Source organism: Lactuca virosa, chromosome 3, assembly GCF_052849685.1.
Source record: "Lactuca virosa cultivar CGN04683 chromosome 3, Lactuca_virosa_CGN04683_v6, whole genome shotgun sequence".
In the NCBI taxonomy this organism is placed as follows: Eukaryota; Viridiplantae; Streptophyta; class Magnoliopsida; order Asterales; family Asteraceae; genus Lactuca; species Lactuca virosa.
In genome coordinates, this window is record NC_136428.1 from 86,738,192 (window position 1) to 86,810,280 (window position 72,089).

Genomic DNA, 72,089 nt, shown 5'->3' on the forward strand with positions numbered 1-72,089 from the left:
TCAAAACCTTATTAAGTGCTTAATGGCTTAAGCACTTAAGCCCAAATCTCATATCCAGAGGCCTAACATGCCTAGAGTCCATAAAGTCGCAAACTTTATCACTTTGGAGCTCCATAAAGTTCTAAATGCTTGGTCTTAATCCATTAAGACCTTATTTCTCTTTGCATGGGACACCTACAGCCAATGGGACCTTATTTTTATCACTCAAAGTCCCTTCAAGAGCCTGGAAGGACAGCTCTTTTCGTCCACAACACAATATGCACCACTTTATGGCTTTTGGGACAAGAAATGCTTCTAATAAAGTAAAATGATGAGATCTAAGCATATATGCATAAAGTTTGGAACTTTATACCTTCTGGAGCTTCTTGAGCACAAACTAACTTCAGATCTACAAACTTGATCTTCTTCTCCAACACTTTGATGCAATACCTTCCTCTTGAAGCACTCAAGAACATACCAAATAAGCTTACACACACAAAGGAAGATCTAGGGTTTGAGGAGGACGAATGTAGGCTGTGGAGGCTGAGGATAATCAGAGGAAATGATCTATAAGGGTGTTTATATAGTCCCCAAACCCTAAATATTAGGGTTTTCTCCTGATATGAGTACGCCCAGCGTACATGAGTGTACGCCCAGCGTACTAGGGCGCGCCTAGTACGCTCAACGTACCCTTATGTACGCTCGGCGTACTCCTTCCTGACTCAAAGTTGCAACTTTAGTACTTATATACTTCTCATGACACAACTCAACCAACTCCAGGGACTACAAATGGCAACTAATAAAAGAGGAGGGATTCGAAATATACCGGCGAAGTTTGGGATGTTACATGGAGGCTACCAAATGAGGAAACCCTAGGAGTTAGGGGCTGTTTGGCAGGATCTGAATTTTTAAGATCTGAATTTTTAAGAGGTCTGAATTTCTAAGAGGGTCTGAATTTTTAAGATCTGAATTTTAACATGTTGTTTGGTTGGAACCTCTGAATTGTTGTCCTGAATAATGAAAATGACCATTTTACCCTTCTTTATCATTTCTTTCAATTACAACATTGTACTTCCAACATTTCCTTCTTAAGACATCGTACTTTAAAAACTATTAGTATTCTAGTATTCTAATTGGATTGAAATAGGAAGGACAATGCTATAATGATAAAAAAAATGACCATTTTACGTATTAACTATTTTTTTCGACACCATAGATTTCACCAAAATAGCATCAAAACTCATTAAAACATCATCAAAATTCATTAAAAACAACACCAATATTAACCAAAACAACATCAAAGGTAATAAATATGTTCCATTGTTGCTCTCATTTGTTAAGGTAATCACGTCCAAAATGCCATTTGCTTCAACAATGATACTACAGGTTTGAAGGAGATCATACTCTTTCTTTGCCTCCATTTGCTTCATCATCATAGAACTTTCATTTTATTCCTAAAGATCTTTCTCTGCTATCTATTGAAAAATATGGAAGAGGAATCTCACCGAATGTCTCTTCAGCCAAATCAAATGCAACAATCCTTTTTGACTTCCACTATGAATTCAGTATAGTGAATAAACGATCTGTCTCATTACAACAAAATCATTTATCACAAATTGAATGAAAAAAGTGATGGCTAGCAAGATTACACAACATAATCTTGTAAAATCAGAAAAATTGAGTATAAAACTATGAAAAAACGAAACTCTAACAGAGCTTGAGTTTGAGAGAGAGTTCAGAGAAGAAATGATCTGTCTCATTACACCAAAAGTGTAAAGAATCGAGTACAATATTTCACCCAATAGCCCCTTGAGATCCAACATCATCAACGTGAATATTACTAGCAGGGGTCGCCACCATTAAAGCCTCACTCCGGATCGCACCACCTTTCGAAAGTGGGTTTGTACTCCCGACGACCTCTTCCAAATCTCGATTTCAAACGATTTCAGGTTTCTATTTCAATTTCAAAATTGGAGAAATCGATTTCAAAAACTCAATTTCAGAAAATCGATTTCAGAAATTTGGGGAAGAAAACTCAACGACGGGGAAAGATCGGAGGAATGCAGGGAGGATGATGGCAGTGGGATGTGGCGATGATGGCGAATCTGTAATGGTTGGGAAGAGAGAAAGCGATGGAAAGGTATTGGCGTAAGGGGGGAGGGCAAGAGTGTCCATTTTTCTTTCAGACTTCCTCCCAACACTTATTCAGTCAGACCTATTTTTCAGATTCAGATGCAAAATTGAGAGGTAAACAAACGCTTTGAATTAAAAATTTCAGACCTGCCTCTTATTAAGAGGCAATAAGAGCTAAACAAACAGGGCCTTAGTGTCCTTAAGTAGGGCACCAACCCCGAGATTTAGGGTTTTAGGCCCAAACGACTGCCACGTCGTGGCAAACACAACACCACGCCGTGGCCATTTACGGATGTGTGTTTTCTCATCAATTGAGTGCTATGTCGTCACACTCTTAATACCACGCCGTGGGCAGGCCAAATAAACAAAATAAATAGCTAAAACTCAGAAACGAATACCTGGAAAGAGGATGTTACACAAGCCAACGCCTTCTCCATCACTTCAAATCGAAAAAAAAGTAAGGTGACATTTGTTTTTTTGAAGCGAAAATGTCTGAAGTCTGCGGACCATCTCTGCAACCCTCTGTAGCAGAAGAGGGGGACCAAACGGCTGCAACATGTAACAAAAAGTTTGTTTGTTTTTTAACTTCTGCAGACTGCTGCAATAAGTTAAAGTAAGGTGTGAAGAGGTTTGAAGCAGAGGGTCAAGTGTTGCACTACACAGCACACGCGCAATAGTTTTAAGTTAGAAGTCTTCTGAAAAACAAACAGCTGCGAATGGTCAAGTGTTGCGTGTGTGCTGTGCGGCGCAACATTAAGTGGTTAGAAGTTGTTTTTTAGAAAAAACAAACAGCACGTAAGTGTCAATAGGAATTCGTCCGTGAGCTTTCAAGGAGGGTGAGAGACGAAGATGGGTGAGAAAACGAAACAAATTTCTATTCTTTGATTTCGACCAGCAACCAAGAACCAAGAAGTTGCTGATGTGTGATTGATCTGAAGAAAAAATGAGATGATTGATTCATCGATTGAGGGGTAGGTCTCCATTTTTTTAAGGTATATCTGAGATCTATTCTGAAAAGGGAAGAAACATGTTCTTGACCTACATAGAGCGGAGAAAGAAGGTTTTAACTATGAATCCAGACAAAAAAAAAAAGTAATACCATTTTTAGCAGGTCAACATAACTTTATGCCTCCATAACTTCATATTAAAATAAAAAAAAAAAAAAACTCTTTGGACCTATTAAATCAATTCATAAAAGTTTATAGTTTCAGTGACATTATCCCAAATATATATTAGTTATATATTAGGAGGAAATCTTCGGAAAAGTCCTAATATTTCACCCTAATTTACGAAAAAATCTCAAACTAAAATTGGTTTATGAAAAAGTCCCGATTACCGGAAAAAAATGACGATTTGACCCTTTTTTTCCGGTTTGTCGGTTTCAATACTTACCCGGTTTCATTATAGTCCCATTATTTTACCATAATTTTCATTAAAGTCTCATTATTTTACCATAATTTGGGACTTATTCGTAAACTATGGTAGAATAATGGGTCTTTATTAAAACCCGGTAATTAATGAAACCGGTAAATCGGGAAAATAGGGCTAAATCGTCGTTTTTACCGGTAATTGGGACTTTTTCGTAAACAAATTTTAGTTTGGAACTTTTTCGTAAATTAGGGTAAAATATTGGGACTTTACGGAGATTTCCCTATATTAGGTGGTGAACTTATATATAGTTTAAAACAAAATTAAAAAGGAAATGAAACTAAAATCAAGATAATAAGAAATGCTTGTAAAATTATAGTAATATAAAATTTTATATAGATTTTTATTTTTATAACTTGTATGATTATTAAGTATTCAAATTTGGTATAATATATGAACGTCAAATAATTGGTGGTTGAATAATTGTTTTTATTAATATAAAAGAGACAAATCATTTGAATAACATACAAATATAAAAAACATACAAAAAGTCATTGATTGAGAAAATATATATAGGAAAATACAAAATTAGTTTAAAGATTTTTGTGTAAATAATATGTTTCTTTCTATTCAGTTCTGCATAAGATTTCAAATCTAAAAAGCAATACCATTAGCCAAGATTTTGAAAACAAAAAATTGGATAAAAAATTAAAAAATATTACCTCAAAGAGAGGAAAATAAACAAAACATTCAAATAAAAAACTTATAAATGTTAGAATCTTGATAACTGAAGCGAACAAAACAAAATGAAAACGAAAACGATACTAAGGATGAGACCGATGGCAATACAAGTACATTTTCTGGAGCTCTTTTGCAAGTCTTTTGTTTCCACCAGTTGATCTATCCCACGTCGGACAAATGAACTTGCATGGGCCACATGACTCTCGATGTCGTTCAGTTGTTGTCCTTGAGCCTCAACTAACACAGCCATGTCCAAGAAGATCTGGTGTAGTTCGATCAGATTCTTCTCTATTTCCATAATTGCATCGTGTCTTTCTTGGATTTCGGAGATCGTGTCCACGATTTGACCTCGACCCTGTTCCTGGATTGCTTTCTGAACAAAATCTTCAGCTTTTCCACTAGCTATCAAGCTATCAATTAACTCGTCATTGGGTTTCTCACCGGTGATGGTGAAATATCTTCTCCCCATAGTCTCCTTGTACTCATCGTTGATTTGAACTCGTAATGCCTGAAAGTCATCCATCATGATCTTGAGCTTCTTACCCAGACCACCGACGACGGATGTCCGGGTCCGGTCAGCCGACGACCCAGGTCCACAACCTGCGATTTTCCGGTGTTCAAGGTTAGACTTTTCAAGAGCTTCTAGCTTTCCCTTGATGTTTTTTGCATGCTTTAACACTTGTGTGAAATCTGAATCCATCTTGGATCTGAGCTGCTTCATCTTACTGGCATTTTGGATCGTCTTGCTCTCTTTATTTGAATCTTGTAGCTTTTTGTAGAGATTTTCAACAATCATCATGTCTTGTTTCACATTCTCGACGTCGTGGAAGAACTTGTCAAGATCAACTGTTTCATTTTGGACACCACCCCCACCCTGCCCACCCTCTATGTCGTCAAGGTATGCTTGTTTCTTTAAGTCTAGATATTGCTTAAACGAATTAGAAAATAAATCGTTCATGTTGTCTGAAAAAAGAGTTTGAGAGGTGGGATTTTGGGTATAGTTTCTCCTCTTTAATGAAGAGATCTTTAAGCAATATTAATGAAGGAAGAATAAATGATGTCATGTTGCGATTGAGATATTGGAGAGCCATTAAGTTTTGCAAAGTCAATGCATATGTTTTTTTTTGCGTATAATTGGCGTTCAAAATATTGTGCCGAAAAATACATAAACTATTAGTCTGATTTTTATGTTATTTTTTAATCAAAATTACTTATAATATAAACCATTAATAACGATTGAGATGTCCGTTAAAAAAAATGATTGAGATGTGTCATCAATTCATCATTTATTTTGTTAAATATGGTTCTCATAATTTCTCAAATCATACATTGTGTTGCTAATTCGATCAAAGTTAAGTTAAGCAGAAATTATGCGAGTAACATATGTAATTAAAAGTTAAAAATTAAAAATTAATTATATTAAAAACAAGTATGTTTTTTTTTTTTTTTTTAAATTTTTAGAAAACAACTAATGGTATAAAATCTTAATTGTTTTTATAGAGAGCATGTTCTTGATTTTATGCCTACTACTATGCGCCGGGTGATCAACAAAGAACATGGGTAGCACTAGCTAGCGCTTTCAAATTCTTTATTTATGGAACATTAAGGATCGATTGTGGTGACTACCTTCATCAATAATGTGATATTATATATATCTAACAGCACAATCAAACATGTAACTTGGATCGTATAAATTTTAAAAGCGAAATTAATTACTAATAGTCCTTTGAAGAAAATTTCAGCAACCAGATGAGTGGTTGAACATAATAAACAACTAAAATTTGAACAAGAACCATGTCACAGAATGTAAATCAATCTTGAGATGTTCTGTCCAATAATGAATAAGAACAGGATACTAGATAGAGTTTCCAAAGTAAAATGTCAAAATATTAAAACTAATTAATCTCGCCATTTACAAATGATGTCGAGTTTTCTTTGGATGCACATCATATGTTGGATGGTATTTGTGCATGTCTGGTTCAGTTACATAAATTAAAGAGTGAAAAGGAACTTTTAATTGCTACTCCACTATTATTATATTGTTATCTGTATAGAACAATAAAATATACTGCTTATTGGTTTTATATATAGTAGCTTTTGAAATATCGAAAGTGATACATAAGTATAAAATTCAAACTCTAAGTGTTTATTTGGTTCATCATGTACAAATTCCAACATCTGAGCTAGCTAGGCTTCCAATTGTTAAGATCATTATTTGTGTTTGTAAGTCTTGGGGCTTACATAGCGGTTAATTTGTTGTTATTGTTGCTGCTCTTTTAACGAATCCATTGTAATAAGGTTACACCTTAGATCCCTCTCTTGGATCTGTTTAATCATATTAGACAATAATAAATTTAATCAAAACATGTCACCTCATGATCAAATAATTAAATAGTGAGAGTCATAACTCATAAATAACCAAGAAATTGATTATATCTCTTACCTCTAATATCGAAATGACTCTTAAATGCTCTAAACATTCTTGTAGCAATGACTTCTCCAGGGTTACAATCTCTACTAGCTCTGATAGTGTGATGATGGTGTTAGGTGCCTGTGTCATTAATTTACAACAGTAACAAAGAGATAATATTATATGCACTTTGTACACAAAAAATAGTACCACGACACACATTAATAATAGATATGAAAGAGTACATTAGCATCTAGGAATAGCTTACCATGGGCGAAATTGAAGATAAAACGGACTTGATTGTGTCAACCAAATCTGATGTGTATTGAAAAGCGATTGAAGCTGATTCAAGATCCACCTATACAAAAACCTTGCACATATTAATATTTACTTTATGAATCATATATATGGTTTTTTTGTTAAACTAAAGGATTTGTTACCTTGGCTCCTTCAATAAGGGGTATCCTGCAAACAACGGCGTGTAAATAGTCTTTCATCATGGAAACATTCACAATGTGTCCCCTTTCAATGTTTCCCCATGCCTCTAACATTTTTGTCTAGCAAATAGTCGTTGATCATGAATAAATGAATCTAAAATGTATACTTTATCAAATTATGTTGTATATAGGTAATAGAAAGATTACTGACTTGAGAATGTAGGATCAAATTAAGCTTCATTTCTAGCTTTTCTTTTTGTAGTTGTAACCTCTTTTGTACCACTGATTGTCGCAACTTTTCCATACTCTCCCTTGTATATAACAAATCATTCTGCAATAAAAGTATATTTTGATTAAAAAGGAGTCTGTATCTATAGAACATACATTCTCGACAATCTATCCTCATATATTTTATGTTTTATAATGATTGAATTTGAAGGTCAATTGTCAAATAAACTAAAGGCGACATAAAATTGATTTTAATGAAGAAGTGGCATACATATATACCTCACATTGGACAACTAAGTTATCATGAACAACTTGTGCTCTAGCATTCGCATACCTCCATTGCATCCAACTATTCTGCAGCAATCTCAACTGATGAATATCCTCTATTGTATCTTTACCTGATTCCGAACACGAGGAAGAACGCAGCTTTGATCCTCCTTTCTTACCCTTGATCAAATCCAAACCCATATGCAGAAGATTCTTCTTACCCTTGGATGAACTAGGAGGCTTGGAGCTTGAAAATGATGGATATATCGGTGATAATGATCCCGATCTCGATGGGGATGAATCCCATTCATGTGGATAAGACACAGAATTTGCCCTTTTCATAGTCGTCTTAAGCCTACATTTCTTGGGAGAATTATGCATGGATGTTATTGATGGGTTCATGTACTTCGATGAAACTTCATATCCAGAGTTCATAGAACTCAGTGTGGGTGACATATATGACGCTAGAGAGTTTTTCCTAGAATCAAGATCACTTATTTCTGAATTATCGGTGGAAGAATCCAATTTCATCGGATAAAATGGTGATCTCCGGCGAAGAGCGTTTTCATCTACCGATAATCTCCCAGGCTGTATAACTTGGTGCGAGTCAAAAAAATCTGATGACTTCGAAGAGGAAGATGACGATATAGAAGATGAAATTGATGATCTTCCCGGAATAATCTTTCCGGTGCCACTGTAAATGTGCATTTGCTGCTCCTTGAAGGAGCTTTTTGTACTGGAATGGCTCTCCGAGCGTCTGAACTCCCTGCAACTTTTTTGTTTACTAAGAAACATCGAGTATCCGGATCTTTTGACACCATCTTTTCTTTCGTTACCAAGGTGATCGGAAAGAGTTGTGACAGCGGTGGCGGTGGTGTTTGGTGGATTTTCTTTCTGTGATTTTGATGAGTGGGAAGTAGAAGAAGGCCATAGTCCACGAATAAATCCAGTATGTTTGTGTTTGGCTGATGATGATTGTTTAGGGTTAGAAAGAGTATGGTTATGGTTTGGAGATTGTGGTAGTGATGATGGTGTGGCGATGGGTGAAAGATACCGAGAGCTCACTTCTCGTTCCCGCGACTTCTGCCGGCGAGTTTGATCGGAGATCATGGTGAAGAGTGTGTGTGTGTGGGTGTGTGTTTGAGTGAGAGATTTGCGTTTGTTGGATATGTTGTATTTGTGAGAAAGTTGAGAAGAAAAACAAACTTTCCGCTCAAAATATGCAGGCTAAAAAGGATATTGCGCCTGCGAGAAGGTGAAATTACTATATTGTCCTTGTTGGTCGCTGTATTCTTTCCAATGACGAGGGTAATAATGGAATTTGATGTGATTTGAAATGTGAATTGCGAATGAAAATATAGAATGGACAATTTGAAGTTTTGAAAAGCCGGCATCACAGTACTTAAAAATCGTAAACTTTGATTTGTTTAGATAAAAACCTAATATCAAGTAAATATAAAATCGTAAAAATAATACTTAATTTTAATATAAGATAGATATTCAACAAACATTTATTGTTAACTTATGATCAAATGTTAAACAGATTATATGTATAGTTATCATATTCTTATCACTTACTAATTAAACGGACATTAATATTTAATATATTTGCTTTAATTGTAAATAATTGAAACTGGTAACCAGATTTCCAAATGTCTAGTTACACATTTTGTTGAAGTTCTGTTTGTACATTACACACTATTTTTAAGTATTAATCACCACCTAAAGATTGTTGACATGTCCACTATCAATCTTTGATCATATATCTTATGCATCAAATCATTCTCAATTAAATAGATAACCTAAGTATTTAATGGTTGGTATTAATATATCGTAAATTTAGATGAAATTGATTCGCATGGACTTACATCTAGAGTAATATCAATGTGACACAATTAAAAAAAAAAGATTCTCACCCTAAAACTCAAAGATAAACTCAAAGATGGAAGGCATGATAGATACTTGTTATTGATCTCTCAGTCTCTACAAAAGACATGAATACTCTCCACATCTTCATTAACAATAACAACCCTAAAAAGTTCATCGAGTCCACTTTTTATCTTATCTTATCTCGTGTATTTTTTAAGATTGAGCATGTCATTGAAGGGTTTGACACAACGATTAATTAACAATAACAACCCTAAAAAGGTTCATCGGGTCCTTTTTTTGATCTGATCTTGTCTCGTGTACTTTTGAAGATTGAGCATGTCATTGAAGGGTTTGACACAGAGACTAGAAACTGAATCTAGTACTTGAATTTTGTCATTAAATCTTGATTAACTACCTAAATAGAGTTGAAAGGGAAATTTAAACAACCGAATCTTAAATTTGAACGAGGCTTGTCACTTCTAGCTAAAATGGGACATTGTTGTTGGATTTTGAATTACAATCACCAATTGGAAATTTCAAGGCTTGCACACTTTGCCGATTACCTAGCGTTTATTGGATTGTATTGGTAAATAACATCATCATCATCATCATCATCTATTTTTAAAAACCATATGGGTAGTAAATGGTTGCTTCTTCAATGATTGCTTTTATGAGAAGAGATGTGCATTAGATATAAGAGTTGGCTTGCACTGTTAATCTGTTATAGTTGGTCATCTATTTTTTATATGTATATATGAATCTATCCAGTGACTTGTAGCCACCATAAGTTAAACACTTAAAACCATTAGAAATAAACATTTGTGATAACGTTTTGACAGAGATAGTCCAACAAATGTGCCAAGGCCCAGTTATACAACTTGGACTGGCCCTTTTCCTTAACGGGTTATACCATTTTAAAATAAAATGGGTTGTACGGTCGCTTATGCATGATGTCATATTGTTATGGATTTTTGACATAAAAGCCCAAATTTTAACCAAAAAAAAAAAAAAAAAGTTACGCCCAAAGTCCTTTTTTTTTTTTGCCACAGATGCCTCAAATACCGAAAACTTTGTTCAATTTTGCCATTTATCCTAATTTTACCTTCTATGGTCGGTATCCCACACGGTCTTCTTCTTAACACAAAGTAGTCACGATCACATGTGTGTAGCCAGCCACCACCACCGTCAGCAACCGTCTCCGACGGTCACCATTTCCAACACCATCTTCGATTTTGCTCTTCACCACCGTTTGCTTCTTCGATCGACAGGAACAAAGAAACAAGAAAAAAAACCGCAGGTCTCTCACTCTCCAAAATCGATTGAAGGTTCTTCCTCTTTTGATTTAGATCACCAATTCGCACAAGCCACACTTTTTTTCCTTCTCAAAATCACTCACACTACCACTAAATTCGCAGTTTCTCATTCTTCTCTAGATTCGATCATAGGTATTTCTCCCCATTTCCTCTTCTCTTTCTGATTCGAATAGCCCCACACCTTATTCAATGTCAAAATCGATGTGTTGGGTTGTTGGTGGTTGAAGGTGGATGCAGGTCTGATGGTTAACTAGGCTCTACCAGGGCTGATTTTGGTGTGTTGGTATTAATTTAGGCTAAAAAAGCTTGTGGTTATGGTCTTGGTTGTGTGTATAACGCCCCATTTCTGGTATGTAATTTTAATTAAAGTATCTCCATTTCTTAAGGGGTACCCGACGAGTCTGTAGCCCGACTCGTCGAGTAGAAGCGGGATGAGCTCGCGATTTAAGTTGGCTACTCGGCGAGTCCATATGTTGGGACTCGGTGAGTCTGCCTGTCTGGATGAAGCCCTAATTTCAAGGGTTTGTACCCTATTTAAATGTCATTATAGCCTCCCACCCCAGCCACCAGCACCTTTAGAGCATTTCCCCTGTAAACCCTAGCCCCCATTGTGGAACTTGAGTGTGTTTGTGCTAGTTTGGAAGCTTTGGAAGGGAAGGAAGGAAAGAAGGTCCATAGAAGAGAAAGGAGATCCAAGAGTTAGCTTCCATCTGTTTCTCATTCAGCCGGGGAGTTCCGGAGCAGCAGTCAAACAGTTTCAGATTTAGTATCTCAGCAGCCAGTGTTACGAGGTGAGTTTCCTTCCAGTAGGAACGGGTCTACGGCCACAATGCCGACCCGTTTAGTTAGCAGTAGTTCCGGACTACGGTCCGATGCAGTAGTTCAGTGTGCTTGATGTCTTTGTGATTCAATCAAGTCTTTGTGTTATGTGTTCCAGACTTCGGTCCGATGCAGTATGCAGTATATGTGTTTATGCCAGTAGTTATGATTATGTTATGCTATGTTCAGTCAGTTTCCGGACTTGGTCCGATGCAGAGGGCAAGGCCCTGGTTAGTCACGGACTTCGGTCCGATGCAGTTTCCGGACTTCGGTCTGATGCAGAGGGCAAGGCCCTGGTTAGTTCCGGACCTCGGTCCGATGCAGTTTTCGGACTTCAGTCTGATGCAGAGGGCAAGGCCCTAGTTAGTTCCGGACTCCGGTCCGATGCAGTGGGCAAGGCCCAATACGTGTTTATATGTTGTTGTATGGTATGTGGTAGTTTGGGGGAGCTCACTAAGCTTCGTGCTTACAGTTTTAGTTTTGGTTTCAGGTACTTCCGCTAGCAAAGGGAAGAGCTCGGGTTGATGGCATCGCACCCACCACAGCTTCAGTTTTATCCTGGGAGTTTTATTCAGACATTTTGTTGTGATTGATACAGTTTTGGTTTTGACACAGTTACTATGACTTTTGAGTACTCATTACATGGTTCTTGTTATATATGACATTGGATGATGTGATTTTAGTAATATTAAAACAAAAAATTTTGGGTCGTATTTTGGTTTGTTTCAAGTTGGTATCAGAGCCTTGGTTTGAGGGATTCAAGCATACTTTCGAGTGTGTCTGAACTCAAACTAAGGGAATGGTGGAAGATTTTTTAAAAGAGAAACGTTTTCTAAAAGAAATTTTGAAAAGAACTTAGAAAGAAAAAGAGTTTTCTTAAAAAGGGGTGTAGTGCATGCGATCGGCCGAGCTCAAGTAAGTACTCCCAAATTACCCATACAAGCTTATGTTATGATTATCAGTTTCAGTTTCATTAGAACATCATGCTAGAATAGGACTAAGGATCTAGGATGATGCCTTATGTGCCTGCTATATGTGTTTCAGCTTTATGAGGATTGCATGCTAGTATTGAGTAGACAGCAGTAGGATAGCCTGGTTAGGTTATGCCTGATAGTATGAGCTTAGCATTGTATGCTAGTGCAGACTAGTCAGTATGATAGCCAGAGTGGTATATGCTTGATTATGTACTCAATGCCCGAATGCTGCTTGCTTTGTGCTTTTAGGAGTTCTAGTTGTCTTTCACTAACTAGTAAACGAATATGTTAAGTTACATATTGCAAGGACTAAATAATTTCAGAATGTTAGGTCTAGCTCTATTTCGCAGCTCTTGTTTGAGTCTAACCGTTATAGGGTAGGATCCCTCATTCGAAGAATTATCTAGTCTGAGTGATATGTAATAGTATTCACGAGCTAGTTAGGGGAAGAGAGTGGGGACTTCTTATGTAGCAGATGGTGGAGAGTGGGTTGGTGATCACCCTAGGGCTAGCCTAGGATGAGATTAGCATGAGATCAGCAGTAGTAGTAGAAGGGACTTGGTGGAGTCGAGGCAGTTCTTGGGGAAGGTACAGATAGATGTGGAAGGTAGTAGGGGCCCATACTACTGAAAGCAGAGGATCTGTACTTGAATCAAGGAAGGCCAAGGCGAAATCAGGAAACTTGTAGTAATAGTGATCCCTCGAGATATATCAGTATTTCTAACATTGGCTATGTGTTTCAGAATGGTGGTTTTACGCCCTAGACCAGCAGTCGGCAGTTCAGGTGCCGGTGAGGGATCAGGACCAGGCTCGGGAGCCGAGCATTTGGATGATCAGACTAGGGAGTTTCTCTCTTCAGAGATTACTCGCATCATACTCGAGCAGACTCCTGTGATCTTTGGTTCGATCAAGGAGGGTATTTTGGAGCTGATGGATGAGAGGTTGAGCACCTTTCGTGCTGAGGTGGCGACCATGATGGGGTCGCGCACGCTCACCTTCAGGGAGTTCAGAGCCTGTGGAGCTCCTGATTATCATGGGGCTCGGGACCCCATAGCGAGTACCAGGTGCTTGGCGGATGTCGCCAATGCTTTCCGCACCAGCAGATGTCCCGAGGGGGCAAGGTCATACTAGCATCCTGTCTTCTGAAGGACAGGGCACGAGATTGGTGGGAGGAGATCGGGCATGTCATCGGGGATGACACCGCACTTGATGCGATGACTTGGGCTGATTTTACTACCAGGTTCAGAGCCGAGTTTGCACCGGTTATCGAGGTGCAGCAGTTAGCCAGGGAGTTTCAAGATCTCACCCAGAATACAGAAACAGTGGCGGAGATTACCGCCAAGTTCAGGGAGAGGGCTCTTCTCGTTCCTCAGTACGCAGCTGATGAGGAAATGAAGAAGGCCCGTTATCATGAGATGTTGCGGAGTGATATCCGCCAGTTTGTGAGCCGGTCCAGCTGTAAAACGTTGGATGACATGTTTGCTAGGGCTCGTGAGAGAGAGATTGATCTAGAGATGGAGAAGAAGAGGAAGCCAGAGGCGGTATCTGGCACTGGGAGTTCGGGCAAAAAGCCCAAGGTATCAGATCACAGATCTAGAGGTCAGCAGAGCCACGGTCGGTGTGGCAAGTGTGGGAGATTGCACGATGGGGCGTGCAAGGCAGGGAGTCCCGGTTGTTACAAGTGCGGCCGGACCGGGCATATGAGCAGAGATTGTACAGCTACTCCCACCGTTACCGCGGTATCTGATCTGATTTGCTTCCATTGCAATCAGAGGGGACATAAAAAGTCCCAGTGTCCGAGTTTGCCAGCAGCAGCAGCAGCAGGGAAGGTGGCAGCACCTTCCCCTGCAACATTGAGGATTACAGACGGCCGTCAGGGCCGAAGTGAGGCGCCAGTGGCGAAGAGTAGAGCTTTTCAGATGACAGCAGAGGAGGCGCGAGCGACTCCTGATGTGGTGACGGGTATGTATCTTCCCTTCATCTCTTTATTAATGTTGATTGTTTCTTATGGTCATATGTTTTTATATAGTGTCGTTCTTAGTGAACGGCATATCAGCTACAGTATTGTTTGATTCGGGGGCTACCCGATCATTTGTTTCACTTGCGCTTAGCAAGAGGTTCAGCAGGGCTCCGAGGGAGCTGGATTGTCCACTTGAGGTTGAGATAGCTGATGACAGGACCGTCAGGGTCGCGGGAGTACATAGGGCTTGTTCGTTGCAGTTATATGATGAGCAGTTTTCAGTGGACTTGGTCCCCATTCCCCTGCGAGGGAATAAGGTCATAGTGGGTATGGATTGGCTGAGCCCCAATGGGGCAGTAATTGATTGTGAGCTACAGTTAGTGAGGGTCCGCACCCCTGGTGGGGGAGAGTTAGTGATTCAGGGCGAGAGGCCACAACGCGGACCGATTCTTTGCTCGGCAGTGAGAGCTCGACGCTACTTCCAGCAGGGTTGCGCGGGGTACGTCGCCTATGTTTTGGATGCCCGGGAGAAGGGCAAGGCGACTGTTGACGATGTACCGGTGGTACGTGAGTACCCGGATGTATTTCCAGAGGATCTGCCTGGGATACCTCCGGAGAGACAGGTTGAGTTTCGGATTGACCTGGTTCCGGATGCGGCTCCGATAGCCAAGGCGCCGTATCGGTTGGCTCCTCCAGAGATGCAGGAGTTGTCTACGCAGCTGCAGGAGCTGCTAGACAAGGGTTTCATCAGACCGAGTAGTTCACCATGGGGACCCCCGATCCTGTTTGTGAAGAAGAAGGATGAGTCGCACCGTATGTGTATAGATTACCGGGAGTTGAACAAGGTAACGGTGAAGAACCGTTACCCACTCCCGAGGATAGATGACTTGTTCGATCAGCTTCAGGGAGCATCTTGGTTTTCCAAGATTGATCTGCGCTTCGGTTATCATCAGATGCGGGTCAGAAGTGAGGATGTTCAGAAGACAGCTTTTAGGACCCGTTATGGTCATTATGAGTTCGTGGTGATGCCGGTTGGGCTCACCAACGCTCCAGCCGCGTTCATGGATCTCATGAACCGCGTTTGCAGGTCGATGTTGGATCGGTCTGTAATAGTGTTCATTGACGATATCTTGGTTTATTCCAAGACTCAGGAGCAGCATGAGGAGCACCTGAGAGAGGTGCTAGAGACTTTGAGGAGGGAGAGACTTTTCGCGAAGTTCTCCAAGTGCGAGTTCTGGTTGCGCGAGGTCCAGTTCCTTGGACACCTCGTCAACCAGAAAGGGATACTAGTAGATCCGGCCAAGATAGAGGTTGTGATGCAGTGAGAGGTCCCGAGGTCTCCATCTGAGATTCGGAGCTTCCTAGGGTTGGCAAGGTACTACAGGAGATTCATCCAGGACTTCTCCAAGATAGCAGTTCCACTTACCCGGCTGACTAGGAATTCGGTGGTGTTTCGCTGGGGGCCTGAGCAGCAGGCAGCATTTGAGACCCTCAGACAGCGGTTGTGCGAGGCACCGATTCTTACCCTGCCAGAAGGAGTGGATGACTTTGTAGTCTATTGTGATACTTCGATCACAGGGATGGGAGCAGTGTTGATGCAGCGAGGGCATGTGATAGCTTATGCCTCTAGACAGTTGAAGCCTCACGAGGCTAACTATCCGACGCACGATTTAGAGCTGGGGGCAGTGGTGTTTGCCCTCAAGATTTGGAGACATTACCTCTATGGGGTCCGCTGTACCATTTACACGGATCACAAGAGTCTGAGGTACCTCATGGACCAGTCAAATTTGAACATGAGGCAGCGTCGATGGTTAGATGTGGTAAAGGACTACGATTGTGAGATTCTTTATCATCCGGGCAAGGCCAATGTTGTGGCCGACGCCCTGAGCCGCAAGGCGATGGCGGCACCAATTAGAGACATATGTCTGAGGATGACGGTGATTACTCCATTATTGGAGCAGATTAGAGAGGCACAGGTCGAGGGCCTGAAGGAGGAGAGGCAGAAGTGTGAGAGGATTGTGAGCCGAGTGGCTTCTTTCGATTATGACAGTAGAGGATTATTGACCCTCCTGATGGGTTTTCAGCATTCTAACACTCCTATGATGTACATGCAACCCTAGAAACCTTGGATCTATGTTTGACTAAGATACATGCAAATAATTATTTTTCCAAGGTTCTTATCCTAACTAGCATGGCATGAGGTACTTGAATCAAATAAAACTAGTAGAATTACTTACCTTGTAGTAGTAGTTGATTGCTTGGAGTTTGAGAGCCTAGCACCAATAATGTGGATGCCTCAAATGGAAGTCACAAATCACCACAAACTTGGAAACTTGAGAGAATAGTCACAAACTTCTTGAAATCGGCCCTCTTAGTTTACACACATCAACTAGTGCAATTTCAAGAACCAAGGCCTCCTTTATATAGTGTGGTGGATTAGGGTTACATCCATGTAAACCCTAATACCCATGTCTTTTCATTTCCATGAGATCCATGGGTTAAAGCTCCATGGAGTATCCATGGACTTTCCATGCAAGCCTAGCCCATTCCAAATAAGCATTAGCTCACACTATATAAATATAAGAGCCCATATTTAATTAGTCATACTTTTGATCTCTAAATTAATTCTAAATTAATTATAGATCAACACTAATTAAATAATATGATTTTATATTAATATATTAGAACTTATAATATATTAATAAATCATAACTTATACTATTCTCAAAAGATTATCCGTAAATTGTTTGGGTGAAGTGCAACCCAAATGGACCATGCCGGGTCGGGTCAAGTACATACCAAATATAGTTATGGACTTAGACACTATATCCAACAGTCTCCTACTTGGATAAGTCTAATAACTATAGTTGCAAGTATGACTTCAGGAACCGATCAACAATCGTAGCTCTTTAAACTCTGTTGAACTATGAAGCGCCATTTTAGATAAGTGATCATATAATCCTCTGTTCTAGATATCAGTCGGACAAATTCATGGAACATGGTCTTGCTTATTGTCCAGCATTTGTTTCCCGATCTCCGATTTGTTTGACATAGAACTTAACTGAACACATCAATTTAGTTCTGACCGGGCCCGATACATAGGTCAAAACAAAATCATCGAGGGGCCCAGATATCGCTTCTAATCCTAGAAAGAACAGATAAACTTCGACTCATATGTTTGCTCTACTACTTGTTGAATTACACACAAAAGCACGGTTTATAACATCGAGTTACCAATGCGTTTTCGTGCAATCAATGCATAACCAACTCATAGGCAACAAATCATATCTCTAGGTTTGAAGACTTATATGATATTACCGTCTCACGATCACTCGAGATAAATTCCATGAAGTGATACAAGTGAGCGTGGGTTGAATCCAATACTCAGAACTTATGAGCACTCATGAGTGTTGTAGCCCCGCTTTGTCTAACATCTTAAACCTCTACAAGCCAACCCATGACAGTCTTGATTCATATCTACTTCCAACATATGACTGACTGTGGAGAGTTTGAATAATATGATATAAACCATAACATAATTATTCTGGAAGTCAAAACATGCAAAAAGAAATAATAGTAAACGATTGACAAGAGATAGCAACACTTTACTCATAAATAACAGCTTTTATTTATCATCAAATGTCAATTACATTTTACAAATTTCAAGATTATCTAACTACTAAAACTAATATCATCCTTCAGCCCTATGCTCCGAGCATGCTGGAGATGCTTAGCCCGAGTCAGTCCCTTCGTGAGGGGATCTGCTGGGTTCTCATCCGATGATACCCTCTTTGCCACGAGGATTCCTTCTTCTATTCGATGTCTGATGAAGTGATATTTTCTGTCAATGTGTCTGGATCTCCCATGATCTCTTGGTTCCTTGGCTAAGGCAACCGCACTATTGCTGTCACAGAAAATCTCCATTGGCTCCTTTATAGCTGGTACAACTCCAAGGTCTCCGATGAAGTTCTTTAGCCATATAGCCTCCTTTGCTGCCTCACTTGCTGCTATATACTCTGATTCACAAGTGGAATCAGCCACTGTCTCCTGCTTGGAACTTTTCCAAGTAATTGCCCCTCCGTTTAGAGTAAAGACCCAGCCCGACTAAGAGCGGAAATTATCCCTGTCAGTCTGAAAGCTAGCATCACTGTACCCTACAACTCTCAAGTCCTCACTGCCACCGAGGGTAAGGACCCAGTCCTTAGTCCTCCATAAGTACTTGAGGATATTCTTTACCGCATTCCAGTGTGCCTTGCCAGGGTTCCCCTGATACCTGCTAACCATGCTCAAAGCAAAGGCTACATCAGGTCGAGTACACGTCATAGCATACATGATCGATCCTACAGCTGAAGCATAAGGTATTTGACTCATTTCTGCTATCTCAGCCTCAGTACTAGGGCTTTGTGTCTTACTCAATCTGGCGTTACTCTGGATGGGTAACTCTCCTTTCTTGGAGTTATGCATGTTGAACCTTTTCAACACTTTGTCCACATATGTGCTTTGACTAAGTCCAATTAGTCTTTTACTCCTGTTTCTCAAAATCCTTATCCCTAGGATATTGGCAGCTTCTCCAAGGTCCTTCATAGCGAAATACTTCCCAAGCCAGGACTTTACTTCCTGCAGGGTTGGGATGTCATTTCCTATGAGTAGTATGTCATCCACATACAGTACCAAAAAGCTGACTATACTCCCACTAGCCTTGATATAGACACAAGATTCATCTTCGCTCCTTGAAAAGCCAAATTCTTTGACTTTCTCATCAAAGCAAAGATTCCATCTGCGAGGTGCCTGTTTTAATCTATAAATGGATTTCTCGAGCTTACACACTCTACTGGGGTACTCTGTACTGACAAAACCCTCTGGCTGAACCATGTAAACATCTTCAGCCAACTTTCCATTAAGGAAAGCGGTTTTGACATCCATTTGCCATATTTCATAATCATGAAATGCATCAATGGCTAACAGAACCCTAATAGACTTAATCTTGGCCACTGGTGAAAAGGTCTCATCATAATCAACTCCCGGAGTTTGAGAATAACCCTTTGCAACCAGTCGTGCCTTATAAGTGTGTACATTACCATCCATGTCGGTCTTCTTCTTGAAGATCCATTTGCACCCAACTATCTTACGATCGGGTACATTGTCAACCAAGTTCCAAACTTGATTGTCATACATGGACTGTATCTCGCTATCCATAGCCTCTTTCCATTTAGCAGCCTCAGGGCCTGCCATGGCTTCCGTATAGCTGTTAGGCTCATCCAGATTTACCAGTGTGCTATCACTGATAAGTGTCTCACCTTCTGCAGTAATATGAAAACCATAATAATGCTCAGGTGCATTCCTAACTCTGGTGGAACGCCTCAAAGGTATAGATTCTTCAGTCGGCTCAACAGGAGTTTCCTCCTCAGGTTGAGGGCTAGGGTTTGAGGTTCCTTCACCACTTGACTCTTGAATTTCCTCAAGGTCAATTTGCCTCCCACTGTCTCCTTGGCTCATGAATTCTCTCTCTCTCTCTCGAAAGAATCCTCTTCTTGCTACAAAGACCACATTATCACTGGGTCTGTAGAAGATGTAACCAAAGGATTTCTGTGGGTAGCCGATGAAAATACACCTTTCGCTTCGGGGTTCGAGCTTATCGTGAGTCTCGCGTCTCACAAAAGCCTCGCAACCCCAAATCTTGATGTGGTCTAGATTGGTAACTTTTCCAGTCCACACCTCGTGAGGTGTTTTGGCAACCTTCTTTGTAGGGACTAGATTAAGGATATGAGCGGTAGTCTCTAAGTCATACCCCCAAAATGAGATTAGTAGCGAAGCTCAACTCATCATGGAACGAACCATGTCCAACAAGGTCCGATTGCGCCTCTCAGCTACACCATTCAACTGTGGTGTCCTAGGAGGTGTCAATTGTGAGACAATCCCACATTCCTTAAGATAGTCAAGGAACTCAGTACTAAGATACTCACCACCACGATCGGATCGAAGCATCTTAATGTTCCTGCCCAACTGATTCTCCACTTCTTGCTTAAACTCTTTGAATTTCTCAAAGGTTTCTGACTTATCCTTGATTAGGTAGACATATCCATATCTACTAAAATCATCAGTAAAAGTCACATAGAACCGATTAGCATCTCTTGTGGCAGTTCTGAAGGGTCCACACACATCCGTGTGTATGAGGTCCAACAAACCTTCACCCCTAGCACAAGTGCCAGTAAAAGGTGACTTTGTCATTTTACCAAGCAAACAAGATTCACAACTATCATCTGACTTTAGGTCAAATGACTCCAAGACTCCATCCTTTTGGAGTTGGCCTATGCGTTTCTTGCTTACATGTCCAAAACAACAATGCCATAAGGATGCTTTATCTAAGCTAGTGGAAGAGTTAATACACAATACATTATTTCCTAGATTATCTACAACAGATACAGTTTCATACACGCCATCACAAGGTAATTCTTTAAAATAAAGAACATTATTAAAGAAAGCATCAATACTACCATTATTATTATCAAAATAAAAGGTAAAACCTTGTTTATACAATGCATGAAAGGAAATAACATTTCTTGCCATTTCTGGCGAATAATAACATTTATTCAAATCTAATGTAAACCCACTATTTAGCACTAAGGAATAAACTCCTATCTTGGTGACAGGTGAAGTTTTCCTGTTTCCCATGATCAAGTTTATCTTTCCATGCTCCACATTCTCACTTCTTTTTAGTCCCTGCAAATCACAACATATGTGAATACCACAACCTGTATCAAGGACCCAAGACTTAGAATGAGGTGAGTTATTAGACAATATAGTGTATATACCTGCATGGTTGGGTTTTACTTTCCCATCCTTCAAATCTTGCTGGTACTTTGGGCAGCTTCGCTTCCAGTGCGACTTTTCATGGCAATATAAGCATTCAGCCTCATTAGGGTTAGCAGAAGGAGTGACAAAACCTTTCTTGGTTTTGCTTGAAGAGGAGCCTTCAAGGGTCTTACCCTTGGTACCCTTAGAAGGGTTCTTTCTCTTCTTCCCTTTGCCATGCCCGATTGCCAATACATTGGCCGCAGTTGGAGTAGGAGTAGGAGTAGTAACAACCGACTTACCCTTTAGACCACTTTCGGCGGTCTTCAAGAGTCCTTGAAGTTTGCTGAGGGTGACTTCTTCCTTGTTCATGTGATATGTCATGCGGAATTGATCATAACACGATGGCAAGGAGTGCAAAATGATGTCTATTTCTAACTCCTCAGGGAAGTTCACATTCAGCTTCAGTAAACGGTCCACATACCTTTGCATTTTCTGCATGTGGCCCGTGATGGGTTCACCATCCTTCATTCGGGTTGTTATCATGGAGGAGATTATTTCATATCGCTCTTGACGAGCACTTTGATGGTAGCGGTCCATCAAGTTCTGGTGCATCTCAAAAGGATAATAGTCCTCATAGGACTTTTGGAGCTCGGCTGTCATGGTGGCCATCATGATGCATGCCACTTTTGTAGCATCTCTTTCATGTACCTCATATTCAGCAAGCTCTTCAGGAGTAGCAGTTGGCTCGGGTACCTTCAGCTCCTTGTCGAGAACATATTCTTTGTTCTCATACCGAGTGACCATCCTGATGTTTCTGATCCAATCTGTAAAGTTGGACCCATCAAAGATGACTCTCCCACAAAGATTCATGAGAGAGAAGGAGCTAGTAGGGTTTGAGCCAAAAGCATTGTTATTGGAAGACATCTGAAAAGAAGAGGGAATATATTAGATTAGATATAGAGATAGTCCTTAACAAAACACCCAAATGTAATATTAAGGCTAGGACCCAACACAATATTTTATAACTTAGAAGAGGGATGCCGTAATCTAAGCTATAAGATATTTGAAGGTAGGTGAATGACGATTCACCAATTTCCACCATGAAAAACGAAATATTTAATTAGGTTTTAATTGGTTTAGAAACTCCTAGATTCTTTGAGATTCATTGAACTTTCTTCAATGACATGTTTCAATCTCGAGTGTGCCCTTCAAGTTTTGTGACTGGGATGTCGAGGATCACAAAACAAGGTGTGAAGTAACCATGCAAATTACTTGGTACCCTTAATGTATTACCCCTCAATCGATGTGCCGGTTAACCATACACGCTCCATCGATACTAAGATAAACATTAAGTCACCCTTTACCTACCTTGTTAAGTTCAAGTTAGTGTGCCGGTTAACCACACATGCTCCACTAACGACTTAAACAAAGTGTAAAGTGTAATTTCATGGATTAGCACCTTATTCACATTTTCCTAAAATAACTAAGATTGGGAATTCAATAAAGTTTAGTTACTTTAGTATTATCATTATACTTTTAATGAGAATTTATAAGTCCTTGTCCTACCCGTTCGGCTAACGACCCTCCACCGATCAAGGAAGCGGTGGGTGAGAGTGGACACCCATTAAGTTGTCATTTTATAGGCAACAACCTTATACCCCCTTATAGACCGGCTTCGTGAATGAGGCGTACTAGCGGTAAGAAGACTTGATCTTATACATATATAAATATTATTAAACTTATAATATTATAAAGTATAAAGGTTGAATTTTAACTTTTAAAATTCTAGGGGTTGGAACTAAAGTTTTTAATATGACTTTACATGTTCCAAAACTTGAGGGCAAGTTTTGTAAACTTTCAAAACTTTTCATTTCTCATAACTTATGAGTTAATGGTTATTAAAAATGAAGACTCTTCATTTTTTTTGTAACCTATGTGTTCTTTTAATGGTTATTTATAAATGTGACTTTTGGTTATCCATAACTTAAGAACTAGTTATAGACTCCATTAAAACACATAAAGATCAAGAATTAATCTAATCAATTATTAACACATAATTTCTATGATCTTCTAAACTCATATGTTTATGAATGTTCATATCAAAAATTTCAAGAATCGTAAGTACATATACAAAACTTGAAATTTTGATACGAGCTTTTGAACAAAACTTCGATTTTCAAGGTTTTTTTTTTTATTTTTTTTTTTTTGCATCAAGTATCAAATAAACAAACCAGGCTCTGATACTACTGATGGGTTTTGAGCATTCTAACACTCCTATGGTGTACATGCAACCCTAGAAACCTTGGATCTATGTTTGACTAAGATACATGCAAATAATTATTTTTCCAAGGTTCTTATCCTAACTAGCATGACATGGGGTACTTGAATCAAATAAAACTAGTAGAATTACTTACCTTGTAGTAGTAGTTGATTGCTTGGAGTTTGAGAGCCTAGCACCAATAATGTGGATGCCTCAAATGGAAGTCACAAATCACCACAAACTTGGAAACTTGAGAGAATAGTCACAAACTTCTTGAAATCGGCCCTCTTAGTTTACACACATCAACTAGTGCAATTTCAAGAACCAAGGCCTCCTTTATATAGTGTGGTGGATTAGGGTTACATCCATGTAAACCCTAATACCCATGTCTTTTCATTTCCATGAGATCCATGGGTTAAAGCTCCATGGAGTATCCATGGACTTTCCATGCAAGCCTAGCCCATTCCAAATAAGCATTAGCTCACACTATATAAATATAAGAGCCCATATTTAATTAGTCATACTTTTGATCTCTAAATTAATTCTAAATTAATTATAGATCAACACTAATTAAATAATATGATTTTATATTAATATATTAGAACTTATAATATATTAATAAAGCATAACTTATACTATTCTCAAAAGATTATCCGTAAATTGTTCGGGTGAAGTGCAACCCAAATGGACCATGCCGGGTCGGGTCAAGTACATACCAAATATAGTTATGGACTTAGACACTATATCCAACACCTCCATGGGAGAGTTTGGGTGTCGTATTGGGGAGGAGTACGACAGGTGTTGATGGATGAGGCCCACAAGTCCCGGTTCTCCATCCATCCAGGGGCGACGAAGATGTATAGAGATCTTCGACCCGATTATTGGTGGCCCTGCATGAAGCGGGACGTAGCCTGGTACGTAGAGAGATGCCTGACCTGCAGGAAGGTCAAGGCAGAACACCAGAGACCCCACGGCAAGATGCAGCCGTTAGACATTCCTGTGTGGAAATGGGAGGATATCACTATGGATTTCATCACTAAGCTTCCCAGGACCGCACGTGGAGTTGACTCGATTTGGGTCATAGTGGATCGGCTGACCAAGAGCGCGCATTTCATACCGATTCAGGAGAGCATATGGTCGAGAAGCTAGCCGATATTTACGTACGCGAGGTAGTGGCACGACATGGAGTGCCTGTATCAGTAGTATCAGACCGAGACGTCCGTTTTACTTCCAGGTTTTGGAAGCGGTTTCATGACGAGATGGGGACTTGTCTTCATTTTAGCACCGCTTCCCCCCCCCCCCCAGACGGAGGGGTAGAGCGAGAGGACGATTCAGACTCTCGAGGACATGCTTCGGGCATGTGCCCTAGATTTTGGTGGCAGTTGGGATACGTATCTTCCTTTAGCGGAATTTTCGTATAACAATAGTTACCACGCTAGTATTGACCGCCCTCCTTTCGAGATGCTTTACGGGAGAAAGTGTAGGACCCCGATTTGTTGGGGCGAGGTCGGTCAGCGAGTCATTGGGAGCACCGAGGTGGTGCTCAAGACCACAGAGTTGATCCACCAGGTCCGTAGCAGATTGCAGACTGCGCAGAGTCGACAGAAGAGTTACGCCGACAGGAGGCGTTCGGACTTGGAGTTTCGGGTGGGCGATATGGTCCTCCTGAAGGTATCAACCTGGAAGGGTGTTATCAGGTTCCGGAAGAGGGGCAAGCTGGGCCCCAGGTTCATTGGTCCTTTTAGGGTTTTGGCCCAGGTGGGTCGGGTTGCTTATCGGTTGTACCTTCCAGCAGAGCTTAGCCAGATCCACAACACCTTCCATGTTTCTCAGTTGAGGAAGTGTTTGGTGGACGAGTCAGCAGTTGTACCCTTAGAGGATATTCAGGTTGATAGCAGCCTGAATTATATCGAGAGACCAGTTGCGATCTTGGATCGGAAGACGAAGACCTTGAGGAACAAGGTGGTTCAGTTAGTGAAGGTGCAGTGGCAGCACCGAAAGGGATCAGAGTGGACGTGGGAGACCGAGGGGGAGATGAGGGAGCATTATCCAGAGTTATTTTCGGATTCAGCGACAGCAGACTTCGAGGACGAAGTCTAAGATAAGTGGGGGAGAGTTGTAACGCCCCATTTCTGGTATGTAATTTTAATTAAAGTATCTCCATTTCTTAAGGGGTGCTCGACGAGTCTGTAGCCCGACTCGTCGAGTAGAAGCGGGATGAGCTCGCGATTTAAGTTGGCTACTCGGCGAGTCCATATGTTGGGACTCGGCGAGTCTGCCTGTCTGGATGAAGCCCTAATTTCAAGGGTTTGTACCCTATTTAAACGTCATTATAGCCTCCCACCCCAGCCACCAGCACCTTTAGAGCATTTCCCCTGTAAACCCTAGCCCCCATTGTGGAACTTGAGTGTGTTTGTGCTAGTTTGGAAGCTTTGGAAGGGAAGGAAGGAAAGAAGGTCCATAGAAGAGAAAGGAGATCCAAGAGTTAGCTTCCATCTGTTTCTCATTCAGCCGGGGAGTTCCGGAGCAGCAGTCAAACAGTTTCAGATTTAGTATCTCAGCAGCCAGTGTTACGAGGTGAGTTTCCTTCCAGTAGGAACGGGTCTACGGCCACAATGCCGGCCCGTTTAGTTAGCAGTAGTTCCGGACTACGGTCCGATTCAGTAGTTCAGTGTGCTTGATGTCTTTGTGATTCAAGCAAGTCTTTGTGTTATGTGTTCCGGACTTCGGTCCGATGCAGTATGCAGTATATGTGTTTATGCTAGTAGTTATGATTATGCTATGCTATGTTCAGTCAGTTTCCGGACTTGGTCCGATGCAGAGGGCAAGGCCCTGGTTAGTCACGGACTTCGGTCCGATGCAGTTTCCGGACTTCGATCCGATGCAGAGGGCAAGGTCCTGGTTAGTTCCGGACCTCGGTCCGATGCAGTTTCCGGACTTCGGTCCGATGCAGAGGGCAAGGCCCTAGTTAGTTCCGGACTCCGGTCCGATGCAGTTTCCGGACTCCGGTCCGATGCAGTGGGCAAGGCCCAATACGTGTTTATATGTTGTTGTATGGTATGTGGTAGTTTGGGGGAGCTCACTAAGCTTCGTGCTTACAGTTTCAGTTTTGGTTTCAGGTACTTCCGCTAGCAAAGGGAAGAGCTCGGGTTGATGGCATCGCACCCACCACAGCTTCAGTTTTATCCTGGGAGTTTTATTCAGACATTTTGTTGTGATTGATACAGTTTTGGTTTTGACACAGTTACTATGACTTTTGAGTACTCATTCCATGGTTCTTGTTATATATGACATTGGATGATGTGATTTTAGTAATATTAAAACAAAAATTTTTGGGTCGTATTTTGGGTTGTTTCAGTGTGATGGAGATGACGATGAGTGATGACTGTTTACATTTTATGGTGTCAAGTGTGCAGGTAAATGGAGTGGAAGAGGTTGGAGAATGGTGGTTCTGGTACGGTTTTGGGTTGAAGATGGGTGAAGGTGGCTATGGTGGGTCTAAGGGTGGAGAAGAGTGTAAGGGTGGAAGGTTGGTATGGACATGATAAGTTCTGTAGTATTAGTGAAAATTTGGGGGGTTTTATGACAAAAAATAGACTTAGAGCATATCCAGTTTTTTTTTTTTTTTTTTTTTTTTTTTTTTTTTTTTTTATTAAAAATTTGGAGGCTTTTATGTCAAAAACCCTATTGTTATTCAAGAAAATTCTAATGTGGATTCTTTGTTTTTCTTTTATGTCAGAAGTTATCAATGGGAGCAATGTCAATATTCTTGGTAGAGGCTCACTACCTACATCTTAATTCCTCTTATTTTACTGCATCATCATGGGATATTTTGATATTGTTGTTGTTTGGTCGAATCACAAATAAAAAAACTCTCTATTCTTGTAATCTCAACAAATTTTGTGTTATCGAATCTCATTTTTGTAATTCTGTCATATTTTATCAGGTAACTTTAGGATATGTTTGGATTCAAGAAATCCTTAGGATTTGAATGTATTTAAAAGTAAAATATCATGGAATCCCTTGATTGATATGATACATGAAAGGAATTTAAAATCCAACATTTTCTAAAATAAAAAACCCTTGTTTAATGGATTGTTAAAAAAAAAAAAAAAAAAAAAAAAAAAAAAAAAACCTCCATGGACCCAAGGTTTCGAAATCCTATCCTTTATCATACTAGATTTAATTTGAAGCTTTCTATTCCCAAGTAGTCGGAAAAAATCTCAATGCCAACATTTAAATGTCACAAAGAAAACCGATTTTAAATATATTCGAGATATAAATGAGATAGAAAATCCACTCCTACTCCCACTCTCAAGATCACTTCGCCAAACTATTTGTTTTTGTTCAAATACTATTAGAAATTTAGAATAACAGTAATTAGTAAACACAAAATTTCAAGTTGCTTACCTTCCATAATATATTTTTCAAAACAACAATGAATAAGAATAACGAAGATACATAGTTACGTGTGGTCTCATACATAATTTAATAAATTAACATCCAAAAGCATCCATTAATAAAGTATACAAACCAAATCTTACACTACTAACAACTACCCATAAATCTAAATAGTATTAAAAAAAAACAACACCCAAACCCAAATCAATGAAAATTACATCGTTCCAACATAGGATGACTATAATCAACATACTTCTCCCACAAAGGCTTATACTTCTCCATCCCAATCTTCAACCAAGGCTTCAAATTCCCATTAAAATGCAACACAGCTCCATTCTCAATCACCTGTGCATCCACATTCGTATAACCCAACCCCAACACATGCCACCTAGGATCCAAAGCCTCTGTCAACCCATAAAACGTCAGCAGTCCAGGTGGCAGTGTCCCAAGCTTCCACAAACTCCTATCCACATTCTTCTCCTGCCAATAATGATAAATCCCAGTCACATTTCTCTTCCTCCACTCCACCAAATCAAACACATTCATCCCAAATGCCCACCCACATGCATCCGGGTCAAAGTGGGCCCGTATCAACGGATGAGAATAATTCAAATACTTATGATACCTATGAAAAGTCTCTGTACATGTCTCAACAGCCCCATTCACATTCCCATTCAAGTCAACATTAAAAAGACCAGAAATGTCCTTTTGGACAACAACATCGTCATCTAGAAACACGAGTTTCTTCAAAGACGGGAAAACTTCCGGAATGTAGAAACGTAAATGGTTCAACATCGATAGATACTTCGGGTTCCGGAACTTTATCGGGGTTTTCCCGCCATCATTACTTCCAGAAAAATAATAATTCTGAGTGTCCGAATCTTGTAGCTGTTTGAGGACAGGGACATAAGAGGAATTTAACCACGTGAAATCTTCAAACTTTTGAACATCAACAGTTACCCCACGAAAACTGTTCATGCTAAACCATGCTTTCATTGCATGAAAGTTGACTTCATCGGTTACTAAATGGAAGACTAATTTAGCAGGGTTTAAGGAATTTGATGCTGTTGAATTTATAACTACAGATGTTGCAAGAATGTTGTCTGAAAAGACACAAAAGTGATGAAGATTGTTGTCTTTTAGTTTTGCCTCAATTTGGGTTTGACTTTTTTTCTGTAAGTCAGAGTGTTTGAACCATTCGGTTGTTAAGCGTACACCAAGACAATATAAACTTTTTGGGACTTCTTCAGCTGCGATTTGACCATATTTGTTGCTTTTTTCCATTACAGAACTTGTTTGTTCTTCAAGATCTTGGATTCTGGTTTTGAGTCGCATGATCATGGTGGCACTATCGTAGTGGAGTTGTTGGGCTTGAAAGAGTAAAAGGGCCATGTCTTTGACAGCTGTCTCGGATTCTTGAAGGGTTAGTGGGGTCCGCCTTAAGGCTGCATTTGAAAGAAGGATTTGGGAGTTTCGAATTTGAGCACTTAGTTCCCATGCGAATTGAAGGTTGTTGCTTTCTTTTGCAATTACAACAAAGGCTTTTGCTAATGAGATTTGGTCATTAAGTTGTCTTGTGATTGAATCAGGGTTTAGCATTTCAGCTGTGATGTTAAGGCCTTCTATCACTTTATCATGCCCATAAGAACTCTTCATAAAAAAGAAATTGCAAGTTTGTTTGGAGTAAGATTTAGACACAAAGGAATTTCATGCAATGGATTTGTAACTACAAGATGCAAATGGACATGTAGTATGTAGTATGCCTATGTAGTAACATCTACCAAAAGAAAGAGAAAAATCTGATTTTGATTCTTAACTTCTTATTAGAGCACTTAGTTGATCATGCAGATTTGCAGATGTAATTGGAAGAATGATAGTTAAAAGATAAAACAGTCATACAGGAGTTCTTTCATTAAAATGTTATAATATTGCAATGTCACCTAACTTCTAAAGAGCTCTCAAGTGTGTAAGTAACAATCTAAATTGATTTTCAGTATGTTCCAATAATCAGGAAATCAATCACGATCACTAAACAATAAGCAACTATATGTCAATTAAGTTAGCGTGAGGGACGGATGTGAAAATCCTAATAGTTAGTTATCGATTTTCTACCACATTTCGAAAGCTACATTCAATTGAAAAGGGCACAAACTATTTGTATTCAAAATGAAAGTGATTTGCTTGGAACATTTGGATTCAAATTACCTTAGATAGCACGGATCTGGATCTAGGTTTTGTGCTCTCTCGACTTAACAAAACGATCAACATCAAAACCGCAAATCCTCCACATAATGTTAACCAAAACATACCCGAAAACCGCCGCCTCACTTGCCGCCGAAACTCCGGCCTTTGTCTTCTCATTTTCTCGTACGTAAAGCCTTACAAACCCTTAAATAACATCCAAGTGCAAATAAACAACAAATCCTCACCGAAAATCTAGGTTTTTGAGAAATAAATTAACCAAAATCGGGGATAATGAGGAACTACGGCACGGTGATTTCAATTGAATTGAGATCGAGATTCGAGAGCTGTGTGATGTAAAAGGGGTTTGATGATTTTAGATCGTTGGGACTCGTTTGGCATCAATCAAGCCACTGAAAAAACAGTGCGCAGTAGTCACCAGGAGTGGTGGAGAGAGATCTAGTTGACGGTCAACTCTTAAGTTTAGATTAAGTTACAAGAATAGCTCCTCACGTTTTAGTTAACTTTCACTTTGTATCCTTCTGTTTTCTATTTTTACGTTAACCTCGTTTTAGTAAACATTTATCGAAGTTCTAAAAAGCTCGTCATGGCTCCGCCATGGCTTCAAGGCTTGTATGTGCCGCCAAACTTTACCAAAACGCCGTCATGACTCATATATGTGTATAAAAATGAATAATAGTAGAAAATACATATAAAAATATGAATTATATACAAAATTGTCGCCTTAAGTCACGTCTTACAAACGACGTGGCTCGCCAAGCCTCGGAAAAACTTGAGGCTTGACATTGCCGCCAATTCACGTCTTACGTTATTTAGAACCTTGATATTTATTAACCATTGGTCTATCTTTTCTTTTGTCATTTATCCCGGGATCATACGTGAAACTTGATTACATAAAAAAATTGGTTAGGGTGATGGTGGGTTCAAATTCAATGGATTTCAATGAAACCGATTCAATGCAACCATCCATTTGATTTTGGATTTTATAAACCGATCCAATTCAATTTAATATAAAAATCTAAACCGAACCAATCTAATTAGATGTTGGATTGGATCGATTTTATCCATTAGATATTTTTGATTGGTTTAATAAAATGATTATCCATTGTCCAACCAATTTTAATTTTTTTATATTAAATAACCAAATATAACTATGATGACTAAAAATAAAATCGCACATAATTACGTTAAATAAAACTAACAAAGTAACATAAACTTCAAGTTTTCAACTTAATTTTTTATTGAATATATAATAATAGTAGTTGGATTTGGATAATAATATTAGATGTTTATTGGATTAAATTGGATATCTAATTGGATCGGATATGTTCGGTTATCCATTGGATTTTCAGGATGATCTAATAACCGATCCAATCCAATTGGATTTTGAAATTTCGCATTCAATCCAGTCCAATTGTAATTAGATATCCAAGCCAATTTGTCGGTTCGTAATTGGATCGGTCAATTTTAATTGGATCGATTAATTTTTGCACGCCCCTAAGTCTTTGGTTAGTATTCTTGTTAGCTGGTATGAATATTATTTTTAGACAAAACTTCAAAATTGATTTTTATGGTTTAGCAAGAACTGTAGATAGGATCTAAAAAGTTTCTAACTTGCATGGAATGTCAAAAATATAAAATGTTGGTGGTTTTGGTCCATTTTGATCCCTGAAAAAACTGTTTTACCCTTTTAAGTTTTTAAAATTTTTAATATTAATATTAATATTAATTATTTTATAATTAAAAAATAAAGAAAATATCCCACCCCTCAATAATCTCTCCATCTCTCTCACTCACTAACATACACACACTCTCTCTCTCTCCCCCCCCCCCCCCATTTGTGACTCTATTTCTCTTTTTTCTATCTTTTTCCTCACTTTTCACCAGTAATGAAAAAAAAAACTAGATCAAAGAGGTAAATCCATGTCAAAAATAGAATAAGAATTAGTGAAGCATTAACATCAAATTGCACATAATGTACATGCAACTTGAAACCTAGATGAAAAAAAATCAGATTGCAACTCTCTCTCATGTCGGAAAACCTTTAAAACCCATTTCTCGACCATTATTTTCTTCCCCGGTTAATCAAATACACACATCCTCACAATAAAACTTTATTGATTAGTACAAAGAAAGTATCTTCAACTACTTGTATATGAGGATCTCTTCATTTCATCCAGTACCCCCTAATTGAATCGATTGAACCCACTTGGCCAAGCTTTCTAAGCATCCCATCGTAGATAGAACAATAGGGCTCCAAAAACTCGGTTCCTTTAAAGCCCATTTGAAGGCAATAAGATCATAATGATCATCTTTTTCACTATACAGGATGCCAATAAGTTATTTTCTGTAACGACCCAAAAATCGAGGGTAAAATTTTCATTTTTAATATAGTCAAAACTTAGATATCATTTATTCCAAACATCCAAAACATCGCTAATTAAAAACATTTATCAAAGTTCATCCCAAAATCATTCAATGCGGAAAACATAGGTGTGTGCACTGCGATCAAACCGAGCCCTTCCTTTCTAATAGATGATACCTGAAACCAATAAACAAAACTGTAAGCACGAAGTTTAGTGAGTTCCCCAGAGCATACCCCACACAGTTCACATAATCACATAATCCATATTAGCTATAAAAGCTACACAAACCATATCAATCACATATCTATATCAATCATATAGCCATGAATATAAACATATACGGATGTCGTGGGCTCGTCCCCAGGGTCTTACTCCAGGATGCCATGGGCTCCCCACATGGTCTTACACCTAAGTGTCATGGGCTCTCCCATGGTCTTTAATAGGAAAGCCATGGGCTCTCCACATGGTCTTACATCCAGGTGCCATGAGCTCTCCCATGGTCTTCCATACAAACATACCATATATACCACTAGCATACCACGTATACATACATACCAGACATATCAGTAGCGAATCTACAATAAACACTACTACATAATGGGAAAGCCATGGGCTCTTCATATGGTCTTACATCCAGGTGTCATGGGCTCTCCTATGGTCTTCCATACAAACATACCACATATACCACTAGCATACTTCCTAACTCATACCAACTAACAATCACATAATATAATCTCAGCTAGGATACTACATATCATAAAATGGGCCGGCCTTGGTGCCTTAGACCCGTTGGTATGGTGAGAAGACTCACCTGGCACTGCTGAAGTCCCGCAGACTCAATCCCACACTGCTGAAGTCCCGCAGACTCAATCCCACACTGCTGAAGTCCCGCAGACTCAACCCTAGCTGCTGGATGACAGATTCCCGAACTGTCAACACCAAATAACACCCAATGAATAATTGGGTTCCACTACATAACCATAAGTACATACTTTGGATAATTACTACATTACCCCAAGCTTGGCTTATTCAAGCCCAAGGCCCAATCCTTAGGCCCAAGGTCAACTAGGAATCAAAGCCCGACATATGGCCCAGTTTTCCAAATTGGGACCAAGCCTATACATGATCTTATCTAAGGCCCAAAATCATATAACCATTAAGACCCAAACTACGACCCATCTATGGCTCAATGTTCCAAATTGGGCCCAACTCCCATACGGGCCTTACCTCAAAGCCCATTAATTATTCAAGTCCATTTGTTTGATCTTGGATGACCCTTTAATAACCCAATCATCAAGGCCCAATAGAAAGGCCCCACTTAAGGCCCAAGTGAAATTAGGGTTTCACATAAAATGATGATTAGGGTTAAGTTTCCAACTTAACCCATTAAGGACTTAATCCACTAAGGACTTAATCCATTAAATCCAATATTGCTTAGATTAATCTTTGCCAATGATCCCCAGTCCTTCTTGCCTTCCAGTAATCCGCTGATGACAATCTGTGCTTACCAATGCTGGTGATCAATCACCAGCTAAACCCTGAGATCGCCCATCTCGGGACCCTCTACTATACTCACCGAGCACGAACCTCTCTTCCCAAAGTTCTTATATCGATCTCGCATCTGTAACCTCTTGGAAATCATGTCCTTCAGGGTCTGATACCTTGCCACGCTCACTAGCTCTCTTGCCAATGGCTAAGCTGCAACAACTGGAACATCGTCTGTCCCCAAACTGGGTCACAAACTTCTCCCCGAAGCTTCTCAGATTCTCCAAGACTCTCACCGATTCGAGTATGAATCCTGTGCTTTCAGTAGTACGGGCCCAATATTACCTTCCACACCTATCCATACTTTCCTCGGCAATCCTCCCGGATCCTCCAAGTCACTTCCTCAAACTGATGCACCCAAGTCTCACTAATCCTCACTACTAACCTGCTGAATCCTATCCTAGGCTTTCCTGTGTGTAGATATTTTCTTTATTTTTTTAATAATAAAATAATTATAAGTGATATTATAAAATGAAAAAAAAATTAAGAGTAAATAAGTCTTTTCAAGTTTTTAAAGACCAAAATTACAGTAATATTTTAATTTTGGACATCTCATGCAAGCTGAAAAATTGTAGACCATATGATAGTTTTTTTTGCAAACTATAAAGACAATTTTTGTATTTTTTTATTTTATTTTCTCTTTTTTTTTAAATTTTTTTTAGAATAAAGTATAAGAACGAAAAATAACTTAAAGCATGAAAACTATATGTTATTTAGTTATGAAAATGTAGTTTGATCATCTTGATAATCTATTTAGTCCTATTAAAAATTAATTGAACGTTAGTAAGTTAAAGTTTTGAATTCAATGTGTATTCTAGAAGACATGTTTTTTATGAAAAGGTTAGAAGAAAATTTTGTAAGAAAGCAAAAATGTTAAGGTGTTATAGGTTGATTACGATGCAATTACTGTTAGGAAAATACAACCTAAAATTGTACGAAAGAACAAAAGCATAAAATTCTTGACTGAGGCCTGTGTTTAACACAGTTTCCTTAAAACAAATTCGGCCTATATGGATGTTTGTTTCCCAGGATACAACAGTAGAAAGCAATTCTTCTAGATTGCTCGAACCCTCACTTGGCCCGGATTATACCTTGGTTGCAGCAAGAGAGAAAAGATGAACCAAAGCGTAAGAGAGGAAGAGAGTGATTTCATTTCATCCGGTGATGCATTCGTGCCCGCAGGACGCGCACTCGCACACAAGTTCAGTAGCCCGGTTTTGTAACTGTTAACCAAAAGGAAAAAAGGTCCTTGAACTTTTCGACCGGTGTTGCATTCATTCCCGCAGGACGCGCACTCGCACATAAGTTCAGTAGAACGAAGCCAATTTGGCTCGCATTTGCACCCCCCTGCGTGCGTGCGCAAGAGAGAGCCTTGGTTATAATAAGTCTTACAAAGGTAGCTAGTCTTTGTAGTTATAAACCAATTTCTTTTTCATTCTCCCACCAATGTGGGATGAGTTTTAAACCCACTTAACTCTTTTATTTTCTCTTCCAATTGCTCTACTTTGACAAGTAATTTCTCATTCATTTTTAATCCGTTTTGGATGTGTGATATATCGAAACGTAGATATCACGGAGGAGAACACGAATATATAATCAATAACTTGTTTTGATTATATTTAGAGTCCAAAATTTGTGCTCAAAAATGGAGAAAATCCATTTTTGGAAATTAATTAAAGGGATAATGTCATAAAAGCCTTAATTTTGTAAAAAAAGTCGGTTTTACCCTCCGGCGGGTTTTTGTGTCGTTAATGCCGCATACTTGTCTCAACTTTTGCGTTTATGCCAAATAACCGGTTGCAAGAGGGTTTACCGGTTACCCCTCTACTTACCCCTCAACTTTTCCCCCCGTTTCTTAACCCCATTTACCAAACGACGAAGCTGGGTTTTTGAAGAAGAACATCACGAAAACAAAATCAGATTTCTACACCAAATGACAACGTCGAAATCAAATTCAAGCTGGAGCGGCACATCAAGAAGGAAAAATCGGGAGATAATCCGATGTAGCTGTGGTGATATTTTCCCTATTTATGTTTCACGCACTCCAGAAAACCCAGGACGAAAGTTTCGTGGCTGCCCTAATTACCAGGTAATTGTTGTGATGTTTGCCCTAATTATGCTCTCTCTACTATCGTCCCTTCTTTATGTAATTTTATTCTTCTTTTTGTAGGATGAAGATGGTGGTTGTGGTCATTTCAAATGGGTTGATGAAGAAGAAGACGAATTTAGGGCTTTTAAGAAGCAATTGAACCTTCAACATAAAGATATCGAATATGTGATGTTGCTCAAACTGATTATAGGGCTGCTAGTGAGTATTTTGGTATGTCTTGTTGTCGTGGTTATTAAGATGTAAGTTAGATGAAATGATAACAAGTTTGTAGTGTAGTTTATTACATTGGTAGATGTACTGAATCTGTAAAAGTTTGAATGGTGCAATAGTATTAAAGTTTGTATGGCTATGATCTATTTTATGAATGCTTTTGTGAAAATGGTAACTACACATTCAGCAGAACACAAATGCAAAGTAAGATGCATAAAATGGTAATCAAATGTGCCAATAATGGTAAACATGTTCACCATAACACAAATAGGAAGTAAGATGCATAAATGGTTATCAAAGTTGACAATACTGGTAAACATATTCAACATAACATAAATGAAAAGTAAGATTCTTATATGGTAATAAAAATTGACAACAATGGATAACACATTCATCATAACACAAATAAAAGGGGGTGTATTAATTGCATAAGGTTTTTTACATTTCACTAATACGTAGCAGCCATCCAATTGTATCCAAAAGCCTAAATAAATTATCAAAAAAGGCAACCAAGTTTATAACATAAAACAAGTGGATGTATGCTGCATTTAGTGGGTGGAATGACAATAATATTTAGCAAAAAGGGCTCCATCTGCCCGTGTTTACCCTCCCCACTACACCCCCAAAACACTTAACCAACTACTCCAACCTAACTGGATTGCTAGCAGATGAACCACCTCCATTTTTGTCAAGCACTGTCTTCTTCAACTTCTGCAAAATGATCCTTTCAGAGGGTTTTCTCAACCTTGTCAATCTAGGGACATCATCAGGACCTTCATCATCACCTTCTTCTTCTTGTTCACCTTCATCATCACCCAAGTGACCATCATCACCTCCTTCTTCTTGTTCACCACCACCATCAACCTCAATATTAGCATCATCAACAATACCATCAAAATCATCAATAATAGCATCATCAACAATACCATCAACATCATCAATAATAGCATCATCATCATTATCAGATGGATGATCCAATACATCTTCCATATCCTGATATTGATAATTACATAAATAAATTAAATTGGAGAAAAATAATGAAAAACAATTACAAAAAAGTAATTTCTTACCAACTCAACGGGTGGCATGTCATCCAGTTCCAGTTCTACCCCTTCCATACCTTCAATTTCTTCCATGCTATATCCTGCTTCCAACATCGATGTAATCTGTTCAGCATCTAGTTTTACCTTATCTACAAGGACACCATCATCTGTTCCATCATTAAACTCAACATTACCCCCATAATCTGATTGAGTAGCATCATAGGTTTCTGATTGTTGTTGAAAACTACCCTCCCCTAATATTTCGTCCAGCCCCTGCTCAACCTCATCAAGTACTTTGTGTAGATCTAAACCAACCCTTGGAAGCAAAACATCTTCTTTTCCAACATCAACCACTTCAACTTCTTCAGCAATATGACCATCTTCAACAATAACATCATTAACATCCCCAATCTGAATATCATCACCATGACCCCCAGTCTCAATACCACCACCTTCCCCAATCTGAATACCATCACCATGATCCCCAGTCTCAATACTATCACCATGATCCTCATTCTGAATACCATCACCTTCCCCAATCTGAATACCATCAACAACAACTTCTTTTTGAGTTGCAGAAACATCTTCTTTCTGAGTTGAAGTAGCCTCTTTTTTGGACCTTGATGCTTTTAAAACCTTGGAACTTGATGCTTCTTTCTTTGACTTGTTTTTCTTCTTTGGAGGCTGACTGGATTGAGAAGCTCTTAATGATTCATCAAATTCAGTAGCCTCTTTTTTGGACCTTGATGCTTTTAAAACCTTGGAACCTGATGCTTCTTTCTTTGACTTGTTTTTCTGCATTGGAGGCTGACTGGATTGAGAAGCTCTTAATGACTAATCATATTCAGTTAACAATGGATCTTTCCTTGGTCTGCCTCTTTTCTTTGGTGGCAAGGGTACTACTAGTTTTTTCTCATTCTTACAACTTTTTTGATTATGGCCATACTCTAAGCACTTCCCACATCTTACTGTTCTTGGTACAAATACCCTTGTTGATGAAAACCTCCCCTCTTGTTCACTAGCATGCCTCTTCCTTTTGGTAGTAGGCCTACCTGGCATTCTCCTAGCCAAAGGAGGCAATGGCTTTATGAATCCAGTTTGGCTCCAAAGATTACTCCCATTCACTGGTTTGATATTAGAGGAGTAAGACTTTTTAAAATTTTCCTTTGAAAAGTACCCATCAATATATACATCTGGTGTTTGATTGATGTAGTTGATGGCTGCATTTGCATGTACACATGGGATCCCAGACAAATCCCATAATCTGCAACTGCAAGCCCTGCTGTCCAAGTCCACCATATAGCTGTCACATCCTCTTCTAGCTTCAAAAACATGTCCTTGACTATGAACTACAACCCATAACCTACATAAATTGGTATAGTAAGTAAGAATAATAAAAAGAAACAACAAATGTTAAATTTCTTTGATGCATACCTCATATTTTTCCCAAACAACTGCATTTTCCTAAGTATAGCAGGACAAACATTTGATTTCCATTTAACATTTTCCTCTGTCATGTGGGAAAACCTGTCCATTATATATATCCTGATCTCCTCAAGCATTGTGATAAGGGGTTTTTTCCTAGCATCAACAATGATTGAGTTGAAACACTCAGAGATTCCATTCTCAACTGCTTCACACGCATAACCCCTATCAAAATAAGCTCTACACCATGTTTTTGGTTGTCTTGACATCAAGTACTCATATGCAGATGGGCTCAACTTCTTGATGGTTTCCATGTGCCTCATAAAGTCACTTTCTACACAACTCATTGATGCAGCCCAAAATAATTTCTTGAACTCCAACCCTGTGTATGCTTTCTTGAAATTGGCATAAACATGCCTGGCACATTGCCTGTGCTCAACATTTGGGAGTATATCTTTTACAGCTTCAACCAATCCCTACAAGACAAGAACATTCAAGTCAATATGCATCCCTTTTAAATTGTATTAACATTTATATAAAATGGAGTATTGAAAACAAACCTTATGTTGGTCAGATATCACCACCAATCCTCTGCCATCATGAAGGTCTAGACTATCTCTAAGAAGCTCAATAAACCAAGTCCAGTTAGGCTTGTTTTCAACATCAACAACAGCCCATGCTATAGGATATACCTGGTTATTAGCATCTCTACCAATGGCAGTCAACAACTCACCCTTCACCTGTCCTTTCAGGAAGCATCCATCCAAACCAATTACTCTTCTACACCCTAATTTCCATCCATCACTTAGACCTTTGAAACCTATGTAAAATCTGTGGAAGTAGTTCTTCCCATCTGGATTGACAGTGACACTAACTTTGCATGTTGAACCTGGGTTGGACCTTAATAATTCATCAGCATAATCCCATACCCTAGCATAATGTTCAGTTAGTTTTCCTTCAATCAACTCAGTGGCCCATTTTTTTGCCCTACGGACTTGCCCAATGGATACTACACATCTCAACCTTTGTTTGATATCAGCAATCATGTCCCTAAGTTTCATCTTAGGTGTGTTTGCAATTTCAGTAATGTAATGCCTACCTATCCATTCAGGGGAAACAAGACTTCCAAATTTGAACTTCCTACTGCAACGATGCTCTCCAACCAAATTTTTAACTTGAAATGATTTTTCATTGTACATCCATCCATCATACAATCTGAAAGGACAATCATTCATCTCTGTCCTCTTCCCACATCTTGCAACTATTCTAGTTTTATCACATTTTTCAAAGTATATCTGATATCCATTTGACACCCCATAATTTTGAATACAAAACTTAAGTTGTGCAGGAGACTCAAACATATCACCTACCTTAGGTTCCATCTTATCCCATGGTGTGTTTGGATCATGAATTCTATACTTATTCTTCACCGCCTCTTGTTCACCTTCTTCATCACTTTGCCATTCATTAGCATGATAAACTTGTGCTCTGATTTCATCAGCCATGCTTGAATTCCTCAAGTTTTCATCACTAAGTAGAACATTGAGAAAGACGTCCCTACATTTATCAAGCGCAGTCACGAACTCATGCTCTGGTTCGTGATCTATATAAATACCATGGAGCTCATAATCCATCTCATTTAGTCCAGAGAAGGGCTCGTATATACTAGCAAAGAGTTCTTTGAAAACGTCATCCGATGAAGCCATTACAGTTACCTGCAAAATCAAAAAGATTTTACAAACAAAATCGAAGAATTTTAAATAGATAATTGAGATACTTACTGGTTCAACAACTCAACGAGACTATCACCCAACTATCTTCCTGCTAGAACAACGATACCAACAGTGTAGACCTAATCCTCTTCAAATACCCAAATTTCGTGATGATTCCCTTCCAAAAGCCCAAGATTTTTCTCAGTAGAGTACGATTTACTGAGATTGAGTTGACGCTTCGGAGAGAGGGTGTGGAGCTCTATGTCTAACGTTTACCAAACGGGGTTAATTTCTTCGTTGGTTAAGAAACGGGGGGAAAAGTTGAGGGGTAAGTAGAGGGGTAACTGGTAAACCCTCTTGCAACCGGTTATTTGGCATAAACGCAAAAGTTGAGACAAGTATGCGGCATTAACGACACAAAAATCCGCCGGAGGGTAAAACCGACTTTTTTTACAAAATTAAGGCTTTTTATGACATTATCCCTTAATTAAATTAATTTTCCAACAATTACTTGCCAGAACTGAATTGCAAATCTTAAATGGGGTTATTCCAACCATGAAATCGAATGGGGCGGATATTTTAAAGGTGTAGTTTTTCGGTTTATTATGTGGTTCGATTTCATGCAGTGGCGGACGTAAATAGTTTCAATAGTAGTGTCATCAATAAAATAATAGTTTGCATTTATTTTATAATCGTTGCACCTTAATAGAAAAAAAATGACATTAACGAACTGAAACGTAGTAATGATTTGGGACCCTCGGAAACCACTTAGGTCGCCCCTAGTTTCATGCACTTGTGGTTAGGTTTTTAACCACGTAGATTTTTTATTTTTTTTACAGCTTAAACCCACAATTAAACATTTTTCGGACATTTGAGAATTCTCTTGCAGTTTTAATAGTTCAAAGACTATTAGAAAAAACTTAAAACACTGCCAATTGTGATACGAACACATCCCATACTAGGTCCGCATCATGTTATAAGCCCAAGCGTAGAACTCACTCCCAAAAGCCAGCTTGTAGGAGGAGGGGATACTTAGACTTATAAGCGACCAACTTTTAGTACTTTCAGCCGATGTGGGATCATAACAATACCCCACACTTTGAAGAGCCAACGTCCTCGTTGGTCACGGTTGGCACCCCCTAGGTACGTGCGGTTATATTGAGATAACAAGTAATTGCAACCCTAACAGGGTTAGGCTTGGACGGCTATGTCATAGGCTCAATCGAAGCCCCATCAAAGGTTCTATCAACCGACGCAACAAAAGCAAACCCGGAGTACAGACCCTGGTTTCGTCAGGATCAGATTATCCTTGGTGCCTTGCTTGGAAGCTGCTCAGAAACAATTCAATCCGTTGTCTCCTCCGCACACACTGTGACAACCCAGAAACTCCAACCTCGCGCACTTAGTCAATTCAATCAAATTTAAACGTGTTTTGTTGACTCCTTACACTGTTTGAGGGTTCGTTTAAGTGATCCTAAGCTTGATTATGACCAAGGTTGAGTTTAGGAATGAGTCAGCAAGTAGTATATTGTCAAGACAGGGCCATACACACCCTTAGAGGGAGTGTACGACCGTACACATGGGTGTGCAGCCACACACACACCTCCTGGCAGCACACTCCCTTCTAGGCAGCACACCCACCCTATATAAAGGGTAGACCCCTTTCCTTTCATTCCTTTAACATCCTGGCAGCACACAACACCTTTTCTCTCAAGACTCTTCAACCGCAAACCCTCCCAAGGCTTAAAAAACGTGAGTAATCCATCCCTTAGCTTGTTGTACTTGAAGAACCACTTCATCTAAGCCTTGATTCATAAAGTTTCATCATGTTCTTCATCCCTTGAAGGAGTGCGGCCGCACACCTTCATAAGGTTGGCCGCACACTCTTTAAACACCCTCCAAAGTGAGAGTTTGACTTCCATCTTCGAGTTAGACATGACCATAGCCTTGCTACACCTTGGAAATGGCATTTTTGGACATCTTTGTGTGGGGTGTACGACCGCACACACCTGTGTACGACCGTACACACACTTGTGCGGCAGCACACCCAAGTGTGTGACCACACACCTAAGTGTGCGACCACACACTCATCTTAGGACCACAAACACACTTCTAGGACCCCTAACTTGCACTACAATGGAGAATAGACCTAGGACACTTCATGGATTACAAGTATGGACCTTGAAACACCCCAAGAACACCTTCCATCATGAGTGTACGGCCGCACACCCCATTGGGCCGCACACCCATGGCCGTACACACCTTTAAGGTGGCCATACACTCCCCTGATGCAATCCTTTAAGGTTCTAACACTTAGTGCAAGTAGTCCCAAGTTCCTAGAGTGGTTCTCCATCATGATTAGTGATGAAATACCTTCATTTGACTCCTTTATGTGTCATTACATGTTAATTAGGATCAAATCGTGTTCAAGGCTTCACTTGAACATCCAGCATTCCGTATCGATCTTTCATTCAAATCGCCCGAGGTGAGTTCATACCTCTACATTTTCCGTGTTTTATTGTTTTCAGGGGGGAATACAATCCAAATTCAAAGTGTTTTATTAAGTTTTAAACTTATTAATGCAGTTCAATGATTTCCACATTTAATAACATATTCGGATATTCTATCTCTTTTTGTAATATGTTGAGCATAAGGGAAACCACTATTTTGGAAATTTAACTCCATAGTTTTCAGAAAGGTTTTTACAAAGCAACTCTAAAGCAACTCTAATAAACTATAACGGGTATAGTTTGGGATAACCCTCTAGGCATCTCTACCTAATCAGATTTCATAAATGAATATATAAAAACTATGGCAGATTTAGTTTATGTTATATATTTTCTCAGGAGTATAAAGTACCATTATTCAAGGATAATCATTGTTTTATACTGTTTCTCGCTAGTAAACTAGATTATACAGAATTGTGAGGCTCTACTTCAATACTGTACCCTTAGGTGTATAGTGATAAATGCTATCTCAGTATAACCAGAGTCTCCTGGAGGGAGAGCGTGACATTTGTGAATAGATCTATTCGGGACTGACAATCCCACACCAGAACTGCTAGCTACAGTTAGGCGGGCACGCCTGTGGCGAACAAATGTCATTTAGCTTAACGCCTGAAGAACGTTATAAAGGTCTCTCGGTCATATCAAGTATGGTTATACGACTCGCAAATAAGTATAAACTAACTTTGTTTACGGACTCTATTCTTTATTTGTTTTATTTTAAGTAATAAAACTACTTTTATATATGCTGATAGTAATCAAGGACTTCTAAACTGACATCTCTACCTCTAGGACAGATAACATGTTTTCTAAAACTGATGGTTTATTTTCTACTAATAGACACTCTTTCAAGACCACTTCTCATAAGAAAATACACGATTTTCTTGAAGAACACTTTTCAAATGGATTCAAAGAACATTTTCTCACTAAAACTAAATGCTTATGAACTCACCAGCTTTATGCTGATATTCTTTCAAAACTGCTTGTATTCTCAGGGAATTAATAAACAGGTACTTCCAGGAGTTCGGAGAAGACGAAGCGTTAGAGTCGCGTCTTTCTATTTTACTTTTGATATGAATAAAACTATGTATTAATCAATGTAAACCTTTTTCACATATGTATTCAATGTCTGGTTGTGTTTACTATGCTTGCTATGATACAATTGTTGTGATACTACGCATAACGTCAATCACCCCCGAACGTTTCCGCCCTTCCGGTTTGGGGGTGTGACAGATTGGTATCAGAGCCCTTGTTTATAGTGAACTAAGTATACCGAACCTTACATGGTATACAACTATAAATACTGAGGGGCCTAAGTGCTCTAAACTAAATGTATACTTTCAAAATACAAGTATTTTTATAAAAGTATATAAGTATACCCGAGTATCAGAATCCGTGTCGTAAGTAGAACAAAACAAAAGTATTTGGATGTTGGACATCGCGGTTAAACTTGGGCAGTTATGTAATCATGTCTAGGGTGAATATATCCTGATCAACTATATTCAGTCGAGACATGACCAACATGTGCTTGGGAGTGACTATGGTGTTACAGCAAGTCTAAAACTTACCTAGATACTAGAGGAGTTCTAGAGCCAAACATAAGGATTAAAATACTATAGGAGTATTTTAGGATGCTATAACGACTAAGCCGAAAACTTACCCAAGGATCCATCTTTCAAGAATCAATTATGTAGCTATAGTACATTGGGAGTATTAATAGATCCGATGCCTATTAACTATTCCTTTACCCTCACCTCGCGTAGATAGCATGGTTGGATTCCATCTTCCTGGCGACCCTTACTTTCCTAACCAAGGAGATGATGGATGGATCGAACCAGAGCCAGAAGGAAACCTTGAAATCCCTTTTGATGATGGCCTTGCTGAACCATTTCCTAAAGAGACAGACTCGGAACCAGAAGTCGAGAACTTACCCCCAGTGGCCCCAATACCAAATCCCAACCCTCAGCTTGTACTCGAAGGCCCAACACCTATGTGGGTCGGAAGCCTGGATAGGTGGAGTCACGAACAAGGCCAACCCCGCCCGTATAATGGGGATCGCCACTTTTACAATGTGGATGGACGAGGCTCCGCAGATAGAGCCCTTCCAATCATAGTCCGCTGAATGGCCCGCACTGTCGAAATGAACGTGGCGGCCATTCACCGAACTGTGGAACTCGAGGCAGACTTGGATGCCAACACAAACCGTATTCACAGTCTCGAGGTTGCTCATGGGAGAATTTTGAGAGACCACGAAGCCCAGCAGCGAGAGCTAGCTGCAACTCGAGCTGAGGTCGTAGAGCTCCGAGCATGCCAATCAGTATACGAGAGTCGCCTACTTGACATGGAGCGCCAGTTGACTAACCTAAGGTTCCGCCCGAGAAGTGCCCGTCGCCAGTAGGAAATATTCTACTCATTCTTCCTTTTGGTTTAAAGAATAGCTTTCACATTTATGTTCTAAGTAGCTCATTTCTCTGTAGACATTCTTGCCTTGCAAGTACCGATTCCCTAGTTCTCTATGTTGTCAAATTGTTCTTCTGTTGGTATGTTGTAGACCTACTCCTAGGTCAAAATTTTCAAAATCTGTGTAATCTTAATATCGAAAATGGTGGCAACTATCATATTTCAGTTGAAGATTTTCATTGTCAAAAGTATACCTTAGATCGATAGCATGAAAAGTGAGCAACTTTATCAAGGTCCCATCACTGTTTTGTCCTCAAAACATGAATCATAAGATGTACTTAGATGATTATTTCTTATCCCCATCATTTTCGTATCAGCTTCGATATCCTAATCGGCACGAAATGGTTAAGCCTCAAATCGTGCTAGTGTCCCTTGCTTCGAGAAAGCGTTTCGTCTTAATCTTCCTTCTGACGAAATCCTCACTGATCTCAGTGACAAGATTTTTCGAACCTTCGTATCATTTCCTGCGCAAGAAGTTAAGGACCTCGAGAGCATCTCCGAAGTCTGCAAATTTCCCGATGTCATCCCCAAAGACATTCCAGGGATTCCTCCCAAACATCAAGTTGAATCTTATATCGCCTTGATTCCCGGAGCTATTCTTATAACTAACCTTCCATCGTATCTGGAGCCGAAGAAATGGGAGAGTTACTCAGCCAGCCCGACGAGCTGAGCAACCAAGAGTTCTTAAACTTATAGTATGCAAACCTTGTTGTGCTCAAATCTTTTCTATTCTTTGCTAAGACCACATCATGGGGATGAGAGTCGAATCAATGAAAGTCGAATAACAAAACGGGGAAAAATCTCAATGCATAGATAAACATTTGGGATATATCCAGAGGCAACCATTGTTGCTCACAAGCTTCTTTTCTTGTCATATAGCAGAATCATGCCTCCGAAAGAACGTACCCAACCCACCAGTAAGACACCAGTCCTTCAGATGGACTCAGCTACGTTCCAAGCTACTGTCACAGCAGCCGTAGCAGCTGCCCTAGCTGTTCTTAACGCCAACAACACAAATGCGGGTGGAAGTGTTAATGGCAATCCGAATCTGGGTGTTAACCGATCTCAACAACAAGTGCCTACTAGAAAGGACACACCTGATCACCAACCTAACATCCTGAAACGAAAGTTCGAAGGAAGTTGTTCAACCCAAGGACCTACTGAGAGACAACGAATTGGGACAGCCAGTACCCCAGTCATCCCTGCTGTTCCAACACCAACCATACCCTACTGTGGAAATCTCCCGCACTGCAGCAAATGCAACTACCATCATCATGGAGTCTGTCGAGTGCTGCATTGCACCAGATGCAACAGGAAGAGGCACACGTCCCGCAGCTGCAGGACCCTAGTCAAGTTCGTCACTCTAAATACCAATGTTGGGGCTAGTCCAACCTGTTACCTTTGTGGTAATGTAGGACATTTCGAAAGAAGTTGTCCAAGGGCTAAGGACGGCAAGGAAGCTCGCTTCACGAAGACCCCGACTCAACAGATCACTTCCACTACCGATGCTAGCATAGTTCAAGTGTGCTGCACATGTGGAGAAATGGAACATTTCAAAAGAGACTGCCCAACAGGGAAGAACAATGAGGATACGGGAGAAGTCTAACCTCAGGGAATGAGGAAGCATCAAAGAAACCGTTGTTTATTGGTATGTTTTCGAAAACCTCAATAATTATTCATAATCGTGATTTCTTTCCCGTCTAAATTAAATCACAACTTACTTTTAAAAGTTGATGCCCTAATGGGTAAATTACGGTAGCCTAGTGTATACATTGGAGTCAGTTGTGTTTATACATGGCTTGTGTACACCAAACGATCATAGAGGGATCTAGTAGGAACCAATCCATCAAGAGTTCATAGTTTCAAAACATCCGGACCCTCGTATTAGTAGTACCCACCAAGTTCAAATCAAACACAGGAAACTCCCGAGACATTCATCTAGGACACCAATGTGTTAGCAAAACGATCCTCCCAGATTAACTTAACGCGCGATTCTACGACACCATCCTGTCTAGCTCGACTGAGTCTATGTTATACCAAACCCTTTTGTCTTAAATCGTTCGATCGCGAAACTCCCGTCGCTCGTGACGACAACTAGATGCGAACTTCGAAAAATTCATGTCTCTTCGAAACCCGAAAGTATTCATACGAAGAGTATCATCCACAAAGAGAAGGACAAAGTAAGGGAACTATCCGAACAATTGGAAATACGTCCTGGGACACTCATCTACCCTTAATTGAACTTTCTTGCAATGACGGTGACCTCCCCAGTATCAAGGTTGCACTGGTCGAAGCCCTCTATATTCGTAAGTACAGATCCCCTATGTGCTGGGCTGATATGGGCGACACGCAAATAGACAAGAGTCAAGTCCCCGAAAACACTCTCACGAGTCCTGAGATCATCCGAGAGATGGCATAAAAGATCGTACGAAAGGGCTACGACCGATGAGAGACAAAAACCCTTGAAGTTCCAGATTGGGGGACGTGCAATTTTGCAAGTCTTATCCTTGGAAGGCATAATATGCTTCGGGAAGCATTGAAAGCTAAAATCAAGATACGTTGGACCGTCCAAGATCCTTGCTAGGATCAGTCCCGTAAGCATACAAACTCCAGTTACCCCGAGAACTCAACAAAGTCCATCCCACCTTCCTTGTGTCGAACCAAAACGAGTGTCCGTCCATTGAGACACCTACGATTTCCCCTCAACAACCTCGAGTTAGACGAGAGTCTACACTTGATGAGAGAATCATCCGAGCTCACGGATCGAGAAGTCAAGCGAACAAAATAACATCGCATCCCGATAGTGAAGGTTCGCTGGAATGCCAACCGGGAACTTGAATTCATTTAAGAACACAAGAATACAAGGAAACAGAGGTACCCCCATCATTCCCAAGTCCGTGAGTTACATCTTTATTCTTGAATTTCGGGACGAAATTCCCTCTAACGGGGGGGATGATGTGACAACCCAGAAACTCCAACATCACGCACTTAGTCAATTCAATCAAAGTTAAACGTGTTTTGTTGACTCCTTACACTGTTTGAGGGTTCGTTTAAGTGATCCTAAGCTTGAGTATGACCAAGGTTGAGTTTAGGAATGAGTCAGCAAGTAGTATACTGTCAAGACAGGGCCATACACACCCTTAGAGGGAGTGTACGGCCGTACACATGGGTGTGCGGCCGCACACACACCTCCTGGCAGCACACTCCCTTCTAGGCAGCACACCCACCCTATATAAAGGGTAGACCCCTTTCCTTTCATTCCTTTAACATCCTGGCAGCACACAACACCTTTTCTCTCAAGACTCTTCAACCGCAAACCCTCCGAAGGCTTCAAAAGCGTGAGTAATCCATCCCTTAGCTTGTTGTACTTGAAGAACCACTTCATCTAAGCCTTGATTCATCAAGTTTCATCATGTTCTTCATCCTTTGAAGGAGTGCGGCCGCACACCTTCATAAGGTTGGCCGCACACTCTTAAAACACCCTCCAAAGTGAGAGTTTGACTTCCATCTTCGAGTTAGACATGACCATAGCCTTGCTACACCTTGGAAATGGCATTTTTGGACATCTTTGTGTGGGGTGTACGACCGCACACACCTGTGTACGACCGTACACACACTTGTGCGGCAGCACACCCAAGTGTGTGACCACACACCTAAGTGTGCGACCACACACTCATCTTAGGACCACAAACACACTTCTAGGACCCCTAACTTGCACTACAATGGAGAATAGACCTAGGACACTTCATGGATTACAAGTATGGACCTTGAAACACCCCAAGAACACCTTCCATCATGAGTGTACGGCCGCACACCCCATTGGGCCGCACACCCATGGCCGTACACACCTTTAAGGTGGCCATACACTCCCCTGATGCAATCCTTTAAGGTTCTAACACTTAGTGCAAGTAGTCCCAAGTTCCTAGAGTGGTTCTCCATCATGATTAGTGATGAAATACCTTCATTTGACTCCTTTATGTGTCATTACATGTTAATTAGGATCAAATCGTGTTCAAGGCTTCACTTGAACATCCAGCATTCCGTATCGATCTTTCATTCAAATCGCCCGAGGTGAGTTCATACCTCTACATTTTCCGTGTTTTATTGTTTTCAGGGGGGAATACAATCCAAATTCAAAGTGTTTTATTAAGTTTTAAACTTATTAATGCAGTTCAATGATTTCCACATTTAATAACATATTCGGATATTCTATCTCTTTTTGTAATATGTTGAGCATAAGGGAAACCACTATTTTGGAAATTTAACTCCATAGTTTTCAGAAAGGTTTTTACAAAGCAACTCTAAAGCAACTCTAATAAACTATAACGGGTATAGTTTGGGATAACCCTCTAGGCATCTCTACTTAATCAGATTTCATAAATGAATATATAAAAACTATGGCAGATTTAGTTTATGTTATATATTTTCTCAGGAGTATAAAGTACCATTATTCAAGGATAATCATTGTTTTATACTGTTTCTCGCTAGTAAACTAGATTATACAGAATTGTGAGGCTCTACTTCAATACTGTACCCTTAGGTGTATAGTGATAAATGCTATCTCAGTATAACCAGAGTCTCCTGGAGGGAGAGCGTGACATTTGTGAATAGATCTATTCGGGACTGACAATCCCACACCAGAACTGCTAGCTACAGTTAGGCGGGCACGCCTGTGGCGAACAAATGTCATTTAGCTTAACGCCTGAAGAACGTTATAAAGGTCTCTCGGTCATATCAAGTATGGTTATACGACTCGCAAATAAGTATAAACTAACTTTGTTTACGGACTCTATTCTTCATTTGTTTTATTTTAAGTAATAAAACTACTTTTATATATGCTGATAGTAATCAAGGACTTCTAAACTGGCATCTCTACCTCTAGGACGGATAACATGTTTTCTAAAACTGATGGTTTATTTTCTACTAATAGACACTCTTTCAAGACCGCTTTTCATAAGAAAATACAGGATTTTCTTGAAGAACACTTTTCAAATGGATTCAAAGAACATTTTCTCACTAAAACTAAATGCTTATGAACTCATCAGCTTTATGCTCATATTCTTTCAAAACTGCTTGTATTCTCAGGGAATTAGTAAACAGGTACTTCCAGGAGTTCGGAGAAGACGAAGCGTTAGAGTCGCGTCTTTCTATTTTACTTTTGATATGAATAAAACTATGTATTAATCAATGTAAACCTTTTTCACATATGTATTCAATGTCTGGTTGTGTTTACTATGCTTGCTATGATACAATTGTTGTGATACTACGCATGACGTCAATCACCCCCGAACGTTTCCGTCGTTCCGGTTTGGGGGTGTGACACACACATCCTAACAAGCCTTCAAACGTCTTACTGAAAGTTATGCTAGTGTTTCCCGCTCAAGAATTATCTTACTAAAGTCTCGGCTAGCCAACAACCCTAAAGGTACAAGATCTATCACTGAATTCCTCCATGATATGAAAAACATAGCCGATGACTTAGCCCTAGCTCAAAGTCCAGTCGATGAAGAGGACTTAGTGGTCCATATACTAAGCCAATTAGGAGATGACTACAACAATATCACAGCTGCCCTCAAATTTCGTGATACTGCTATTACCTATCCAGATCTATTTGAAAAATTACCTGACCATGAGCGTACCCTAAAAGACACTTCTGCCTCCCTTGTTATCGCAACTGTCAACAATACACAGAAGTTCACAAATCGCTACTCCAACAAATCCAGCAATGATAATCGCTACTCACAGCGATTCAACAACAATCAAAATCAAACCACAGGGGCTCATTTCTCTCGTCCATCCAGTCAATACAGTGGTGGTAATTCTTACTCAAAAGGTAATCGAAATTCAAGCTATTGTCAATATTGCAATATCCCAGGTCATGAAACCAAAGACTGCAGGAAGCTAGCCCGTTTTCTCAGGGAAAACAACATCACTATTTCCAATTCAGCAAGTCCACTCGTGAATACCACTACTGCTGGACCAACTTTCTCAACCCCACCTTGGATGTTTGACACTGGCGCTTCACATCATGTAGCCTCCACACCTGCATCGTTTCACACCATCTCAGAATACGGAGGTCCCGATGAGATTGTGTTAGGCAATGGTAAAAGTCTTTCTATTTCTCACATTGGTTAATCTGCTCTTCCTACTACTTCTAAACCTCTAAACTAGCATGATATTTTATATGTTCCAAAACTCCGCAATAATCTTATTTCTGTTGCTAAATTGTGCAAATCTAACAATGTTTATGTGGAATTCTTTCCACACTTCTTCCTTGTTAAGGATCTTCGAACGGGCATCATACTCACGCGGGGAGTGAACATTCATGATGTCTATTATACATCTATCCAGTCACTTCGTAGTCTTCCAAGAGTTTGGGCATCACAAGCTCCTTGCATCACAAGTTTGGGCATCCATCTACTAAAGTTTTCAAGTATCTTCTTAGTCGTTTAGGATCCAGCTGTAATAAATTTTCTAATGTTTCTTTCCATTGTCATTCTTGTTCTATCAATAAAAGCCATAAATTGCCTTTTGGTGATAATTCCTTCAAAGTTTCAAAACCCCTTCAACTTATCTATTCAGATGTGTGCGGACCTGTACAACTTTCAAATGATGGCTATGCATATTATGCTACCTTTGTTGACTATTTTTCTCGCTATATTTGGTTGTACCCAATGAAAAAGAAGTCGGATGTTTCCATTCTGTTTCCCCAGTTCAAAACCTTAACCGAAAAATATTATCAAACACCCATTGTCTCCTTATTTACTGACAACGGGGGCGAGTTTATCAAGCTCTCCTCTTACCTGCAACAACACGGTATTTCTCACTTCACCACCCCACCACACACCCCTGAACAAAATGGGATTGCCGAAAGACGCCATCGCCACATAGTTGAAACTGTGCTCTCTCTTTTACACCATGCCAATCTCCCACTTCATTTTTGGAGTCATGCGTTTCAAACAGCAGCTCACCTCATAAATCGTTTGCCTACTCCCTTACTCAACTACCAATCACCCTATGAAAAAATTCACAATGCAGCCCCATCCTATACCAAAATCAAACCATTTGGATGCCTATGCTATCCATGGCTGCGACCTTACTCACCCTCTAAACTACACCCACGATCCACAAAATGCATTTTCCTTGGTTATTCTACATCTAAGTCGGCCTACAAATGCTATGATCCTACAACCCACAAACTATATCACTCAAGACATGTTGAGTTCATTGAGCATACTTACCCCTATCACATTGATTCAAAAACAACTTTACCCACAACTGATTCCCTTTGCTCACCATCACATACAGCCCCAACTACCTTTACCCTTGCCTCGGCTATCTCACCACCACTTTTCCCGCCACCAACAACTAGAACCCTTCCAGATATTGAACCAGCAGCTGCATCTCCTAAGATAATTCCACCCACTGCCCCATCCCAACAGCCCCCACCCTCACCCATACACACCGCACCTCAGTCTCCTACACAGCAACCAACCACCTCCTCATCAAATATTGATCCGCCTATTGTATCTGTCACACCTTACCCACAACGAAACCGAAAACGGAACTCAAAATACTTCAACAACAACCTCATAAATACTACCACCCTACATCCAATACCTACAGCCCTCGAACCTACTACCCATAATCAAGCTTCCAAAGACCCGAAATGGAGATCTGCAATGGACTCCGAGTTTAATGCACTCATTCAAAACAATACTTGGGAACTAGTTCCTGCCTCCACTCACACACCCATAGGCTGCAAATGGGTTTTTCGAATAAAACGCAATCCGGATGGCTCCATCTCTAAATACAAAGTCCGTCTCGTAGCCAAAGGTTTCTTACAGCAATATGGCAAGGATTATTTTGATAATTTCATCCCGATCACTAAACCTGTTACTATACGCACTGTTTTATCCATTGCTCTTTCCAACAATTGGCCGTTAAGACAATTAGATGTTAACAATGCATTTCTTCATGGTACACTTCATGAAGAAGTATTCATGACACAACCACCTGGCTACACTGATCCCCAATACCCTACTCATATTTGCAAACTCAAGAAATCCATCTATGGCTTAAAACAAGCCCCACGGGCTTGGTACATCGAACTTACCACTTTCTTAATTCAGTTTGGGTTTAAAAAATCGTTAGCTGATGCGTCACTGTTCATTTACCAAAATAAATCAATCACTTGCTACTTCATGGTCTACGTAGATGATATAGTACTCACCGGTAACCATTCCCACTTTCTCGATCACTTTATCACTTCTCTAAGCGCAAAGTTCTCTCTAAAAGATCTTGGTGCATTACATCACTTCCTTGGTGTCGAAGTTATTCCTACACCCACTGATTTGTTTCTCTCTCAACACCGACATATACAAGACATCCTTACTCAGTTTCACATGGAAGGTGCTAAGGAAGTCACCACTCCCCTTAGTGTCACTGAACCTTTATCCATCATTGATCAGTCCCCCATCGTAGATGCTACTCCGTATCGTAAACTTGTAGGGTCTCTTCAATATCTTGCATTCACACGTCCTGATATCTCCTTTGCTATCAATAAAATTTCCCAGTTCATGCATAATCCCCGTCAAACTCATTGGAAAGCACTCAAGCGTCTTCTGCGTTATCTTAAAGGCACCATTCACCACGGTCTTGTTCTCAGTCGAAACTTGTCTCTCACTCTCTCGGTATTTTCTGATTCTGATTGGGGAGGTGTTCACAGTGCAGGTAGATCAACAACTGCTTACTTACTTTATTTGGGTACTAACATTGTCTCATGGAAGTCAACAAAATAAAAATCAGTTTCTCGCTCATCAACGGAGGCCGAGTACAAAGCTCTTGCCAATGCCACTGCTGAACTCATATGGTTAAAGAATTTACTACAGGAACTGGGTATCACGCCTACAACTACTCCTACATTATTTTGCGACAACACTGGTGCTACTTATTTGTGTGCAAACCCTGTTTATCACTCCAGAATGAAACACATTGCTTTGGATTACCATTTTGTTAGGGAACAAATCTCTTCTGGTCTTCTCAAGGTTTTTCATGTCAACTCTCAAGATCAACTAGCGGATATGTTAACTAAGCCACTCACTCGTGCTCCATTCCTGCGAAACAGATCCAAGATTGGAGTCTCCGATGGATCCTCCATCTTGCGGGGGCGTATTAAGGATATACAGTCCGTGCCCATTAAACAACATCAACAGCAGCCCAATACATCAGCCTATGAGCAATCTGAAGATCCGATCCAAGGAGCTGATACAACACGTTTATAATTCACTTTGTATATTCAAATGTATAGTCAATTAGATTCTATATTTGTGCCTACAGAATCGCTCTCTTCCAGTTGTATAATATGTTGTAAATAGCCTATATAAGGCATATCCATTAATGAACAAATTAATTCATTCGATCATATAATTATTTCTCTATAATTATTATATTTAATTGGTTAAGATATAAATAGTTCACATGTGTAGTGGAGATCGTTAGAATTTGGTGGATAAGATGGAGAATGATTTGAGAATACTCAAAACTCTATATTGTGGTGCATGTATGCATATTGAACGATGAAGAAAAAGATATACATTTAGAAGATGCAAATATATATTTGCAGATCGACTCAAAGTCCTCCATATTTTTTTTCTTAAAACTTACACTTGTTAGAACATTAGGTGAAACAATAATCTTAGTTATTTGTATTTTCATATCAAAAGTTGATTGTTTTCTACAATGTATGTTACCTTTTAATTTTTATGCTATTAATAAAATTTGATTTTAGTGTAACGTGTAACTATATAAAAGAAATATACGATAATATGTCTGTTAAATATATAGTATGATTACTCACTAGATAAATAGATACTACATTAATATTTCAAACATAAAAAACATGTCTCAAATCTTATGTAAATTTTTTCGATGCTTTATATTCTCTATATTGTTTTAGTTTAGATGAACTTTTGACTATTTGTTTTAATAAATCAAAGTCTTATTTTAAGAATTTTTATTTTAAATAAGTCATATATAAAAAACTTGTCATTTTTTTAAAACCCGTCATACAAAATATGGTTTATCTCAAATATATATATATATATATATATATATATATATATATATATATATATATATATATATATATATATATATATATATATATATTATAAAACCAACCATGTTTTCACATCATTAAATTCACAATATGTATAAAGAATATCAAAATTTACACGTGTAAAAACACATGTTATAGATTAAACCTCTTATTTGAAAATTTTGTTGACAATAAAATCATGTCTAAAAATGTGTTGTTGATTAAAAAATCCTTTTTTAACATATGTCCTAATTTGTTTTATATAACTTTTATATATATATATATATATATATATATATATATATATATATATATATATATATATATATATATATATATATTCTTCTATATAACTTATATAGTAGGACGCATAACATGATCATTAATTATAAATATTAAAACTTCTACTATTTTTCGCTTTTTAAAGTTTTTGGATTTTGTATATATTGTTTGAAGATAATATGAAACAGGTTTTTTATATATATTCTATATGGTTTATGATTTATTTATCTTAAGATGCATTTAGAAGACAAATCTATCATTTGAAATATATATATATATTTTTTTACATCGGATTCATTAAAAATGAATTCATAATAATACGATATTTACATATGACATTTGTATCTTCATCAAGATGTTTTCCTTTTACTATAATAATTCATAGATATTATTAAATATTTTGTTTATATTGATTATATTATTGTGTTGAACATGTGATTATGTTTTTTGTTCGAAGTTTGTGATTTAAATATTATTATTGTTAGATAATATTCATTATGATGATCAAGTGATAATTAATTTCCTATTAAAATTATATCCAAAATTAATAGGTTCATATATAGTCTATAATTTTTCTTAGTCATATTAATTTAATCAAATGCAACAGACGAGTATACAGACGAGTATACGCACGCATGGTTGTAGAATAAAAGAGGGTTTCCAATGTAATAAAGTATTAAAACAAATACTTATTTTTGAGTGCTCATATTCCAAATTTCTATTTGTTCGAATGTGGAAATTTGAATTATAGCGGAGGCAAACCAATTATTTTACATCCATCTACCACCAACTGGCAATTTGTTAATGTCGACCGCATCAGGGAAAAAAAATCATAATTGTTAATAAATTGTTAACATAACATAAGAACTATATGTGCAATTTAGCCATATTTTTACCATTTTTGTGGTTTGACTTCGAATAGAAGGCTTATTTTAAACAACCATATGTTAAGTGCAAGCATTTTTAATAAATTCATATGTTTTTCCTCACCATGAATAACATCACTTATTCGGACATATAGCTTAATGTTTGTATTGCATTTTAGCAAGTATTATTAGATAACTTGCAACAAGAACACAAATAGTTATTGGCTATTAATCGAAGTGCAACAAAAAGTGAACATCTCAATTTTGGATTTCAAAGTGAATAACATTAAACGACATTAATTAGAGGGATTTGCCGAAATGCAAAATTTAAGTCTCATGCTAAAAACGAAGGGATAGTAATTAATGTCAACGACCAAGATCTCAATGCAATGAGACTGAATGATTAAAAATGATGATATGTTCCAGAAGGACACCTACGTTAAGCTTTTGCATTGCTTGTGAAGTCAATGCACGTCTGACAACAGCAGTCAGAAAAACGACAAGTAACACAACCAAAACAAACGCAGGATGTACAACCTCTGCATGTTGACGACACCAAACACCCTCTGTACACTCTTCGGCTTGCTCTTTCCTCTTCATCATCACATGTTATTCTGCAACACAGATAAAAATGGTGAAAAATTAAACGAGGATATAGGAGTAGTGAGGATGATGATGATAAAAGAGGCATATATACTTGTCAAATGGCATATCGGAGCACTTCCAGTTATTGTTGTTGATAAAAGCATCATGGTATGCCCGACATTCTGCTTTTGTCCGGAGATGAAATCGGCGGAGTTTATTGCATTGTGTGCATTTAAGAAACTCATCTCGGTGACAAACTCGTTGACCAGTTTGGGATTTGTTGACTGTTTTGGTCAACGCTTTGTTGTAATACTTGAGGAGTGAAGTCTTTGACAATGGCACCTTCTCTCCATCAACAATCACCCAAATGTTGTTCTTCCATTTTCTCGCAGTTTCCCTACCCGAATGTTTCTCAAATGCAGCTGGTGTCAGCTTGTCTGCAACATAAACAACAATCATACATATCTTACTGTTTAAACCATGAAATCTTGAGATTTGTGAATAAAAATTAGTAAAAAGAGAAGAAAAAACAATATTTGTATAAAGAAAGAAGATTATTTTACTACAACTAGATGCACAAATATCGTTATGAACGGATAACTAAATGAAATGACAATAATCAAGAATTCTCTAATCAGATTAACTTAAAAAGTGTGGAGCCTTGCTTGGGTGAAGGCATATTATACAAAATTAAAAAGAGAAAACAATAACTTTGATGTGGTCATGTGAAGAATGAAGATATATAGTGTAAGGTGAATCACAGAAAATGCACTTAAAACCAAATCTAAAAAATTGAACAAAAAGAACCCTTCTTCTCAACCTCACATAACAAAGACCATGTTACCTCACATCAACCTTAAGAAAGAACTCACAAAATGTAAGAAAATTTCCCAAAATTTATAACGAAACACCACTAGACAAACATAAAATAGAATGGTAAGTAGAGATAGATGTTAAGAACACTTAATGTGTTTGAAGTTTTGAACTAAAAATGGGCCAAAAGTTCATGGATGAGTATGATAAACTACAGTGAATCAGTGACCTATTCTTGATACATTTTGCTAAATATTGAATTTTTAGTATTCACCAGCTCCATTAAACAACACACACAGTCACTTTCACATGCAAATGGGTTGAAAGAAACAAAAGAAAACCGATAATAAAAGCGAGACCTTCTTGACAACCAGGGGTACAATCGCATCGGATTTCGAGATCGCCGCTAGCGAACACCCTAAGAGTGCCGACGGCGTCGCCGTAGCAGTGGCTAGTGCACCCGCACGTGACTTCCACGTGATCATCGCCGCCACGCTTGAACCCAGACATCTCTCTCACCTCCACCTCGCTAAACATCGTAGAACCATCGTCCACCACCGCTGCTTTCACACCATCCGCCATCTCTCCCTCTCTCTCCTTCTTGGTTATCCCACCAACACAAAACACACCTTTTATCTTTTACGATACGAATCAAACCGAATGTCAGTAAAAAATCAACAAGAATCAGACAGAATCCAAATGGGTATCTTACAACCAATTCTTGCAATATTACCTAGTACTCCTATGAGTATCCAGAAAATTACTACACTATGAAAAATGCAAATGTGTCTAGAGAGAGAAAGACCCAGAAGAAGAGAAGAACAGAGGACAGCGATTCAACAAGGACGCATCTCCAAGATCTGGCAGAGAAAATGTCGAAAAGGGTTGGATGTGGGAGATAGAAAGCAAAAGGGTTTTTTGCGAGTGCGTGTATTTTGCGTCTGTTTTCAGTGGGATGATGAAGGTAATTAATGTTGCCAGATCAAAGATTTTCCAAAATCATATCACCTACTGTTACAACATGTAATATATGCATTAAAAGTTGTACACTACTCAGGATTTGGAAAATTTATGGTTATCGGCAGAAATGAAATGAGCTGGCTAACAGGAAAAAAAACCGGAGCGGGGGGTAAAAGTGTAAATAAAGTTGTGTTGTGATGTCATATATATTGACCTTTTTCAAGGGTAAAGGTGTAAATTACTGTGCAATGCATGACATGACCTATGTCGATGATGCTGAACCCAATACCCTTTTGAGATTTTCATAATCTGGGTATTTGTACTTTGGGTTTTCCTTTCGAGAATTATTTTACATTTATAGGGCAGTGTAAAACTTTTGAATTTGTAACATGAGTATATTGTTAGGAAATATATGGGGATACAAGATTGGTTCTATTTTGATACATAAAAACGTCATTAAAAGTGTTCTATTTGAGTGCTTAAAAATATTAATAAATTACTATATATTTGTTCGTAGGTTTGTTAGGGTTACTCGTATCATTTGACATTACTTACTTTAGAAAATGTGTATTATTCGATAAATCAATAAAAAATGGTTTGATTCTCTAGTTTGTAGGGGTCATAAGGACACCGTTAACCTATCTTCTGTTTGTTGTGTAAAGGACAAAAAGAGTTGATGCACATGAAGATTGTCTAATATTGGAGCTTGACTTTAGGCAATGGCCATGAAATTCACATTATTAGGTAGGCGATCTTTGTTGAGGCAATGGACTTTTTTTAATGAATTGTCGATTATGAGTATGGTTGGGGAAATACTATCCACTCAAATATGAGATAGAATTTCACCAAACAATGGTATTCATAGCAGTGGCAAATCGGGTCATCGTGTCGTGTTTTTGTCTGACACGACACAACATGACAAAGTTTTATGTAACACGAACACGACACGACACGATGTCATGTTTTTTTTAACTAACACGAAAACGAACCGATTAAAAAACGACAAACATAACACGACACGATAAAGATAACATAATAAAAAAAATTAGTTTATTTAATTAATATTTAATTATACATAACACGAAAAACACGACAAATAAATGTTAAATCGTATCAATTTCGTGTCGAATTTTAAACACGAACACGACACGACATCGTGTTTTTTACACTTAACACGAACACGACACGGACACGAATTCAGATTTCAGTTTCATCCCAATTTCGTTTCGTGTCGTGTATTTTTGTCGTGTCGTGTCAATAATTGCCACCCCTAGGTATTCATGAGTTTAGGTCATTAACAACATCTCACAAAGTAAAAGTAAATTTACTCTTATCCGTGATTTTAGTATAATCAAACACATTAGTTGATTGAAAATTACATGAGTACCGAAAGAATTTGAATTACGCTTAATTACGAGACATGAGGTGCAAAATGCACACTCTTGTGGTCTACTTTGATCTTGGACACCACATATGTGTTGGATTAGTGTCTAAGTCCATAACTATTTTGGTATGTACTTGACCCGATTATGAGCATGGTCCTTTTGGGTTGCCTTCACCATAGCAATATGTAGGATGAATTAAGGAGAGAAAGGTTTAATTATGATTTATTAATATATTATAAGAATAATATATTAAAGGAGAAATCATATTGTTTATTTAATATTAGTCAAGAATTAATTAAGAATTAATTTTGTGACTAAAAGAGATTAATTAAACTTAGGGGACTGGAATTGTAATTATAGGATAATTGCAATTGGACTATGGATCACCTTGGAATAATAGGTTGAACGAATTCTATGGGGAAGCCCATTAGAAATCGTCCAAGGCATGTTCCAGAAGGGGTCAATGGGCTGCTTAGGGCTTAAGCAGTCAAATTAGGGTTTCCTTGTTAGATAACCCTAATAGTCTACCTATTTAAGGAGCCCCTAAGCCCCAAAAATGTGGTGAATGATTCCCTTAGGGTTTCTGGACGATTTTGGGCAGCCTCTCTTCTTCTCTCCTTCATTCAATTGCTTAGTGGTGTTTGTGACTCCATTAGAGGTGCAACATTTGAGGCACTAAACTTTCTGAAGCCAATCAAAGCAAGGAATTGATTGTTATTACTATATAACAATCAAAGGTAATTACTAAACCCTTATTTCAGTTCTTATATGATAGATCTAGGGTTTATAGCTTTGGATATTCAATTGCATGTTCATTAGACAAACTAGATCCAAAAGCTATTAGGGTTTGCATGTACACCATAGGATTGATGTATTGCTCGAAACCCATCAGTGGTATCAGAGCCTTAGGCTATTTGCTAATGAATTGATGCTTATTTGATCGAAAAATTGCTTGAAAAATCGAATTTTCTGGGTTCTGACTGCCAGACTCGCCGAGTAGGTCCTACTCGACGAGTTCCAGTGTGGACTCGACTAGTCCAAGGATCTGTTGCCGGATTTTTCGATTTTTCCACCAGATTTTGTTGAGGATAATTGCCAAAACTCGTTTTTATTGCCTAAAATCGATTTTTTTTATGTTTGGAATGATTATCCTTGTCAAAATTGATGGATTTGGTTAAATATGGATAATATAGGATTATTATTAGTAAATATTTGACCTAGTAAGTTTGAAAAGGTTTCAATTTTTCCCTTTAGGTTTTATAGTTTAAATTTGAACTTAAAAGTTTTGTTTTTGAAATTTGAATAGTTAAACCCTATTGTTTTGAAAGGTTTCAAAACTTGTCCTCAAGTTTTGGAATTTAAATTTTGATTAAAAGTTAATTTTCGAAATATTTAAATTCTAAACCCTAATGTTTTGAAAAGTTCAAAACTTGCCCTCAAGTTTTGGAATTTAAAAGTTGATTAAAAGATTAATCTTGAAATGTTAAATTCTAAAACCCTCGTATTTTGAAAAAATTCAAATTACACCCTTATGGTTTTATTAATTAATTAAAGTGTATAATTGAAAGAGAGTTAATAATTCCATAAAGTTTTGGTTTACATTTAACTAAATTAAAAGTATAATTTATTAAATTAGACCACCTAGTATTTTAAAAGTATAAAATACACCCTTATACTATATGTAACATTAAAAGTCTAATATTATATATGTATGAGTAAACAGTCAGTCTTACCGTTAGTAGGCCTCATTCATGAAGCTGGTCTATAAGGGGTGTTTAAGGAAATTGCCTATAAAATGGCGATTGATTGGGTATCCACTCTTACCCACCGCACTCTTGACTAGTGGAGGGTCGTTAGCCGAACGGGTAGGATAGGACGAAACCTTCCATTATAAGTATAATGAAGTGCAAAGTAACTAAATGCTTTTACAAATTCCCAAATCATAGTTACTTTAGGCAAAATGTGAAATTGTATGCTAATCCATGGAATTACACTTCGTACCCTTGTTAAACGTTAGTGGAGCGTGTGTGGTTAACCGACACACTAATTTGGGATTGACATTGGTAGTGAAGGGTGGCTCGATGTTTATCATAGATCAATGAAGCGTGTGTGGTTAACCGGTACATTAATTAGGTGGTAGTAGCATCGAGTGCACCACGTAGATTCGTATGATTATTCACACCTTGTTTGTGATCCTCGACATCCCAGTCACAAATAGAAGGGCATAATCGAGATTGAACATGCCATTGAAAAGTTCAATGAATCTCAAAAGATCTAGGAGTTTCAATTCATTTAAAACTTAAACCTTTTCGTTTTTCATGGTGGAAATTGGTAAATCGTCATTTACCTACCTTCAAATATTCTGCAACTAGATTACGACATCCCTCTTCTAGGTTGTAGAGTATTGTGTTGGATCCTAGCCTTGATGTTTCGTTTGGGTGTTACATCAAGGATTCTTATCAACTAACTTGAATTTTCTCCCATTTTGTAGATGTCTAAATCTTACAATGGTCTTCCCAAGTCCCTTGGAACAAGCTTTCCAAATGAAGATGACGTTCCACGATACGATCAAGGAAATGAGAGTCATGCTTCACTTCCTCCACCTCCTCCAATTATTCTCCCTAACCCACAAGTTCAAAGGCTTGAAAATTTCAAGCTCACTCAAGCCCTATTTGCAAGTAAACACGAAGATGGGAAACCTGTGTGTGCACACGTCTTGGAGATAAAGTCGCACATTGACAGGTTAAGGATGTTGGGTGTCGAGATTTCAGGTGAGTTGGTTGTTGACTGGGTTCTTCAGTCGCTTCCTGAATCATATAGTGATTTCGTTAGAGAGTACTATATGATGGACCATGGCGTGACCCTCATTGATTTGACCTATTTGCTTATAGCAGCTGAATCAGCAATGATTTGGCGTGCTGATCAAGCAAATTTTTCTGATAAATCGAACTCCCAAACTTCAATGGACATTGAAAATGGTGACATTGGAAATCCACAAAAGGTAAATTCTGAGATAGTTCCTTGTGCAATTCCAAAAGAGTCCATTTGATTCTATTACCAAGAGAAGGGGCATTGGAGACGAAGCTGCCCTGTTTACCTGAGAGATCTAAGAGATGGGAGAGTCAAGATGTATGGCTCTACTTCAGGTAAAATCCATTAACTAACTCTATAAGTTCATATTCTTTGATTCTTAATATGTGATGTGATGAGATTACATTTTTAAGTTTTGCAGGATCGAAGAAAAGAGAGGAAGCTTAAGGAAGAAGCGTGCTGAATCTGATCATGAAGAAATGGATTTCGATCGCATGGATTCGAAGATCAGATTTTTGAGCTGCTACTCTAGAGTTAGGATAGATTGATAAGAAATATGTAATAGCATAGTTTTCATTTGAATTGCATTGTAAGGACAAGTTTTTCCGCAATAAAATAAATTTTGAATTTTATTTATTTATTTATCCTTACAATGGCATGTGTGAAAATGGATGTTTGTGTATTTCTAAATTTATCAATGTTGAATTGGATATGATTCTTAGTTTTTGCTTTTTGTGGTGATGTCAAAAGTTTACCAAATAGGAAGAGTTTCTCATCGCCCAAGTTTCAATTGGACAGAAACTTGGAATCATACAACTTGGTTGCGTGATGAATGAGAAACTTCATATTTGGAAATTAGACTAATTCTTTGACAAAGTGTCAAGAGATTGACTAGGAGATCGAGTACGCTAGGTTGTGCGTTGATCAAGTTCCCCACAAGAGTGATAAAGATATTCGTCATGATTTACTAAAGTTTAGTAAATATGGTTATATTTATAAGATTAAGTATAATTCTGAGTTGATTGAAAGAGTTTCAATCAATAGCAGAACGAATAAGAAGAATCAAGTTGGCAGAAAGATAAAAGTTTCTCTATTCTAAGAAGAAGGGAGAATAACTTTTATTGTGTTTTATGATAGGTCTTAATGATTAAGAACTATTTCTTAACTGGTCCTCTAAGTGAGTCTTAGTGCAATTGCATGTCTAAGAAGAGGAATCAAGAATTGTAGAAATGGTTAAATCAAGAAGTCAATCATACTTCGTTCCAATATCAAGTCTTAAGAGTCATACTCCAAGATTGTGACTTGAGTGACAAGTCTTAAGTAGGTTTATAACACTCGTCAAATGTGGAATTTGGAAAAGTTTTCTTATTCTTGCACATTTGAAATTGGTAAGTTGTGATGTCTTGGATAAGACAAAGACCAACCAGGACCAACTGTGTGAAGTGTTAAATTTGACAAAAAGGCTACACTAACTCTTGAATATTTGTTTGTCAAGAAATGTTTCTTGACAAGAGAATCATATATGTCAAGAGGTCAGTAGGAGTTTTAATGGTCTTGAAAAGTTTCAAGAACAAATCAAGAGTAAACCTAGTTAATCATCACTAGCGCACGACTTGAGGTTTATAACCTATCGTGTTGACATTATTTTGTTTCTGTGCCATTCCAATTAAGCTAAATATATATGTGAGTTCTATGAGTTCTCATTTGAATGCATAAAGATAAAGCACCTTGATCAATGGAAAGTACATTGATATGTAGGGGTGAGTTGCTTGGAAGACATGGTGGGAATTCGTGCTACCATGAGGCAAGGAATCGAGTTTGAACGAGTTCAGTCCATATGGTTTTGGATTTGTCGCAAACTTTCGTTTTGACAAATTCACATGGATAGGAACACATATACCATAAAATCTAAGTGACATAAGGTTTCCCTCCTTCATGAAAATGATTGTGAGGAAATGCTTTCACTAAGAGAGATTTTAAGAAGATAGAAATTGTGAAAATTGTATTCTCAAATTCGATTATGATTACGGCATCCCTTTTCATAGTTCGAATTGTGAGATTTGGCAATTGGTCTGCACATTTGGGACTTAGTAACATAAATTTTGAATTGTTTGGACACACATGTGAGCTATCTAAGGCAAAGGTGTATGAGCTTAAAAAGCTTAGATAAAGGCTTATCAAAGCATTAAGTGTTAGAAATATGAACTTGAGAAATTCAATAAGCATTGTTTTCTAGAAGTTCAATTGTTTTCTGAATACATGTCAAAGCTAGTGGGAGCATAAGTGTTATGCTGGTAAGAAAAATAATCATCATGTTAGTGGGAGCATGATTATTATGGTAAGTATTGCAAGTTAGCAATATTAATTATAGAAAACAAAGATTCACTTTGCAAAGTTGCAAGGGTTGAAAAGTTGTTTTGCTATAATTAAGGGTGAGAATATTATACTTCGTTTCAAAATTCTAAAGCTTAGATCGAGAAATGTTAATAAATTTAGTCAAGGATACATAGTGCATTCTCAAAATTCGATTATGATTACGGCATCCCTCTTCATAGTTCGAATTGTGGGAACATGGCACATAAAATATTATGGCAGAAGGTTGATAAAGTATCACGTCTTTATGTGAGACATTATGCATCGTGTCCAATACGCTTCGGGTATAGGATCGATTGCATATGCTATAATATTTGATCATTCTAAAATTTTCCAAATGCCTAGGGAATTAAGAGGGAAAAAGGAACTAGAATCGGTTTTGACTAAAATAATTAAACAACTATCAAAGGACGATCTGAGGTTCACTGAGGATTTGTCGCTTGTGAGTAGTTGGAAGTATAGTACTGGATGGACTATATTGACATTATTATAAATTGATAAGATTCTATTTAGAATGAGTTGTCATATAGCAAATATGGAAATGTTTCCATAAATGGGAGTTGGAAATTAAGAATCTATGTAGATTAGAAACTTTTATGCAAAAGGATGTTCAAAGGAATGTACTTTGAGTGAGAGACATCACATCTATAGAATTGTTTTGTAACAATTTCTGATAGAGAACTTAGTAATTTCATTAGCCAAGTCCTGGTGACCTTTGTGCTATGACTTTACGAAAGGGTCGTTGCATAAAATGTTAGAATCTAACATATTCTAATAGTGGCAAGAACCTTGTATTCTTACACTAATGATAAGGATTAAGGATTGTGAAATGAGTTTCATTGGAAAAGTTTTTCAATTGATCTATTTTTACAAAGTATGGACCATAGGAAACCAAAGTGTGCATGCTTGGAGCATGGGACAATTGTGGTTATAATTCGAGTAATAATTTGATTTTCTAAAACAGTAAGCAATGAATAATGAGTAGTCAATATGGTGTTTAAATAAAAGTGTTTTATTTACGCTCAAAAGTTTTGGGGCCATATAGTATTAATATTATTATTGCGTTTCACTCTGCATGTTTTGACTTCCAGAATAACTGGGTTATTCAAACCTCCACATTCGGTCATACGTTGGAAGTAGGTATGAAGCAAGACTGTCATGAATTTGTCTGTAGATTGTCTAAAGTGTTTAGACATGGCACAAGTTTGTTGCAGAGTTCATGAGTGCTTTAATAAGATTAAAGTATTGGATTAAACCCACGCTCAATTGAATCACTTCATGGATTTATCACGGGTGATTAGTGAGACGATAACATTGTATATTCTTGAAACCGAGACGTGTGAGTTGCTATTTGCTGGTCGGTTGCACATTGATGATAAGTAAACGCACCAGTAACTTGGTGTTATAAAACTTATTGTTGTGTGTGATTCGATTAGTAGGTGCAAGCAAGCATTTGAGTCGAAGTTTATCCATTCCTTTTACCCAAAGTGGGATAAAAGCGATATCTGTGGGCCCCTCGATGATTTAGTGATGACACCCTAAGCGCTTGGCCAAGCCGGGACTAAGTTGATGTGTTCAATTGTAGTCTGTTGTCAGTCGTCATAAATCAGATGTCGGGAAACAATACATAGACAGAGAGAATGATTTAAATCCATGTCTCGCGTCTATACGATATCTTGAGAATGGAGGAATATATGATCCCTTATCTAAAGGACACGCGTATCTGATAAGATCAGAGTTGACAACGGCTTTTGAAAGCTACGATTGCTGATCAGGTTATGAAGTTATGCAAAATAGTTATTAGACTTATCCAAGTGGGAGACTGTGTGATTAGTGTCTAAGTCCATAACTATTTTTGTATGTACTTGACCCGATTATGAGCATGGTCCTTTTGGGTTGCCTTCACCATAGCAATATGTAGGATGAATTAAGGAGAGAAAGGTTTAATTATGATTTATTAATATATTATAAGAATAATATATTAAAGGAGAAATCATATTGTTTATTTAATATTAGTCAAGAATTAATTAAGAATTAATTTTGTGACTAAAAGAGATTAATTAAACTTAGGAGACTGGAATTGTAATTATAGGATAATTGCAATTGGACTATGGATCACCTTGGAATAATAGGTTGGACGAATTCTATGGGGAAGCCCATTAGAAATCGTCCAAGGCATGTTCCAGAAGGGGTCCATGGGCTGCTTAGGGCTTAAGCAGTCAAATTAGGGTTTCCTTGTTAGATAACCCTAATAGTCTACCTATTTAAGGAGCCCCTAAGCCCCAAAAACGTGGTGAATGATTCCCTTAGGGTTTCTGGACGATTTTGGGCAGCCTCTCTTCTTCTCTCCTTCATTAAATTGCTTAGTGGTGTTTGTGACTCCATTAGAGGTGCAACACTTGAGGCACTAAGTTTTCTGAAGCCAATCAAAGCAAGGAATTGATTGTTATTACTATATAACAATCAAAGGTAATTACTAAACCCTTATTTCAGTTCTTATATGATAGATCTAGGGTTTATAGCTTTGGATATTCAATTGCATGTTCATTAGACAAACTAGATCCAAAAGTTATTAGGGTTTTCATGTACACCATATGATTGATGTATTGCTCGAAACCCATCAATATGATGGGTCAAGGGGTCATGAAGGGGCAGCATCCCTTGCAATGGACTTGTTGGAGGGTAACAACATAGGGGGTCATAGGGCATTGTCGTAAAACCTAACGGTTCCAGAGAACAACAATTGTAGGTCCTAAAAGGGGGATTTTAAGTTGTAGGTCCTAAAGTGATGGTTTTAACCTTTAACTACATAAACATGCTATGAAAAAAACACAAGATGATTTTTCCAACTTGAACGATTCATATTATTAATGAACCAGAACTGTATACACAACGTTTACAAATAAAATATTTGATACAATATCACTAAGCTCTCATAAGATTACAAAATATCATACAAACCCTTGAACATATGAACTACATAAAAACCCCAAAATATTGAGAGAGTTTTTGAGAGAAATCTGAACATCGAATACAAGTTGTAAGCCAAATGAAACGCATCAAGACATTAAATATGTCGGGTCAAGGAAGACACATGGATCAAAAGATTTGTGTGTCCAAATGAAACCTACATAATAAATATACACACAAATGTTGGAAAATGTAGGGTTTACGTTGGAGATCCGGATACAACTTGGATCGTGTGAACACTTTCCGAACTGATATTTCTATCATATGCTTGGGTTACAAAAATTCAGCCTAGGATAATCCAAGAGGACACTTACGATTCTAGGCACAGAAATGGTAAGCCAAATTACTAGAAAGATTCTGTGAGTGTTTGAAAGAAAACGATAGTTGTTTTTTTTTGTGTCCCTCTTCTCAAAAGGAAAAGTCGTTTATATATAAACGATATTGGGGTTTCATTAGGGCTGGGTCACCATAAGTTGCTTTGGAAGCAAGTTAGGGTAATCCGAATTTTAATGATGATTCAGGGTTACCAAAACTAACGAGTTTCGTTAGTTTTACCATAATCACCCTCCAGAATCTGAATTTCCTGCTATGTTCCCATATGTAAAATTCGGAGTGGGGGCTCTGCCCCTTGGACGTGCTAGGGGCGCTGCTCCTAGACCCTGCCAAAGGGATGCTGCCCCTTTGGAAACCCCGAACCCAGGGGCGTTGCCCCCGAACCCCCGACTTGTCGTCAAACCGGTTTCTAATCCAATCTTATACATGCGTGCACTCCGTACAAACCTATATATATATATATATATATATATATATATATATATATATATATATATATATATATATTAGAGTATAAATTATGAATCCCCTTAGCTCACATGTTAGTTTCAGTTACATAAAATGACATGGTGACACTAAAATCACCAACAACAAAGCCCGTGCAAAAGTGAAAAATAACAGAATATACCCAAAATATAACAAATGTTAAGTTTGACATAAATGACATATTCCAACACCACCCACTCAAACTTAACATGAGATATAGGAAACTATTTCCTATAAAACACTTCTAACAGACCAAGTCTATTAGATAAAAAAAATCATGTTGATGAGAAACCAAAGATTTGGTCAAAATGTCAGCATTTTGATTACAAGACTCAATCTTAACAACTTTTAGAACACCATTTTCAATTTTCTCTCTAACAAAATGAACATCAACCTCAAAATGCTTGGTTTTCTCATGAAACATAGGATTAAGAGCTAACTTAATTGTTGATTCATTATCACAAAAAACTGTCACAGATGTTAAACTTTTAAAACCAAGATCATATAAAATCTTCAAAACCCACAAAATCTCATAACAGAACCCAAAGCACGATATTTAGACGCAGTAGATGATCATGACACAATACTTTGTTGCTTGCCTTTCCAAGAAATAAGAGATCCACCACAATAAACTAAATAACGAGTTACAGACTTTTAAGAATTAAGACACTTTGACAAGTCAGCATCCACGTAACCAACTATATCAAAAGTATTTGTTTTAGACTAAAAAACATCTTTTCCTGAAGAAAGCTTCAAATAACACAAAATTCTGAATGTAATGTTCAGATGAGACTTTCTAGGCTTATGCATATGTTGACTTAACAACTGCACAACATATGCAATATCAGGTCGAGTAATAGTAAGGTAAATAAGCTTCCCAATCAAATTTTGAAATTCAATAATATTTACAAAAGAATCAAAACTACTTGCATTAGAATCCCTATTAATAATCAAATTAACCTCAAGAGGAGTTTTTAGTGGCTTACATCCAAGCATTCCAAAATCATGTAATAATTCTAGACAATACTTTCTTTGAATTAAACAAATTACGTTATTATGATGAATAACTTCAATTCCATGGAAATAATTCAAAATGCCCAAATCTTTAATTAAAAACTGAGTTTTTAGAAAATATTTTACAACACAGGTTTCAGACTCACAATTACCAGTTAATATTATATCATCAACATAAACAAGTAAAACTACAATAGAATTACCTTTATTTCTGGCAAATAAGGAGTAGTCATTAATACTTTGAATGAACCCAAAGCTGGAAAGAGAAGAGCATAACTTCTTATTCCATTTTGTAGGTGCTTGTTTAAGCCCATACAACGATTTGACAAGTTTGCAAACTCTAGGATCATTGTTAGAATGATATCCATCATGTAAAGACATATAAAAATCTTCAACAGTGTCACCATATAAAAAGCATTATTTATATCTAATTGATAAATAGACCAAGAATTATTAACAACAAGATTAATTACAATTCGAACAGTAACAATTTTGGCTACAAGAAAAAAGTATCCTCATAGTCAATACCCTGTCGTTGACTATAACCTTTAGCAACCAATCTTGCCTTATACCTTTTTATTTCCCCATTATATTTGTACTTTATTTTATATATCCAACGACAACCAATTTGTAACAGCCCAAAATTTCAAGTAAAAATTTTCATTTAAACATTAACAACCCAGGTTTAATAATTATAAATTCCCATCACAATTGTTTCCAAAATCCGATACATCAACATATTATTGAGAGAGATCGGAGTGTTCATAATAACAAGTGGGAAAAATGTTGGAGAGTGCACGCTGCTCCATCAAGTCGGGCCCTTGCCCTTAGAGCTAGAAGTACCTGAAACAACCAACAAAACTATAAGCATACGCTTAGTGAGTTTCCCAAAACACCAAAACATAAAATCACATAATGTCATGCACACATACACACAAGATTGCCATGGACTCCCTCCATGGTCTTCATTTGGAATGCCATGGGCTCCCCCATGGCCTTACATCCCCGAGCCATGGGCTCCTCCCATGGTCTTACATAGTGTCATGGGCTCCTCTCATGGTCTTTACATAATTCCGCATATAGATCAAGTAGCAAACCATCACATACTCTAAGACTGACATAACATATCAATTAATGGGCCGGTCTTGGTGCCTTCGACCCATGAGTGTAGTGAGAAGACTCACATCGAATATTGAACGATAGCTGACTAGGTTCCGGCTCCGAATATCAGCTCTACTCAACCCCTAAACAATAACAAATTCTTAGATTCAACTCAAAATGCCCCAAAACCCCTTAAAGGTCAATCTTGTTAGGGTGCAAAGTCACGCTTGGATGTATTTGTGCTTACCCTCTTGTATTGTATAATGAGTGTCTTTTCTATAAATAGGAAGTGAGTGACACTCATATTAATGTAATGATCATTTTGGAGCATTAGTTTAGAGAGAGAATTATTGTAACCCATTTGTACTCTTTCTAATTGTAACGATGTAAATTTTCAAACAAAATTTTCATTTTCAAACACAATAAAATTCATTTCAAAATTCTCAAAATCACATATGTCTCAATGTCAACAACTAAAAC

The 72,089-nt window shown here is 38.3% G+C and overlaps 5 protein-coding genes and 1 pseudogene across 6 annotated transcripts; all 6 read right to left on the reverse strand.

Annotated features, from left to right (window-relative positions):
• Window positions 1-4,176: 4,176 nt before the first annotated feature.
• Window positions 4,177-5,218, reverse strand: LOC145162453 (syntaxin-124 pseudogene; annotated as a pseudogene).
• Window positions 5,219-6,371: 1,153 nt separating this feature from the next.
• LOC145162454 (QWRF motif-containing protein 3-like) lies at window positions 6,372-8,737 on the reverse strand. Its single transcript, XM_079081596.1, has 6 exons — window positions 7,576-8,737; window positions 7,280-7,399; window positions 7,072-7,188; window positions 6,900-6,989; window positions 6,665-6,772; window positions 6,372-6,546 (listed from the first exon to the last, which is right to left on the reverse strand). The coding sequence occupies exons 1-6, from the start codon at window positions 8,671-8,673 to the stop codon at window positions 6,481-6,483; spliced, it is 1,599 nt and encodes a 532-aa protein (XP_078937722.1). The 5' UTR covers window positions 8,674-8,737; the 3' UTR covers window positions 6,372-6,480.
• A 19,239-nt stretch (window positions 8,738-27,976) lies between these two features.
• GAUT10 (galacturonosyltransferase 10) lies at window positions 27,977-30,595 on the reverse strand. The gene is made up of 2 exons (XM_079085063.1): window positions 30,160-30,595; window positions 27,977-29,604 (listed from the first exon to the last, which is right to left on the reverse strand). Exons 1-2 carry the CDS (start codon window positions 30,313-30,315, stop codon window positions 28,159-28,161), a joined length of 1,602 nt encoding a protein of 533 aa, XP_078941189.1. The 5' UTR covers window positions 30,316-30,595; the 3' UTR covers window positions 27,977-28,158.
• A 6,210-nt stretch (window positions 30,596-36,805) lies between these two features.
• LOC145166133 (uncharacterized) lies at window positions 36,806-38,231 on the reverse strand. Its single transcript, XM_079085065.1, has 2 exons — window positions 37,458-38,231; window positions 36,806-37,380 (listed from the first exon to the last, which is right to left on the reverse strand). Exons 1-2 carry the CDS (start codon window positions 38,229-38,231, stop codon window positions 37,027-37,029), a joined length of 1,128 nt encoding a protein of 375 aa, XP_078941191.1. The 3' UTR covers window positions 36,806-37,026.
• Window positions 38,232-38,264: 33 nt separating this feature from the next.
• LOC145166132 (uncharacterized) lies at window positions 38,265-40,845 on the reverse strand. Its single transcript, XM_079085064.1, has 4 exons — window positions 40,637-40,845; window positions 39,416-40,570; window positions 38,865-39,331; window positions 38,265-38,793 (listed from the first exon to the last, which is right to left on the reverse strand). Exons 2-4 carry the CDS (start codon window positions 40,559-40,561, stop codon window positions 38,265-38,267), a joined length of 2,142 nt encoding a protein of 713 aa, XP_078941190.1. The 5' UTR covers window positions 40,562-40,570; window positions 40,637-40,845.
• A 16,171-nt stretch (window positions 40,846-57,016) lies between these two features.
• Window positions 57,017-59,164, reverse strand: LOC145166134 (protein ULTRAPETALA 1-like). 2 transcript variants are annotated; one of them, XM_079085067.1, is made up of 4 exons: window positions 58,910-59,164; window positions 58,536-58,812; window positions 57,476-57,800; window positions 57,017-57,392 (listed from the first exon to the last, which is right to left on the reverse strand). In XM_079085067.1, exons 2-4 carry the CDS (start codon window positions 58,756-58,758, stop codon window positions 57,218-57,220), a joined length of 723 nt encoding a protein of 240 aa, XP_078941193.1. In that variant the 5' UTR covers window positions 58,759-58,812; window positions 58,910-59,164; the 3' UTR covers window positions 57,017-57,217. The 2 variants fall into 2 exon arrangements, with proteins under 2 accessions (XP_078941193.1, XP_078941192.1); XM_079085066.1 differs by having other exon boundaries at window positions 58,536-59,162.
• Window positions 59,165-72,089: the final 12,925 nt, after the last annotated feature.

Bases quoted from the DNA above. Each gene is read 5' to 3' on its own strand.
- LOC145162454 (XM_079081596.1), bottom strand. From the start codon at position 8,673: ATGATCTCCGATCAAACTCGCCGGCAGAAGTCGCGGGAACGAGAAGTG. The intron at 7,189-7,279 runs GTCAGTAATCTT...ACTATTTGCTAG, and splicing joins ATTTGATCCTACATTCTCAA to ACAAAAATGTTAGAGGCATG. The intron at 6,547-6,664 runs GTAAGAGATATA...ATGATTAAACAG, and splicing joins GAGTCATTTCGATATTAGAG to ATCCAAGAGAGGGATCTAAG.
- GAUT10 (XM_079085063.1), bottom strand. From the start codon at position 30,315: ATGAGAAGACAAAGGCCGGAGTTTCGGCGGCAAGTGAGGCGGCGGTTT. The intron at 29,605-30,159 runs GTAATTTGAATC...TTTTTTATGAAG, and splicing joins CCAGATCCGTGCTATCTAAG to AGTTCTTATGGGCATGATAA.
- LOC145166133 (XM_079085065.1), bottom strand. From the start codon at position 38,231: ATGCAGAAAAACAAGTCAAAGAAAGAAGCATCAGGTTCCAAGGTTTTA. The intron at 37,381-37,457 runs GTAAGAAATTAC...TATCAATATCAG, and splicing joins ACATGCCACCCGTTGAGTTG to GATATGGAAGATGTATTGGA.
- LOC145166132 (XM_079085064.1), bottom strand. From the start codon at position 40,561: ATGGCTTCATCGGATGACGTTTTCAAAGAACTCTTTGCTAGTATATAC. The intron at 39,332-39,415 runs GTTTGTTTTCAA...CTTGTCTTGTAG, and splicing joins TGATATCTGACCAACATAAG to GGATTGGTTGAAGCTGTAAA. The intron at 38,794-38,864 runs GTATGCATCAAA...CAATTTATGTAG, and splicing joins TTGTTTGGGAAAAATATGAG to GTTATGGGTTGTAGTTCATA.
- LOC145166134 (XM_079085067.1), bottom strand. From the start codon at position 58,758: ATGGCGGATGGTGTGAAAGCAGCGGTGGTGGACGATGGTTCTACGATG. The intron at 57,801-58,535 runs GTCTCGCTTTTA...TTTATGTTGCAG, and splicing joins TACCCCTGGTTGTCAAGAAG to ACAAGCTGACACCAGCTGCA. The intron at 57,393-57,475 runs GTATATATGCCT...TCTGTGTTGCAG, and splicing joins TCCGATATGCCATTTGACAA to AATAACATGTGATGATGAAG.